Genomic DNA, 72,089 nt, shown 5'->3' on the forward strand with positions numbered 1-72,089 from the left:
TAAAAGACACACAAATTTGCCCTAAAACTGAAAATGTTCATTACTTGACTCCACAAGGTCAGAATTCATCATTCGCTCATATGATAATGACACCTTGAAACGCTGCATAGGTCACTTGGTGGATTCACCTCGGCACCACCCAGTGGTGACAGGAAATGACCATTTAAAAAAAATAATGTTCTTCGATCTGGGCAGACAGAACCTCCATGGAGTCCTGGGTCCTTTGTGCCCACCAATTGAAGGGCCCAATGCTTCAATGCTGCTCTGTTTTTTTATTATTCACATTCACATTTTCCTAGCTAACGTTCACAAAATAAGTATTATTGCTCACAACTGTTTATTTTCATTTCCTTGTAGGTCTGTGGAAGGAAGTGGGACAATGTTTTCCAATCCACCTAGAGTCAAAATGTGACCCTGTTCTGAATATGCCGAAATCAGCGGAGTTCTGTCCAGACCTGTAATATGGTGGCCGCTGTATGGGAGTATTACGGTAATCTTCTCCAGCGTCCTTTTCCACGTGGACTTTGTAATTCTGACCTCTGTTGTTGTCCCAGTGTATTGATGTGCTGCCTCCAGGCCTGAAGGACACACAGAACTCTACCCCCGCTACTGGATCTACGTTCAGAGGTAAGCTCAAGTCAAAGGCAAAAACATCCACATCAGTACCACAACAACGCTGCTGTTGCAGGAAGACGCATGGGATGTCATAATGGTGCCACCAGGAGTCAAAGGTCACCCTTACGTGAACAGCCTTGTCAGTGCTGCCATGGAAGATGTGCACTTTGCCGCTGAGGGAGTGCTCAGAAATGTTGCAGCTTTCCAACTGCACATATGTCTCTCGGAGGCGTGACAAGAAGGCTTTCAAGTCCAGAGTCGGTTGAGGGAATCCCAGACGATACTTATGGCGGTGTGGTTTGTTTGAGCCTGGATGTTTAGTTGAGGAGACATCCATCGGCGGCGTAGAAGCGAGGGAGAAGCTATCAGGCACGAATAGACGCACCGCGGTTAGCGCCAGCCCCTTGGCGTCTGCGAACACCACACGCTTCTTGTTGAGGTTGCTGCCATTCCTCTGGAGACAACTCCGACGTTCTGAGGACGTCGGAGAAGACGAGAGACAAAGGGATTGACGGGAAGAGTGGAAGCTGGTTCTCTGTGGACCGTCAGGCGGCTCATAATGACAGAAAGTAGGTTTCATGGATAGGAGATGGCAAAGTGGGCGACGTTGGCTCAGGCTCAGACACACAACGAGGTCAACTGGTAGCCCGGTGGGTTGAGGGTGACTGCCGAATGCTTGTAGAACTCTGAGGATTAAAACATGTGCAGGTCAGTTGATGTTGAACTCAACATTGTTCCACAACCTTAACACTAGGGTTGTGTTTCATTTATGGTATAGTCCACACAATGGCACAATGTGGTTGATTTTTTGCGACACCTAGTGGCCACAATAATTCATCACGTTGCGCTTCTGACGCAGTTAGGCACACAAATTAAATACAAATCATACCAGGCATTTTCAGTTTACTGTGTCCATGTAATAAGCAACAAGAATTATATTCACTGCAAAATCTAAATTTAATCTAAATTTAAGATACCTTGTGCAGTTCATTTCCAAACTGTGGTTGTAATCCTGCCAGTGGGATTCTGTCAGTTCCCAGTCATCCAGCAACCGAAATCAGTGTCCAATAAGAAAACTCCAAGACATTAGCCACATCTGTAAAATAAACATTCATTTTAGATTTTTTTTAAAAAGAGGAGCAGCATAAAGAAGATGCATTCAAACACATTCTGGTGATATGTAGTATTCTACACTCGTCACTCTGTGTCAGTAAATGTCAGTAAAGTTTGTCAGTGTAAATGTGACTATAGGGGTGTTATTTCATGTCGAGAGGGCTCTAATGATGTTGGCCCATGTCACTTAAACACGAGTAGCTCAACCTATCAGATTAGAGATTTGCCTCACAGGGCCAGCTAGAAAGTGTACAGTCATGTCAGCAATCTTTCAGTCCTCTGAAGGTTGATGTCTGAACTTCTCCAGATGATGTTGTAGTGTATAGGTTGGTAGTTTTCTTGAGATTATGTACTGAAAGATTGAAGGTTAATTGGTTTTGTTGCGTGACACAGGAGATCGGCAAGACCTGGGTTGGGTCTGTCTGTGTATGAATGTGAATGGTTGTCTATATGTGCCAGCTGGGATAGGCTCCAGTATACCCGCCACCCTCGTGAGGATAAGCAGCATAGAAACTGGATGGATGCATGATTTTGTTGGTATTAATTCCCAACTCTGTATTTTCACACATTGTTACATTACCTTTTTGTATATTACAGATGGTGACGTAATACTGGTGGGATGAAGAGAAGGACTGGATACCTTAAGTTTCCCATCCCAGGTAGGAAATGCACCGTGTCTTACAGTGTCTTGCTTTCAGTAGCATCAAACATGTCCATCATCATGACCATACAGCGTGTAACTATATGAATATGTATGTAAATATTGCAGCATACAGTATATCATGTTCACAGTAGAAACTCAAAGACAGTAGTTATGGTTGGTCCTTCTCTGACTCACATCGACCCCCACTCCCACATGCAACTAAAATAGCTGTGATTGCATACATCCCGAACTTGCCTCACTCATCTACATTCATAGTTTTTGCATTTTCTTTTGATGAGTTGACCTACATATTTTTGGGAAAGAAAAAGTCACTGATGAACTTTGACAAAAATTATTTGTGAACAAAATTAAACACTAAAATCTGAAATGTCTGGTTTGAATCCGATCCAATGGAAGAAAGGTGTAATCCAATGATGAGATATAACTATAAGAACATACTAAGCAGGAATTCCATGTGCACATTCAGAAAATTACATTGAAACTAACCCGAAAAGATATTTTTTTTGTATTGAATCCAAAAAACACACAGGAAAAAAATCAAAAGAAACAAGTAAGTCAAACAACAGTAAGAATATAAGATAGATAAAGATAAGATTTGAGGTTTGCAAAAATCTTAAATAGTGCAGATATGGAAATGCACTCACTGTCATCCAATGAGTCCCAGAAAAAGGCAGCCACAAGGACAATCTATGAGCTTGAGCTTGTGTGAGGAGTTCAGACTTGTGGCTGAACCTTCAGTGACACCTCATCTGCATAGTGCTTGAATGGAGCCAATGAAGCTGCTTTGTTTAAGTCCTGCCCCGAAACTGACTCTGAAGTGCAAAAGATACATTATTCACTCAAATTTCAAAGTCTATCTAAAAAGCCCAAATAAAAAAAACATGCATTTACACCATAATTACCTGTAGGGAAAAGTCACACGGCAAAATTATTCATTCATTTTCTATGCCACTTATGCTATTAATGATAAAAACTAAAATAGTTAACAACAGTATGGTACAATCACTGAATGTCTCATGATACCAGCCCTGCCCATTTTTTATTTATTCGTTTGCATGAAGTGACTTTTGATGGATAGAGTCAAGGTTTTCACTTTGGCTCATCCACTCACTGCATATTGCTGACTCAAGCTAATAGTGCCTGTGGTGCTGATCTTGGCAAAAAAACTGCCCTTCACAAAATCCCACTTCAGAATAAAACAATTATTTTTGATACACACTTAAAGCGGATGTGTGAACATTATTCTGTAACAAGATAAAGCAGAAACTAGACAGTTTCTGCACTGTAAACAGTTTTAATATTTATACACTACATACCTACTTATTATGTTTTTGTACCATTCATAGATTTCACACCAGCAGAACCAACATTTAGATAGATAAACCTGCTTCATATTGATCAATCATGACTCAAATGCAACTATTTTGCCTTTTTGTGGCGTAAGAAAAAACAAACCAAAAAAAATATTATGAGGTTGCCTACAGCCACAGTTATAGACACATTATAGGTGGTAACACCTACTGGCTGCAAAAAATCCGAGCTTGTGATGCAGTTAGGTACACAAATTGTTGTACAGGATGTAGCATAACAGATGCTTCTTGTTACAGGATACTTTGGAGACTGCGTGTCTGCAAGTAATGTGCAACAATAATTATATGATACCTGTATGGATTTAGAAATGTGGTATTTTAGACAGCAGTGTTTCATCAGGTCTAGCTGTGTTCCAGTCTATTTAAATTCTTGCAGGTCACTACGGAAATATTAAATTTATCTTTGCCAAAATTCATTCATCATGGTTGAGCCTTGAATCAATAAACCGCGTTAAAAGAGGGATTACTGTATTGGCAAAGGATACAAAAAAAGATGTCTCGCACATGGTGATTCATTGTTGTGCTTTGTGTTTCCTTGTAGGCACAACACAACCCCTCTGTGCTTTCTCAGAAACGTACACACACACACACACACACCTCCGAGTGATGACGCAGATGTGTGTCATGGCTAGACTCGTGTTGCCTCCATGCAGACTTTCACCAGTGAGGTGAGGTCACCCAAGTGAATACTATGTGCGTAGCATAATACCTGTATGGCGTCATCACATTTGTGTCTATAATATAGTCACATTAATGTCTAACTAAATAAAGAAAATCCAAAATAAAACATTACTTGAAGTCTGCAAGTGACAAAGACAATTTTAAAACGTATACCAATCAGATGGCAGTATCAAAGCACAGATTAGACAGCATGATTATTGCACAGGCTGGCCACAATAAAAGGCCACTCCATATTGTGCAGTAATATATGACAGTGTTGTCCCCTCATGTTAGTTACAGTGAATAACCTAAATTATGACAATTGAAAGTGTCTCTGGTGGTGTATTGACAATATATATATATATATATATATATATATATATATATATACACACTATACTATATATACTATATTGATTAGGTTAGAAATGAACAGCTTTCAGTGACCAGACAATGACATCATTAAAAGATTGTGATGACTACAAACTGGCATGCAGGTGTTTGGTGATGTCTAATAGACGGCATGCATCATTTACAACTTTGTCTGTCTTTGTCTGTTCCCTTCTGTGTTGCTTCATCAAGTGGGTGGGGTCACCAAGTGATTTGGAATGCTGTGTAAAAACCCAAGGAGATCACAAATTTGCAGCTTTTCAACTTATAATATTTTAAATTAAACTATTTCTTATCGATAAAAAACTATTTGGAAGCTTCCAACAAGCAAACAAACCACAAATACATCCAATTAGGTTTTGCACATAATCTGAAATGTGCATTACAGTTCAAAAGGCAAATTTGGTTATGGTTGCATAAAATGCAGAATAAAGTGTTGGTGTAGCTTCATTTGATTAATATTTATGGCCTCATGATTACATTTCACACCTATGTTCTGTTAAGTCACACAAAATGGGGATAGTTATTAACCAAACTTTTTCTCTAAAGCATTGACATTAATATGAATTTTTAGAAAAGTTCACAAGAATCATCTTCCATCTGTTGCGTTCCTCCTCATCACATAGACTTTCAATTGTAATATGTGTAGGTATCATGAATGAATGACTGATAATGAAAGGAAAGATAAAAGATTGAATTGAAGGTCTTCTAGTGCAGGGTGTCCAAAGTTTTTCAAGAATAAAGTAAAAAGTATTGAAAGAAAAAGATAATAGTAGTCCACCAATAAATAGTAAAAAGGTTGGAATTTTACAAAAAAATGTTTTTTTGAAGGGGACCTATTATACTAATCTTTTCACCATTTGTATTGAGTTGTAGACTCCTATAGAGCAGCTACACTCAATAACCCGTAGAGAAAACTTTAGATCTTCCAGAATCTGCACCTATTCCAGCTGTATTTCCTTTGATTTGTGCTTCCTTCCAAAACGGTTTGTCTAATTTATTCCACCCACAGCCCGTCTCCGGGCATGCCCACTCCACTGTGATTGGTCACACACCCAAAGTGCATCCTCACCATGAACCATATAAAAGGAAGTTTGCCCTTCTGTGACATCACAAAGGAACAGTTTTACCACACCTTTTGAAAGCGAGTGTTTTGAGCCATCCCAAACATCTTTCAGGGCTGACTCCCAAATGAGCAAACCTCATTATCGGAAACTTTGGCATTGTTTAACATGAGAATACAACATTCTAACTACATTTACAGGTCAGAAAAGTGCAAAAAGCATAATAGAATAATTAGAAGTTGCATTATGAAAAACAAACAAAAAATGAAGTCATAATTTTGGGGAAAATAGGTTGCCAAAGTCAAAATATTGTGGGAATAAATTAATAATTCTGAGAAAAACAAGAAATCTTTCTCTTTCAATCAATCACTTCCATTCAACCATGTTTGAAAAACATTTGCAGTCATACTGGTTATGAATGTGTGTGAAGTACATGCTCCCAATTTTACTTTGTTGGAAAACTCTGATCATTTTCTGATGAACATGGATTATACTGCACATTTTAGGAGTCATCATCATCATCATCATCGGGTATTGCATTTATAAATGATTTCCGACTTCCGTTGAATTTTATGGGTTTTCTGGCCTATTTTCAGAGCATAACAGCATGAAAGGGCGGGTTTTTGGATGCGAAATCAGAGACTATGCAGATGCTGATTCACAAATAGACGAGGACAGGCGTTTACATTAAAACAGAATTGCAAATAAACAAACTGAAATAACAGCAGGTTTAAAACCTAACTTTATTTCTTTGCAGCGTAAAAAAAAAAAAAAAATCTTCAAAGCCTCCATATGTTCTTTCCACTGGCAAAACGATTAGGTTTCCACTCAGAAGAGGAATGATGATAGAGGATGATGTAAGCTTCTGCAGAGAGAGCAGCAAATTGCAGACTGTAACCCCCATTACCACCCGTTGAGGAAACCATCCCCCTGCAGAACCAGCATCCTCTTCTTGCTTGAGCCTTCCACAGACAAAAACGCGGAGGGGAGCAGCATCCTCTTGTGGAGAGAGTAGCTAAGCTTGATACTCTACACCGTAGATGTATCATCAAATGGCCTGGAAGTCTAGTCTACACTTGCAGGCCATTTCATAGGTACCACATTACAATTAACTGAGATACACCAACACAATATGCTTTAACAAAAATAACCCTCTGTTTTCATTATCATTATCAGAATAGTCATTATTGTGGCAGTTTTGTACAAGAATATGGATTGCCATAAACTGTATTGGCTTGAGGTGGCACGGCGGGCGAGTGGTCACAGCTAGCAGACCAGGGTTCAATTCCACCGTGCATGCGTGGGTTTTCTATGGGTACTCTGGTGTCCTCCCACATTCCAAAAACATGCTAGGTTAATTGGCGACTCCAAATTGTCCATAGGTATGAATGTGAGTGTGAATGGTTGTTTGTCTATATGTGCTCTGTGATTGACTGGCCACCAGTCCAGGGTGTACCCCGCCTCTCGCCAGAAGACAGCTGGGATAGGCTCCAGCAACCCCCGCAACCCTTGTGAGGATAAGCGGTAGAAAATGAATGAATGAATGTATTGGCTTGACGTGAGGAGATCTCAAAAGGCAGCGTCAGCAGACAGTTCTTAAAGTAAGGTTTAATATGTCGGCAGGGTTCCATACACAACATGGCAGTCCAGTCAGGAAACAGTATCCAAATAACAAAAACATGCAGCGCAAAAAAACAAGAAATACTTGGTCGTGACATGAGAGTACCCCACACCCACACACATTTGAAACAAACAGGAGGAACCAGAGGGAAGAAATAGGGAGCAGGTAATCACAGGTGATGAGGAACACCTGTGCAGGATCAGGCAGCGGCGAGAGTGCCATGATGAGGGATTAGCAACAGGTGTGACAGGCTGCAGGCCTGTCAAACATGCTGACATCAGCAAAGTATTCTTAACAAAAACAGCTAACATACCTGCTTTGGTACATTAATAAAAACAAATACATTTTTAACTAATTTGTTTAACGGTGTCATTATTGTGAAATATCATTTAAAGACATGAATCCAGCCATTATTTTCTATGCCGCTAGTATGCTGGAGCCTATCCCAGCTGACTTCGGGCAAGAGGCGGGGTACACCCCGGACTGGTCGCCAGCCAATCACAGGGCACATATAGACAAACAACCATTCACACTCACATTCATACCTATTAAAATTTATACAATTGGAGTCGCCAATTAAGCTAACATGTTTTTGGATTGTGGGAGGGTAGAACATGCAAACTCCACACAGACTAACTAATAACTATGCATAACTATTGTATATATATTTTAATATTTTTAATATTTGTAATATTTTAATTTAGATTTTTAATTTTTATTAATTTAATATTTTAATTTTTAATATTTTAACAATTTTATCATTCCTGTTTACTGAATGAGTCGATCCTGATGCTAATTTACTAGTATAATCTTTGTAGTTGCTATCCGATCAATGTGAAGTAACCCTCCACTTTTAAATACAAGCAAAATCTAGTTTTTGATACACTTACTGTACGAAATGGAGTCAGGCCACACAAGCAGATATTCATAAGATCAAAATCTAGAACACTACAAGCATCATAGCATCTTTTCCAGAGCCAATGGTCTGCCATATTTTACCCTACAGGCACCCATTTGAAGACTCAAAAACAGAATGAAGTGAAGCCAGAAGCAGCTAGAAGTCCTCATCTTAGGAGTCTGTGGCACTTAAGGATCAATAATCATGGCCACAGGGGCAAGCTTGGTGTGGTAGACATATATTTTGTCCAAATCTTTGACCTATTTAGTGGCAAACTGAGATTTTTATGTTCTCGCCAAAAGTATAAATACAACATTTTTGTTTCTGCGGTCTTGTAAAACTGCACAATATGGAGTGGCCTTTTATTGTGGCCAGCCTGTGCAATAATCATGCTGTCCAATCTGTGCTTTGATATGCCACACCTTTGATTTAGATGGATTATCTCAGCAAATTTTGTGAGTTCAGTTCATGATAGATGGGAGATGTGTTTATAAATATGCTTTCGAATGTTAGCGAAGTTCACCAATCTCTTGCACAAGTATATATTTGCATATTCCTTTCATTTCATTCTGTGTATATTGCAGCCTGGGCAGACGTAAAAAAAAAGCGGAACCAAGCACAGTGTGACATCAAAATCCCAGGAGGAACAAACCATATGTGTGATGTATAATGCATCGCATGTGTCCTATAATTTATAATTGATTTGCCTCAGTTGTGAAATCTGTAACTTTCCTGACCCCAAAGCATTCCACCATGGGAATTCCAATACCATAACAGCGTGAATCGCACTAAAACATGCATGGAGTGTAATAAATGTATTTAAAAGCATGATTCAAATTCAAGCATTGTAATGACGAACGCCGGCAGTGCCATTTTAACGCAACATTACACCATTTAAAGTTGGTTATTAGTTAACTTTTTATACTTCATTATGTCTCCCAAGCAGTAGTGCGGCAAAGAAAAGGAAAGCCATCATCATGGAAGTGAAAATGAACGCCATAAAAGCTCAGCGAACCCACCAATATTGACCGCTTTTTGGTCCTACAGCCATAATTAGGGATAAAGATTATTAAATGCTAATAAATACTAGAGAGGACATGGATTCCATGCACTGTTACAAAGAGAGCTGCAAGAAGAGGTCATGCTTCCAGACGAGCCTGGGATAGTATTTGACGAACCACAGGGATAAATTTAAGAAGTTTTTTTGTTTTTGTTCCTGTATTCTACATGTGTGTCATCTGTTCTGTGTTAGCGTTAGCGACTAAGGAGTTCATTTAGATGAGTTAGTTCGGACTCGACTTACACCACAGCGTCCTATACTCACTATATGAAAAAGTGGGGTTTGTTCGTAGTTGGGAAGGACAGGGCCGAGCCAAACCGTTTTAGAGGGAAGCACAAATCCAAGAAAAATACAGCTGGAATAGGTGCAGATTCTGGAAGATCTAGAAAGTTTTCTGTGCGGATTAATGTGTGTAGCTGCTCTATAGGAGTCCACAACTCAATACAAAGGATCAGAAAATTAGCATGATAGGTCCCCTTTTAATGGTGATGTGCATGTGTGTCTATTTTCCTTATTTTTTGCCTCCCAACATGCAGGAAGAAGGTTCACTGTGCATCTGTGACATTTGTCATATTTAAAAAAAATATTTTTTCATTGTACTTTTCTTAAGAGTAATGTTAAAATCCTGTCTCATGTCATTCTTCCAGACCCAATCTTATGCATCATCTCATCTCGTGAACTGAACCCCCTATAATCTACGCCACAATTTTTAGAGAAATCTGCAAGGTTCCAAAAGCAGATGTGTCCTAATGCACAGACCACACTCCTCCCATTTCGCTCACCAGCTGTGAAAAACATTTGACTTCTGAGTGTGTTTGTTTGCTCACACAGCTGGAGAGTAAACGGACCGGTCATGTGAATCCAAGTGACCAACATTACAGCTTTTAGCGATGATCATCACAATGAATCATGATAAAGAGCGGGAGCGACATGAAATAAATGCTGATCACATGCCTGACATATTCTGAAACTAGAAAAAAAATGCAGAAATTTATGGATACAGCACCCGCTGGGCTGCACTCTTGATGGCAGTAGAGCACCAGTCATAGACATGTGCACGTTCTCCTCTGCATCATGATGGAGCAAACCATTAAAACAAGAAGAGGTGTGAGCATGCCAAACACAGCGGCCCCTGTGATGAGTGGTTAGCATGTAGGCCACACAGTCAGGGGATAAATAAATATTCAGTTTTTCACCTTTCTTTCCATACCAATATATTATTTTGCTGCCTTTGCAAAGACACGTAAATTGAAAACTTGAAAACATTATGCTAATAGAACATCATTCAGCCTTGAGCACATCTCACACGTGCAAGGAGAAGGCGAGACCCTAGTGCACTGATGCCTTACAGTGTACATGGGCTCTAAGTATATGGGAATGGGAAGGCGCCTACTGTATTTATTGCGTGAATTCATGGAAGTTGTGTTAAAAATGATTGCAGGTAAATAATAGATTCACATTTTATGGAGCACCTGAAGGCACACAAGTGCTGTTGTCCATTGCAACTCATTTTACAATAACAGAGTGTTGACCTTGGAGCGAGGAAATCAGAGAGCTTTTTTCTAATAATGCCTCTAATGATCCCTAAAGCATTGCACGGCTGAGTCTTGTGGCGATACAGTGGATTTTTGCATTATTAAAAGGCTCCCGAGTCCGAAGAAAAGTGAACTCTGGTAATGAAACATTGCAGTTTCCCTGGGAGGCAGTGTACCATGAGAAATATACTTTTATTGCTATAGCTGTTTATCACTTAAATATTGTGCCACTGCAAATGTAAATGAAGGCAATAGTGTGGTTTTGTACATGAATCAGAGCTCATTAGATAAAAAATAAGGATGCAATACGTTATTCTATTGTCGCAGTGCACTCGAATGAGTGCCTCGGCTTGTAAAGACAATCCAGTCATCCCTTGTTTATTGTGCTAAATTAATTCAGAATCCGACCGTGATTGTAAGTGAATTTCTGCAAAGTAGAATTCATTATGTATGAATCAAATATTATCATAGTTAGAGTATAGAAAGCCTGTTTTTGACCTCTTGAATACATGTTTTAACATTATTATAATGCCTTACACATTCAAGAACATCCCTATAGTCACCTTTACACTCATATTATCCAATATAGTAAACGTAATATATAATATATGTTCTGGACATTACCTCCTGTGGTCGATATTCTTTCATCAATGTAACATTACTGACACCTAGTGACCACTGCAGAACACAACATCTTTAATTAATTGTATTTTAGGTTATTTAGCCATTTGTATGCTTGAAAATGATTAATTTTGGCCACAAATATACCACAATTTGTTTTCATATGTGTATTTTTTGTTTTTAGTGTGTGGTATTGCTATTATCGATCTATTAGCTCACAGTCTTTTCAATAGGACCTTGACACACAACACTCACAAAGAGAGCATGACAAATTCTATATGACTGATGAAAATACACTGGAACAGGCAGACACATCGGTTTATAATCCAGTAGATTAATTAGAAATGTACTGCTCTTACTTTTTAAATACATACCATGCAGTGGAAAAAGGGCTTTAGACCTGTACTGCAAATCTGGCCAAAAATCAGTCGAACTAATACATAATTCTACTGTTCACCTTGTCAGTGTAAGTCATTCTTTGCTTCCAATAGATTTTCATTAGCTAGCTGGCAGCATTGCATTAAAATTCCTCCTAAATCCGTCATTCTCTGTGGTGCTTTTTGATCTCTTCCTTTAATTTTTTTTCTCACCCTCATTCATCACCTCAAATGGCTCTCATTTTCATGTATCCTTGGAAAAAAAAAATCTTGAAACTTATAGAATTGTGCAGCACAGCAGAGATCCCTAATGGATTTTCATCATTACAAGACATCCCGGCGGTGATATCCTCTTGGAACAATAGTCCTGTTGTTTAGTAATGGAAAGGTACTCCATTTGGCTTGTGACAAATTACATTCTGGACTGCACTTTAAGGTTTTATAAGTCATTCTGATTGCAATACATGACTCGACAATACTGTTCAAACAATGGGACGAAATTCATGAAAGTGACACTGAGGTCACTATGAGCTTTGTGTGGTACAGAAATACAAATTCAAAGTATAGAAGTGTGAATTTCAGTGCAAGACAGCAACATTTTAAAGCACAAGCAGAGGTAGATAAGGCTTTATGATACAAATACAGCTACTGGCATCCTGTGGTGTTAATAACAGCTACCTGACTATATGAAACTTTGCATAATTGGAACATGTATTACTTTTCCTAATAATACTGTTTAAGATGCCCCAGGTTTCGCTAATGTTTTTATTCTTATCAAATAATTGACTATAACATGCCTTTTTAAACACTCTTAATCACATCATTAGCACTGCACTGTACACACGCCTCCATTTTGGTTGTGCAACCCACAGCTCCAGAGCCATATGTGGCTCTTCAGCCTTTTTGTTGTGGCTCTCTTTTTTAAACATCTGAATGAGGAAAATACGCATCTTTGTAATGAGTTCTGTGAGACCCTAACTAGCAAGAGTACTCAATCAACTCCGCTTTTTCTCCTCTGAACTACTTTGATAGCCCAAAATTCCCTCCAAATCTTGCAGTCAATCAAAATCTTGGGAGACTTGCAACTTGCACATTTGATGATACCGTCATTACCCTATGAGTTGGCATCCATCACACAGGCACACCGTACTTGTATTTGTTGTATTTGTTGTATTCTGCAATGTATTATTATAATATTGTTTTTAAGTTATGTTTTGCAGCCCCAGTCTATTTTTCTTTCGTGAGCGAGGGGGTTAAATGGCTCATGTGACACCCAACAATAAAGTAAAATCAAGTTTCTTAGCTACCTTTTGCGTGTTAAGTTACTGTGTGATGATTTTAGCCTTCAATCTAAAATGACACCGTGAGTCAGAATGGTATATTGAGTAATAACCTCTGAGTAATGACCTCTTTTGAATAAATGGCTGGGATTTAATGAGTTTCCTTGAAACTAATTGTGTATTTCCCTTGAAATCACTTACCCTTGATAGGATATACCTTGTACTGCTCACAAGTCAATCACATGACGTGTGATGACCAACCACCCACGTTGTCATCAACAATCCAGCAAGGGGGTTAAATGGTTCTTTTGATAGTAAAGGTTGCCGACCCCTGTACTAGACCCTTCTTGAAAGCGTTGACTCTATCCTCTGAGCGTAGACTTTGTAACCTCCATCAGTCTTTTATTATAATGATTGTTGTAAATTATGAAAATTGGGCTGTTATTGTAATTATGGTGAATGTGAAAAAAAGGAAAATGCTAATAGTAATTTTTTTTCCAAAAACGTTGAATTTGCCAGGCAGTGACTGTGTACACAATTCATGCGCCATCACTGAAATTTACGTAAGAATGGAAGTGAAAAGCACTGCAGGTTTTAAAAATGTCCATTTGATGTATTCTTGGAACAAATGAACAAAACATATCCTTAACATTACCCGGGATTGGACCCAATATTTGTTTTGGGTTTCAATTTTTCTTATCTTGCCATTAATTCCACACCTCCCCCTTTCCATCATCTAAATTCTACATGTCTGACTAATCAGTCACAGGCAGAAAAAAAAGATCTGCTAACATTTCATTTCTCCATGAATATTTGATTGTCAAGAACAGCCCTAAGGGAATACGCTGGGTTTTGATTTGCGATTAAACTATCAAGAAATCAATTTCATCTGCTTTGAATAATTCAGGGTTTAATGGAATGAGAAATGGCAAAAGGGGCATGGGTTATGAGATGGTCTGAAGGATGTGTGTGTGTGTTTGTGTGACACTGCTGTGTGTGTGCCACTCAAAATGAAAGCAGGCGCAGAGCGGCGAGGGAGCTATTGTCATTTCACCTGTACCACTGGTGGAGCATGCCAATTGGGTGCCTGTGTCAATAACATGTTGACAGCTAGAGGAAATCTGACCCCTTATTTGGATTACTAGTATTACCTTTTCAGCCAATAAAACCCAAATGTCCATTTTTATAACAAAATTTTTTGTCCAGTCAATAAAATACTTTTGTTTGCAAAACATCTTTCAGTTTTGATTGAAATTTTCATGTGAGGTTGTAGCAATGAAATTATATCTTTATTATTCCGCTGGTAGTTTGCAGCACTTCGCTTTATCATACTGAGAGGGGTTGCCAATATTGCTGCGTTTCAACCACATGACCTGGAGTCGAGGCAGTTTGCATCACTTTTAGTGAGCAGACGGGGTGGGGGGCGAAGGGCATATACACACTTAGTATGTTGTTGCAATATTTTGGCGATTAAAGCGAATAACAGTGAATGTTGTTGAGACTGTTACAATAGTTGAAAACAAGACAATGGAAAAGCAATGAAAGCTTCCCTCAGTGGCAGACATAATGGCAAATAATGCTAGTAACGTGTCAATGAATACATTCTTTTCATCCTTCATCGTTTCGCTGCACTGTTGTGAGCTCCTTAACCAATTTTCAGACAGATTTTACACATTATTTCCAGGCTGCTAGAATCTACCTAGCAAGCCCTACATGGTGCATTGCTGGACATTCTGCCACGTGGCTGCATGTTACATTTTGGAGTTCCAACAATGTTTTAATTTTAACATAAATTGTGATTTGTATTGCTCACTGTAAACTGAAGCATGTTTACTTGGCTGCACTGGACAAAAGCGACAGCTGGTTAGCCATTTTTTGATTGTGTCCTGAACTTTTTTTGCCATTATGATGGACGATCTTAGTAATAGCATTTCCTAAAATTGGAACAATTGCCACATGCAACTTGTGGTATTTTTGCTATTATATTACATGACTTATAGTTACAAATACGGTTATGTGACACCCAGCAATCAAGTCAAATCAAGTTTCTTAGCTACCTTTTGAGTGTTAAGTTACTGTGTGATGATTTTAGCCTTCTGAGTCAGAATGGTATATTGAGTAATAACCTCCTGAGTAATGACCTCTTTTGAATAAATGGCTGGGATTTAACGAGTTTCCTTGAAACTAATTGTGTATTTCCCCTGAAATCACATATCCTTGATAGGATATACCTTGTACTGTTCACTAGTCAATCACATGATGTGTGATGACCAACCATCCCCGTTGTCATCCAATCATTGTCATACAATCCAGTCTCCAATTAATCTAACATGCATATTTTTGTAATATGGGAGGAAATCATAAAGATGAGAGGGCCAAGCTAAGAGTCATACCCAGGACCTCTTGGTTTTTGACCCATTTATTTGAACCTGTACATAAAAATGTAAAAGACCTAAGGCCACCATTAAAATAACAGAAAAAGGGCCGTACTGCAAGGGGAAATCTCACTTTTTTCCGGGTTCATTTAAGGAAACCAAGTAGTTGCACTGAAGCATCTCGTCGTGACATGCAGGAACGTGTCATTGTCCGCCCTCGTCACTTCCAAACTAACGTTGGCGCTGTTTTTTCCTGACAGGACCCAAATAAGTGGAGCAGCACTGACTGTGCATACTGACTGACCCGACACTTGCTAAATTTAAGAGGCGGTTGTGTTGCCAACAAGCTGAGACCAAACCCAGACACCCTGAAACTCTAATGAAGCTTGTCAAAAATGTTTGATGGTTTGAATTAAAAAAAAAAAAAGTTAGCAAAGTAGTTCATCAACTTACTTAACATTTGATTGATATTTGGCTTACATGATACACGGGGCAGGTGCATTGTGGGATAGCTGAGCTGAGGAGCATGCCTTGGAACATTTCCAAAGTGTTCTATCTTTGGGCTGCAGCACTTCCTATCCAGACACCATGTCAACTTGACATAGCTTTAAACATATTTTGGAAGCATCATCATTAGAGTCTATCACTTGTAGTTTATGATACACATGGATCCTCTTTTAATATGCAAGCTGGATGTATATTTCACAGGGTAAGGTTGTTGACAGGATGCAGATGTTTATCACAGTGATGTGGAGATGAGATGATGATCAGATAACGTCAAGGGTGTATTTACAAACTCCTAGCGTGTCATTACCTTGACATGAATTTGTGTGAAGGCTCACCACTGACAGGAATAAAAAAAAAAAGGCAAAGAATCTGGCATATTTAATTGTCCATAGTCCTTGCCATGGTCCTTCTATCAAGTTCTGGAAAAAATACACTGAGATCCACAAGTTTGCAGCCGTGTGCTTATTTCTAAGGAAGGCAATGAAACAAAGAGCATTACTTTTTGAATCAATAAAGCAATAAAAATGATAACCCATCCCAGGTATTTACCCAGCACATATTGCTTTTCTCTGGTGACCAGCGGATAACTGTAGCTATGTGAACTGTCACCTTTTTAAGGAATACTTTATGGATTGAGGTTGATACACAAGAAGTTATTATATTGGTTGCTTGTGAGACAAAATGTAACAAATGTATAAACATTTAACACTTTCTAATTTTAATTAGAAATTAATTAATTCAATTCAATTAATTAATTCAACATATGTGTCAATTTTCCCCCTTTTTATATGAATGTTTCATGAAAGTAGTGGTGTCCAATCTTTTCGACCACATCAACCCACTATTTAAAAAAAGCACCACAGTGCATTTCATGCCTGAACCTTCAAAGGCAACCTAATTCACCAGCACTACACATTACAATTATACAAACCATTAATGATAATATAACAATGCATTACAGAATTGGGGATCAATACCATTATTAATGGCGGCACGGCGGTCGAGTGGTTAGCGCGCAGACCTCACAACAAAGAGACCAGGGTTCAATTCCACCCTCGGCCATCTCTGTGTGGAGTTTGCCTGTTCTCCCCGTGCATGCGTGGGTTTTCTCCGGGTACTCCGGTTTCCTCACACATTCCGAAAACATGCTAGGTTAATTGGCGACTCCAAATTGTCCATAGGTATGAATGTGAGTGTGAATGGTTGTTTGTCTATATGTGCCCTGTGATTGGCTGGCCACCAGTCCAAGGTGTACCCCGCCTCTCGCCCGAAGACAGCTGGGATAGGCTCCAGCACCCCCGTGACCCTCGTGAGGAAAAAGCGGTAGAAAATGAATGAATGAATGAATACCATTATTAATCAAATCAAATCAACTTTATTTGTAGAGCACTTGTAGACATGCAACACAAAGTGCTTTACAGAATTAAAAACAATTTGCTGGCCCTGTCGGCACGTCACTATGCAACTAGTCAGAATGAATACTGACTAGACAAGACAAAAGCGTGATTTGATGTGTGTGAGTGACAAGCACAGTATGTTTTTACTGTTGTATGGGAATGGCAACAATCTGTTCATTGCCAAGTCCTCTGTAGGCATTAAAATGGGCATTGGTGGTGGATAATAATAAACCATGCACCTTTTGAATTCATTTTTTGGGGTAAATTTTAAATTTTCACCTCCTGACCTCTTGTCAACAGCTTGTTCACTTTGGATTGCCAAGACTCTGATCTAAATTGAGGAGAAAATGCGAGCGTTTAATGAATATGAAATTAGCAGATGTAGCTTAAGAATAGTTTAGGAAATAGGAGTGACAAGTAGTGTTGACACACCATCAAAGTGAGACTGATTGCTTGAATAATTGGTTTGTACCAAATTATATTAGAGTGCCCTCTCGGGTGTGTGCAGGATTATGTGTGTGTCTCGCTTACGGTGGGATAAAGACTGGCCAGGGGAGCTTTGCTGCAAGGGAACTGGCAGATTTGTTTCCTAGCGGGGGATTCGATCTGATTCAGAGAGCAATTCTCCACATCCGCAATTAAATTTTGTAACTTTACAATCACGTTAGAGAAGTGAAGAGAATGAGGGAAGCGCTGAAAGGGGCCAAGAGGTTTTGTTCTGAGCTTGTGATAAGAGGGCTTAAGCTAAGTGCGTTAAATCAGAAATAGCATTGGCACAGCTGTTGTTCCATTAAAAGCCCCCCAAGGAGGCTTGAAAAGGGTGGTCTGAGAGGATCCAGTTTGGGCAATCGGCCAGCAGGCCTCCCTGGGTCCTTTACTGCTACTCCAAAGCTCCTACTAAACATGCAACCACCCAACACCTTCATCGTCAATCACCAGTGTGTGTATCTGCTTGTTTAACCTATCATGATATTAACTCCTTCAATACCAAATATGTATTTGAACATCTTTTAAGTTTTTCAGAGCACTTTTAAGCCATAAAAATAGCCATTGAAATGCATCTTTTTTCTTTTCTCCCATTTTTAGTTAGGAACTGATATTTTCCTGAAACATACTCATGTTTCATGCAGCAGCAGAAGTTGTATTAATGGTAACAAGTATTTGATTTATTATTGGACACTGCGCTGCTACACCCCATTGGCGTGGGGTAGTGTGCCTGGTCTACGTAATTAGAGCCCATTATGAGCCCAACTGTTGGTCTTACATAAAAATGCACACATTTTATTGCGTTCAATGTTTAAAAAAAATGTATATGGCTCTCACAGATACACATTTTAAAATATCTGGCCTTCATGGCTCTCTTCGCCAAAAAGGTTCCCGACCCCTGTACTACAGTTTACTAAAGAACATTAAAAAGTAGCAACTGTTGGTACATTCCATGTTTATATACTGTAGCCATAGAACACAATTTTATATGTGACTTGAAAAATCACATATGTCGAAATCACAAAATGTCAAAAATTACGGTACTGAAGGGGTTGTCTTTTGTTGTCATGCACGTTTTTCAAATGTAGGAGGAAACCATCAAGATTAGAGGTCCAAGTTGAGATTCAAACCCAAAACCTGTTGGTTTTGGACCGACTTATTTTCAAATATCAATGTTCAGTACAATGTAAAAGTACTTGGGCCACCACTGCCTGTGTTAAATATTGTTTGACATCATAAAAATAATAAATAGAAGGACGGAGGGTAGTTGGTGTGAAAGTTCGTGGAGCCGGTTGCTTCCCTGAAGGGGAAAGACGAAAGAAAAAGAAGAGGAAGACAATAAGTATAGAAAAATTATGAATAGTTGCGACAAAATCTTGTAATATGTGGTAAAAATTGTCATACAGGCCTACCCACCCATCCCCAAATTGTAATAGCACCACCTATCTGTTTTTTGTCAATAATCACAAACTTACTTTCTAACTATCAAATAGACGACCAAACTATATAAACTGTATTGTATAAATACAAACCTCCATTTTTATTTGCTGTTTTTAACAGCCATGACTGAGTTTTGCAAGTGCCATTAAATGGTCATTATAGCATTGCTATGAAATCTAATGGTGTTTATGACTTTTGCAGCATACTGTATGTGTGGACATAATACAAAATACAAAGTTCATGAAGGTTTTGTAGGAGAGAGGGTGGTAAAGTTACTCACTGGTAATAATAGAATAAGTAATGTAATTTAATTAATCAAGACAATGGTTAGAGTTGTAAAAGTCACACATTCACATTTCCGCAGTCATCAACCCTCATGAACAAGAAAGGGAGAAATAAATACATAATTGAACTATGGGGGTTCGGGCTTACTGGAGTTGTCCCCCAAAGAAACTGATTTTACATTCATGGAATATACACTGAGGTCCTAACAGTGACAATTACTGCAGTAACTATGTGTATTAGGCATAATAACCAGAATGAGAAAAATCATAGTTGTTTGACCTTTTCTTTTTGTATTGTCCTCTGCATTATATTGGTTATTACACCCAAATAAGCAGACAAGAAAAGTAATAGATACTTGTCCAAGCAGTAAAAAACAAATACAAGTGTGATATTTCTATCAGGTATTGCATTAGATTACAAGTGGATCTTGTCGCCTTGCCATACTAGATCCGATATAAGTGCAAAGTCCTGCAGGAAGATGGGGAGCTTTGCATTGCTTAGGTGAGAGTTACACAGCTGGCGTACATGTCCTGAATGTTTATTGTGGAATTTATCTCGCCTTTACTTTATGCTGTACTCCATACTAAATCCTTTCTAACCTTACTGCACGGCTCTTCAGTTCTTTTCAGCCACATTGAGCAATTTAGAAAAACAAGCTCATTATGAGCTACACCATTGCTAGTTTACGCTTACTGCTTTTTTCAGTTATAGCAAATGGGAAGAAAATAAATCCATGATTAAACATCTCAGGTAAAGGCAAAAATCTCAAAGGTTTGTGAGCATTTGGCAACCAAGAATGTTATGCAATGTTTTTACTTAAATAACTAAAGAACACGGAAAGCGCAGACCCCTGCCAATACAGTAATGTCTTCTTTATCACGACCATTTGCTGCCAGATCCGTCTGTGATAACTACAGGATTTCTTATTTACTTTACTTTATTTTATTTAAGAAAATATTTTTGCAGTTAGAGCATCGAAAACTTGTTTACGACCTTCTAAATATGGGTTTAACATTGTTAGAGCACTCTAGACATGAAATAACACCCCATGGTCAGTTTTACACTTAAATGACCTAATATAGTAGATATAATCAGAGAAAACAAGCCATTTAAAAACAACAAAACTTGTGCTTGTGTGTGTTGCAATAAATGAATATGATTGTTATGATAGTGTCTGTTGTGACATCATTCAAACTTGCAATAATGTAACATTTGTTTAATATGCCTGTTGTTTACCAGTACGCCATATTCAACTACGAAACAGGATGATTTATTTCTTAGTATATCATTTAAGAAACTGCAAAAATTCAAACCAAGATGTGATCAGGGACTTATTTGAAATCTATCATTATATGGCGTCCACTCAGCAACACTTGAGCATCTTTGCATGCTATAGCCGTAAAAAGTTAGAACTTCAAAATAAAAGCACAACCGTAAAATAAGGATAGTAGAATAAGCGGCAGTCAAATACTAGAATTTATTTTCCAGACATCTTTATTTTCAAATACGAATGTTGACAGTGATGACTCGACATTCCCCTGAGACAATCTTCCTCTTCATGAGCTAGCCGCTCCTTGTAAGGAAAAAGAATGAAAGATAATATGCAGATTTTGTCCCATAAAATTAAAAATACAACCCCATCTTCGTGGGGTGATCAATAATAAGCCTTATAAAAACACTGCAGCCTGGTGAATTAACATACCGTCCACCCGCTCCACTTGTGCGGGTCAAGTCTCAGCATCTGCGACACATTGAAATGGTGTGAACAGGCCGTAAAAAGTCTGTGATCCAGACGGTGTTTGTCTTTGAAAAGTTAGTCCTCCTACTTTTGTTCTTTGCTCATGCACATGCAGCCTCCCCTGGGGTCAACTCGACTCGGAGAGCCTTAAATCCTGGCTCTCGCACAGACGGCTGAAGATATCTATGTCAGGAGACACATTTATTTCTCCGCATACACGTTCGTATCTTGAGCCCCTGCAACCATAAAAATGCTGTGGCATGTAACGGGAATCTCTCCTTATGAGTAATTTCTTTGTTGGCTACTTATCTTGATTTCCTCTCATGTCGGAATTGGACACTGAGCCTTTAGTATGGAACATATCCCAACTGTAAAAATGATATCTGACTTTGCAGCCTCCCTCTTATCCTTAAGCCATTTCTTGAGAGCGATAAGACTATACTACATTATATAAATATATATAGCTATTTCCTCTATTTCTGTTTCACTTTCATTACTTACATTTTGCTTTCCTTAATTCAAACTCCCCATTGCTTTTGACAACGCAACTGCATGCTGACCAAATACTTTACACAGCCTTTCATTTGCAGGCTTATTTTCAGCCTCGGCAAGTCAACGCTTCTTCTGAACTCCATCTCTGCGTTCCCATTCTCTTCTTCCAAAGAAATATCCATTTAGATGTCTGCAAAAAGGAGTCAGGCTGACATGAAGCGTGCTTTCTAGCATCAGTGCCTCCTCCCTCCTGCTATTCTTATCCCGCCCTGCCCACAACACAATAACTTTTACCTTCAAGATAATCATGCTTTGCTCCCATCCACACGAAGCATCTGGTCCGGCACGTGGAGTGGAGTCCTATTGTTTCTGTGAAGCAAACTGAGCCCGTCTGTTTTTGAGAGAATGGAGGATGTAACCCCAGGCCTTGTGGGGAGAAATGGCAGGAAAAAGAAGGCGTACTCTCAAATATTCGATACAAAAGGATATTTGCATGGGGCTCAGTAGAAATTAAATTACTCAGTCTAGCCATAATGTCTCTGTGAGCACCGAGGGTAGAGCGAGTGCACGGCTGGGGATTAGAGTCTATAATGGGGTTTTGAGGATTGTTGGGATTTCAGATCTGGAGCGATATGGTGCCAGGGGTAAACACCAGGCTGGGGACCGAGGGATTTAGCCAGCAAGAATCCTCCTCCGTGTGGACCTTGTATCACTGTGTTGTAAAGTACATCCATTTCCCACGGTCATTTACTCAAGCATCTCCTGTGGGGATTTGGTTATCCTATCTGAAAGGGCACAGTGGTGTTCTAGTACTGGTCCTGTGCAGGCTGGGTGAGACAGAGGCAGATAGATAATGATTCATTGGTAAGGACAAATATAGGAAGTGACAAAGAGGATAGTATGGGGGGGGGGGGGGGGGCAATGGAGTCCTCATGTGACTTGTGTGGATTAAAGGAAAGCGCCAGTGACATTTTTCCTTCCCTCACACGTTAATTCATCAACATCAATTTGCATGGTTTAAACATGCAAAATTAGCTGATTCCAAAAGGGTCATTGTGATGATGTCATCACCATACCATGTCCTGGGGGGTTTGTTTATTCGTGTATTATGATATTTGTCATATATGTCTTTTATTATCGGTATAATGTAATGTGAGCTGCACGGCAAACGAGTGGTTAGCACGCAGGCCTCACAGCTAGGAGACCCGAGTTCAATTCCAGCCTTAGACATCTCTGTGTGTTTGTTGGTTTTCCCTGTGTACTCTGGTTTCCTCCCACATTCCAAAAACATTCCAAATTGTCCATAGGTATGAATGTGAGTGTGAATGGTTGTTTGTCTATATGTGCCCTGTGATTGGCTGGCCACCAGTCCAGGGTGTACCCCGCCTCTCACCCTGAAGACAGCTGGGATAGGCTCCATCACCCCTGCGACCCTAGTGAGAAAAAAGCGGTAGAAAATGAATGAATGAAGAATGTAATGCGGGCTGCATGGCAAACGAGTGGTTAGCACGCAGGCCTCACAGCTAAGAGGCCCGAGTTCAAATCCACCCTCGGCCATCTCTGTGTGTTTGCATGTTCTCCTCGTGCATGCGTGGGTTTTCCCTGTGTACTCCGGCTTCCTCCCACATTCCAAAAACATGCTAGGTTAATTGGCGACTCCAAATTGTCCATAGGTATGAATGTGAGTGTGAAACTGAAACTGAAAACTAGAAAACGAATGAATGAATAATGTAATGCAGCACTGTTGAAATCCCGTTTGCGGAGAGTTTATAATGCTCGATGGGGTTTGTAGACCAACCTATGGGATATAGTAGGGCATTCTGGGAGTAGCCCAGTTGGGGTTCGACAGCGGGGCTCTTGTGTTGATGCAGGGGAATGACGGGAAGATGCGCTGCTACATTTCAGTAAAAATTGTGACAGGCAAAATGAGCATAAAAACCAAGTAAGGCGTCTTTCTGGTTCAAGAAGAATCACTCAGTAACATGCACCATTTTGGCACGTCTTCCGATAACTTGCATTGTATATTGCAGTATTTGTCTTATTTTGCAAAAAAAACCCTTTATTTGTGAAAGCATACAGTAGAAAAAGCATTTTGTGTTCATTACCCCCCATTAGTTTGAATGAAGAGCTGTTGTCGAGATCGGTATGATATATACTATAGTATATATAATGAAGCCCTGGACAATATAGAGAATCTATAATGCCCATTATTTCCTATGGGAAATCGTTTAATAATCCCACCTTACATTTTAATTTCACATTGGCATTCATTCGCATTCCTCTGTTGTCCCCCTCTTGATGAACTTAATATTGGCATTTTCAATCCAGAATGGCCATTGGTCACTTCAATTTCCTTCAGCAGGGAGCCTCCGCCTATCCTTTGCTCTGAGGTGGCGATCCTGAGACTTAGCCTTTGATTGGCTCAAGATCACTAAAACCAGAGGCCGCTCTTCCAGTAAGATACTTCCAGCAGACGTTTTTGAAGACAGATGGAGTCAGCGAGCGTGTCAGGACTGCCCGGGAAGAGCTTCACATCTGCCGCTTACAAGGAATCAGGCCACAGACGGTCAGGGATTACACAGTGGAAAAGAGTGAGTCAGTAAGAGTCTAAATTCAACTTCCACCTCTTTGACCCGAAGGTAGCAGCGAGACAAGCGGCAGGGCAGAAAAACCACAGAGGCGGACTGAGCTTGTGAAATTAACAAATTCAACGATGCGGGAAAGGTGGGATTCAACTAGGTCGGGTGCGGATAGCATCTGCACGTGTCTCTCATACGCATGTATTTAGTTAATTAAATCAATGAAAACACACTCAACCATTTAAAATGACATATTTTCTAAACTCATTGAATTATTTTTAATGAACACACTGCACTCGATTATTTGTCAAGTGTGGTGCTCAGAAAGGCATTCAAGCAAACATACTTAGCATTTTTTTTAAATATAATTTATTGTGTTCATTAAACAAACAGCTTTCTTCCTCTGAGCTTTGACTCCGTGTCCAAATGTCACCCATATTGGCACACAACACATTCAGATGTTTCAGTGAGCGCTAATTTGGATAAGGGTGACTCTAATTAGCAAATAAAGCTTCACTTATTTTGCCATTGCTTTGTGAAGTGCCTAATGTTGTAAAATTTAAGAAGAGATTATTTACACATATTTAGCACAATAATGTGCTAATTGCAACAGCAGTTCACTGAAATGTCCCACTGGCAAAAATTATGAGCACAAGGTGTCAACATGACAATATAATTAGAAGTTAGTTTGAAAAATTACAAACTTTGAGCAACTGCTAAAACACAAAAACATGTTTTATTAAATTAAAGCATACCTATCAGCATTTGCATTTTAAAAGGATTTTTTTTTCAAAAGAGAAATTCAGTTTTTCCACCAGAACTCTGGTGGAAGACCCAGATGCGTATGGTGGCGCTACCTTATTTCACAGCTGTGATTCTTTTAATTTGAATCCCTGACCTGACTTTTTTCTGCAGGAAGTTGATACGGGAAATAATAAAAATGAAAAAGAAAGGACAAAATGTGACAGTTTTTTTTGTATCCATGAGAAAATTTAGTATAAAGGCAATTGCCACCATTCCAAAAGTCTTTCTCGTCAGTCTTGCTGAGGTTCACGTTTTGAAAACGTTAGAATTTTTTTTTTTCCTAGGCCTGAAGCAACTTAAAGGGGACCTATTATGCTAATTTTCTGCCCTTTGTATTAGGATATGGACTCCTACAGAGCAGCTACACACAATAACCCGCACAATCTGTCTAGATCTTCTAGAATCTCCACTTATTCCAGGAATACAGGTTTACACGGTACACAACTTGATATTTGTGGAATATTTTAGGTAGTATAAGAATATAAGAAACTTTGTATAGTGTCCCACTGGTACACAATCTAGTTTTGAAAGCCTTTGGAATGAGCATGAAAGGGCCCCTTTGAAGACATCACACATAATCAGATCATGGACTTGATCTCAGGGAACCGAGAGAGAACCTTTGAATGTTGAGTAATGGCCACAAGGTCCCAAGCTCAGAATGAGTCGCGTGGTTGGGCACAAAGCCAGAAGAACAAGCACAGAACAGCTACACTGTGACCTCCCCCTCATCACCCCATAGCTCCCTGACCAGAGACCTCTAATTGGCCCGCTTTTGTCCCTCAGACTGTGTGACCCATACCAATTACAGCCCAGTGTTTACATGCTGCTGAGCACACTGGAGAGCCTCACACAGATCAGGCAGAAGTGGAGGTATGGAATTTGGTGATGCAGAGCTCCCTCGCCCTGTACAGTTTTCAAGTGTCATTTTATTTCAGGCCACAGTGGTAATTAAGAGTTTGATAGTGATAAACCTGCATTTGAGCCAATCTTAAGTCTTGAAATAAACATTTCTCTTGCTGTCAATGTGTGATTGGTGGAACGGATGCCATATTGATGCATATACTGTGGGCTTTAATCTGATGCTAGCACTCTTGACTCTCATTCTGCAGACCCTTGTCAAGCCTAGGCGGAACACGGGAGGCTGGCTCAACCAAACAGGTTACAAACATTCACACTAATGGACCAATTTAGTACCTGGTGAAAACCCAGGCATGCACCGGCAAAAATATGCAAACTCCACATAGATGTCAATTAGAGATTCAAACCTTCGATCTCCTGACTGTGAGGCCGACATGATAACCACTCGACCTCCAAGCTATTTCAAGCACCTTCCGTGACCACATGCATCTACAGTGAGCAGTACATAAAAGCAGTCCATTAATTCCAATAACTAAATAGCTATAATAGTTACACAGTGCATGCACATTATTGTACCAGTAATTATATTCAGTGCTAAATATTATGCTCCATGAGATGACATAAAAAGGTTAATTCTTGCATACAGTTTTGTACAATTGTCTCGATTTACAAGTCACACATGAGTATTGAAAGTGTCTGATAAATATACAATACAAAAACATATGACCCAAAACAGGAAAAGCAGTAGAAAAATGATGGATGATAATAATGGCGGATTTTCTGATTAATAATCTGATTAATCACAACTTTCAAATGAATTAATCACCATGCCCTTTTTTTACTGTATTTTATTGAAAGAAAAATAAGTGACAAGCAGGATTATATATATCTGTATGTGTTAATGGCTACAAACTGAAAAATGTAACCAAGTTGAGAGTCGGCACACTGGTTTCTTCAATAGGAGACAATATTTCCTGTCTTCAGTTGCTCTTGAACCTGAGCCTCTTCAGTCCTCCTGCTAGCAACATCCTTGCAGACAGAGATTCCGCTACCCATTTTTCTTTGCAGTGAGCGAGGCAAATGACAAATGAGAGAATGGAATGAAACACAGGAAAACACTAAGGGTCAGAAACAGGTCAAAGCTGGCCAACATCTGCACTGAAGAAAAACAACAACCATTGACGAGGGGAGGAATAATGGTAGATCAGAGTGAAGTTGAACAAAAAGACAGAAACAAGGGAGTGGGGTGCACATCGGAAATCTTTACACAAAAGAGACATGGAAGTGAAAATGAATAAGCGCAGGCAATCTGTGAGTTGTCTGATCAAGAGGACCGGCGGCCATCTCGCACATGCTGTCAGTGCATGGGAAGAGGACAAGCCTGATGGAGCCTATGATAGATGTGTGGACGTGTGAAGCTGCGGCCTCAGCTGCTGGGCTTAATGAAATGTGTCCCACTACAAGATCAAGCATTCTGATTTAAACACATCCTGCCACGCAATTCCTCTTTTCCCTAATACAGCCAACGCCACCGCCAGGCACCTCTGTTTGTCTTTCCATTTTGGAGGCAGCTCTTTATTCATTTGCAACCAATTCACCATTGCCCGCCTCATCGATGAATGAATCATCACTATTCTGTAAAGGTCTGCACCTAAAAACATGTTGCGTTAGCCTTTTTGTTTTTCCTTGCCATTGTGTTTCTTTGTTAGTTAACAGGATTATCGACTGTACTTCAGCATAACTTTTGCAGGCACATGGAAATATCCTTTAAATATTGGCATGAGTAAGGTGTGGATTCTAGGATTTTTGCCATTTTTGTCAAAATGGGCACATTAATCATGCATCAAGTGATACCTCAAAGAGGTGATATGACCATAAAATGACATAATGGGTACCATTATGACTGGTTCAAGACTTGATGTGCTATACATATCACTATATTGACAGTTACTATGGTACGCATTATGTCATTGGATGCTCATATCACCTCGTACTTCGGTACAAGATACATTATTAAAAAAAACAAACTGTATTATTGAAAGCAGGAAGTGAACAAATGTAACAGTTACTGATTGTAAAAGTACCAGATGGATGGGTAGGATTTAATAAGCTTTGCTTCTTCCTACTCCTTTTGGACATGTGGAACTGTGAACTGATTATGGGATGCACCAATTGTAATCTGATGCATGTTCAAATGAAATAAAACCATTACCATTACCATTACTATTAAATCCTTCTCATAACAAAATGACTACGAAGGAGCATGTTTTATGGTTACTCATTTTTAGCAGTTTTTCTCAACAGCCTTTTGTCCAGATGAAAACAAGAAGTAACAAAACAAATACACACTGATGTGAGGAGTTATTTTTTCCAGGTTACTGAGCTCCTCACACTCTCACTTACGATGAGACGGAGGAAAATCATTCTGATCGTTTGTGATCTATGATCTTGCTTTTTCGTTCACAAACCCAAAGCTCACGACCACAGGTGATTGTAAGAATATAGATCAACTAGTAAATCCAGAACTTTGGCTTCCGGATAGGCTTTCTCTTTACTACCACAGTCAGGTACATGACTGCAGATGCTGCATCGATTTGCCTGTCAATCTCACGCTGCCGCCTTCCCTAACTTGTGAACAAGATCCCAAGATACTTGAACTTCTCCACTTGGGTTAAGACCTCAATCCCAACCCAAAGGTTACAATCCACACTTTTCCGGTTGAGAATCATGGCAAGTTGTTGAAATACTTTGCAGGTTGCTTAAAGAAAGACTTATCCTTTGTACTTTATATTTGAGCGACTAAATTAACTGGAATTGTAGTTGACTAAGCCTATCCCAGCTGACTTCAGGCGAGACTTCAGGGTACACCCTGGACTGGTCGCCAGCCAATCACAGGGCACATATAGACAAACAACCATTCACACTCACATTCATACCTATGGACAATTTGGAGTCGCCAATTAACCTAGCATGTTTTTGGAATGTGGTACCCGGAGAAAACCCACACATGCACAGGGAGAACATGCAAACTCCACACAGAGATGTCCGAGGGTGGAATCAAACTTGGGTCTCCTAGCTGTGTGACCGCCGTGCAGCCCTTAAAAAACCGGAGTACCTGGAGAAAACCCAAGAACACACGAGGAGAACACGCAAACACAAAGAGATGCCCAAGAGATTGGGAGTTGGAACCTGGGCCTTTCCTATTTCCTAACTGTGTGGCCATCATACTAACCACTCTGCAACTGTGCCGAAGTGTCAACATTAAGATATTAAAATAAAAGCAGCAACAGACTTCTTCACACGTCTATTTATATGATAGTGGATCTTACAGTATTTGTACACGTCAGGTCCAGTTGAAAATATTCCGATATCTGTACTCTGCTTGAACCTTACACCTCATGATCTCCACCAATGCATTTTCTCGCAAGTGTCATGTTTGATGCAAAATGCGCATTTTAATACCCCGAAAGATAAAATGCAAGTCAGTATGACAGGCGTTATGTAGATGTGACAAGCGAATGAGGCAGTTTTCCTATGGTTTTATCATCAGCTCTCATTCCTTGTCGCCTGTGGCATCCACCTTTTGCCGCCTGTCTTTGCCTGCTCACGTTCATCTTTAACACCCCTCCATATCTCCACCTGCCTCCTTTTCTTTGTGCATCTTCCTCCCTCGGGGCTCAATAGTTCTGTTTTTCTGCAGGAGTTTAGGGCATGAGGCCAAGGAGAGTCCTCGTCAGCCAAGCGTTTACAAAAGCTTGCTGCCATGTCAACAAGGACAAACTGCTATTCTCTCTCTCTCTCTCACTTCCCTCCTTCCCAAATCTCCAAATTCCAACATCACTGTTCACACTTCTACTTGCAGGCACAATTTGCTTTTCTACCTTATTTCTGTGAACATGTAATTTATGTGATTTGTGTGTGTGTGTGTGTGTGTGTGTGTGTGTGTGCTTGTGGGGTTGGGCTGACAGAAAGCCCAGCTTCCTATCCGGAATAATTGATTTAACAAATTGCCGGCCATGTTTCATTCTGAGGGAGTGACAAGAGCAAAACGGGGAGATGGAGCCAGGAGATTAATTAGGAAACAAAGTCATCTTTATGGAAATTAAATGCGTCCTCTGATGATAGCCTTCCTTTTCCATCAGTCTGCAGGGGTTTGTCCCTTGTGCATGATAAAGGACTGGGAGGCCTCCAAAACATCACAGTGATGACTGTCAACTCCAAAGCTGAGCGCCCAGCCTGCACCCTACGGCACTGCCAGCGCCAGCCCCCATTTTCATGGGTGATGTGTTTTTCGGCTACATCATTGGAAAGCAATGAACCCAAAAAATACAGCTGCTCCTGCAAACAATGCTGGATCCTCTTTTGGAAAAAAAAAAGATTGTAACATTGGGGTCTGCATCAAAATTAACTTTATATGTTGCACAGTTGTTAACAGCTTTTCTAAAGAGCATTTTGGAGGAAAGCATTTTGAATTTGACCATGAACAACATATGTGTCCATCAATTTTATTTTGCATCCATTCATAGTGTTCAGGAACCAATTTTACTTGAACTCTTAAACTAACTACTAACTGTTCAATTCAGTGATTTCCAAATATGCCAAACACTGGTACTCTGAGAACATATTGGATTAAATTAACTTGAAACTAACATGTGCAAATGAAAGTCTAGAGGAAAAAAAACATACTCATTGAATACATTCCAGATGTATTTTCTCAGATTTGTGCTTCGCATCAAAACAGTCTATTCTGTGATTGGTCACATTCCCAAATTGCTTCCTAACTACGAACAAACCTTCCCAAGATAGTGGGTTTAGGAGATGATAATAAAGGAATAAAGTTATTGGAGAAATAATTCCAAAGTGTTTAGGAGCTACTGTCAGCAGACCCCTAACTTACTCAGAGTAACTCCAACCTTGCCTGCCCAAGGATGAGCACTCATTGTCGCATAAACTTTGTCAGAATCATTGCTGGTGCTGTGGAGCTCAGGAGAACTGGGACGCAATGGCGCTCTATTCACCTTGCCTACCCACAGAGCACAACCATTGTCGTTTGTAAGAGACACTGCTGGTGCCGTGGAGTCGGGCGTGAAGGCGCGACATTTATGACCTGCAGACAATCTTGGCACAACATCGGTAGTGGTCATTAGACATTTTTTGCAGCACTACTGTGTTCGAGACAGTGAGCGCTGTGGTTTTCTCCACCTCTGTGGAAGCACAGTGTGTCAGACATTAATGCATCTTTCCCGGCGAGAGCACACAGCTTCTGGCTTCAGCAACAGTTTGGCGGATATTTAATGTTCACAAAAAAAGTCCTGTGTGAAATGCTGTTGACAGATGGAAATTTTCTCTTGCTCCACTAACTTCTGCCTGAGCTTGCCTCGTAAACAGAGAAGCAGAGCTTGGGGGAGGGCAGAGAGCCACGCCCACAGGGAAGGCCGTTCCTCTGTGACATCACAAAGGAACAGCTTTGCCATGCCCTCTGAAACCATCCCAAACTTCTTTCAGGGTTGACTCCCAAATTTGGCCTCAATTTTCATACACTGTTTTCCTTGTTTTTAGAAAATATTATAATATTTATAGAAAAGCAGATAGAAAATGAATGAATGAAGCAATGTCCAACATCAGTTTGATATTAGCTGGCTGCTTTGTCTGAATAATATATGTATTTGCCATTTTAACTGGAATTTTGCTTAATTTACAGTATATATTATACTGGAGAAGCACAGAGAGCACAGACCTGTGCCATAGTACCCCCCCAAAGCAATTTCCCTTGTGGATCAATAAAGTCTGTCTAAGTTAAATACTGTGATTCCCACCAACATAAAAAATCAACATATTTTGTGTCAGTCTTTGATAGCTTGTAGAACCTGTGTGAAACTGTACTTTCTGACAATTTCTGTGGCATTATGTGCATTAATTTAAAAAATGGTCCCATCTCACAATGTTAAAGAATCCTTTACAACTTCCTTGATCCAGACAGTGATTTGGAGCACCCCACAAATTCAATCAGTTCTTCCATAACCCATTTCAGACAATTCTAGAAAATTTCATTCAAATCCATTAAGAACTTTTCAAGTTATTTTGAACACAAACAGATAAAAAAAAACATAACCTCCGCACTGTGTTTTACGTTCCGATTAGAGAAAGTAATAATGGCTTAGTGGTTAGCATGTTGCACGGCGGTCGAGTGGTTAGCACACAGACCTCACAGCTAGGAGACCAGGGTTCAATTCCACCCTCGGTCATCTCTGATCTGGAGTTTGCATGTTCTCCCCGTGCATGCGTGGGTTTTCTCCGGGTACTCCGGTTTCCTCCCACATTCCAAAAACATGCTAGGTTAATTGGCGACTCCAAATTGTCTATAGGTATGAATGTGAGTGTGAATGACTGTGAATGGTTGTTTGTCTATATGTGCCCTGTAATTGGCTGGCAACCAGTCAGGCAACCCGCCTCTCGCCCGAAGACAGCTGGGATAAGCTCCAGCACCCCCATGAGGAAAAGCGGTAGAACATGAATGAATGAATGGTTAGCATGTTGGCCCTCGAATTTCCATTTGGGCATAGCATGGCTTTTCTCCGGGTACTCCGGTTTCCTGCCACATTCCAAAAAATATACATGTTAGGTTTGTTGAAAACCCTATAGGTATGAATGTGAGTGTAGATACCCCTGTGACCCTATGAAGGACAAGCGGCATGGAAAATGAATGAATGGATAATATAATATAATGCTAGCAACCAAATGCTGACCTCCCTCGAAGCAGTTCATATTCCATTGTGTAATGATCCTCACAATCACTACACGTCCTCAATCTCAACTGCCATGCAAGCTGTACAAACACGCACATCTGGCAGACCTTGGCAGCTGTTATTTACAGGTCAGTGTAACATGAAGGTTCCTTGAGTTGATGCGTGGATGGGGCACAAACCTCTGGGCTGTTCACTTGGGAACCAACTGACACGTCGATAAATCAGTTTTGAAAAAGAGTGGCCAGCAGGCAGGTAGAAAGGAGCAGGTGATGTGATAGCCATATTCCATGAAACTGTCCTGGTCAAGTTTGTGTGTCTCATGAGGACAACACTCCATCTTTCTTTTGCATATTGTAGCTCAACTCAAAACCTAATTAATGGTAATGGTTTTATTTCATTTGAACATGCATCAGATTACAATTGAGTGCATCCCATAATCAGTTCCCAGTTCCACATGTCCAAAAGGAGTAGGAAGAAGCAAAGCTTATTAAATCCTACTCCTCCATCTGGTACTTTTACAATCAGTAACTGTTACATTTGTTCACTTCCTGCTGCTTTCCATAATACAGTTTAAGGTTTTTTTTTTAAGAATGCACCTCATACCAAAGTACGAGGTGATATGACCATCCAATGACATAATGTGTACCATAGTAAGTGTCAATATAGTGATATATATAGCACATCGTGATTGGTTCAAGACTCTTCATCCTTGTATTTAGCAAACATCAACTGCTTGTATTGTTTCTTGAATTGGCTCATCGTTGTGCATTGTTTGAGGTCCTTACTCAATCCATTCCATAGTTTGATTCCACATACTGAAATGCTATGGCTTTTTAACGTAGTCCTAGCATAGAAGTGTTTCAAATGTACTTCTTCCCTGAGATCATATTTCTCCTCTCTTGTAGAGAAGTATTGGATGACATGTTTAGCTAATTGGTTGTTTTTAGCCTCATGCATTATTTTAGCTGTTTGAAAATTAACTATGTATATCAGCAAGTTTAAGTATTTGTGATTTTAGAATTAATTAAATTAAACCTCATCAAATGTGTAAAAGGTAAATTGTAGATATGTTTCAGTTGGTTTTAAGATTTTGATCCGGTCTGTATGTGTATGGTAATGTTGCTTGAGAATCACAGGGCCCATTAGTAAAATCATCATTACTCCCCAATCATCTGGGGTTGCACACCGAGAAATGAAAATGACGATGGTGTAGAGTTTACCAATCCCCAGGGGTCTTGGAGCATCTTCTGCCGCACTGCCTCCCAAGCTGTTAGTGTCTTGCTGTGCCATTTTTACTCCCGCTCCTCTTCCTTTCACTCGTTCCCCCTTGTTCTGTATCTATTTCAGTTTTTTTTAACAGCCCTCTTTATTGTCCCTGCCCACCCGTGAGCTGCACTGTGGTTTTGTTTTGGAAGATCTTTCAAATGCAATTTCTCCCCAGGTAAAGAAATGTTGTGACATCCAACGGGTTGGCGAGACACTTGAGCCCATTGGAGGAGAGAAATGCTTCCGATTTACTCCTGCAGCAGCGTCCCATGACAGCTCGTGTGTGTGGTTCTGACTTTTCCGACTAAAAGACCAATTAGAGACAAATGCAGTGTCCCCAATTCAAAATAAGCTGATTTTAGCTAGTCTGGGAAATGTTGGGGCATTATATTAAGCAAAAGCTGAATTTGGGAAAACAGAACTGCTGTGAATACAATAAAATAGGTCAAATGAATAATTTAAAAAGAGACATAACCTATATAGACTACAATCAGGTAAGCAAAAGTTCTTTGATGTAAAAAGTTAATATAATATGCAATTTGAATTAGGCTTCTGCTTCAATTTGGTTCTCAATGACATCAAAATCAATAACTTACCAAGGTCTATGATCAAATTGCAAATAGTTCAAAGCAAAAAAAAAAATGCCTGTTCTTGTGAAAGTGAAGATAACGGGGGTTAAATATTGTGAAATTTCCGCGATGATGGTGGTTATCAAAATAACAGCCCTGAGAAGGAAAATTGATTTCTTGGTGCAAATCTTGTTGATGTTTTTTAAACCAAGACTTTGTTTTTCTCTGACAATATATAGTGGTTGGTTGTAAATTTAAATCCTGACTCAAATCCTCAGAAACAATTTGCCTCTAAATTCACATGAAACATGACAAATTTCTATAAACCCACTCACCAAAGCAAAGTGTTTTGTTTTCATGTTTCAATCAGAGTATTTATTGTTTAATATATATTAATATGATTGAGTCCTGCCAACGTGTATACATTTTTCATTCTCGGCACATATTCTTTTTAATACCTGGATTATGCTCCTGTGTCAATGCACCAGTTTACTCTACGCCGGCTCGCTCCTTCCCATCCAAACTTTATCGCCCTATTACCTCAAGTCTAGGCTTGTATTACATTATTTCCTAAAAAAAAAAAACAAAAAAAACTGTAGAACATTTTTCTTGCCTTTTTTTTCATTTTTAAATTGTGTGTGTATGGATGTTGGATTTTTAACAAATTTTGGTTGTATCGTTCCTGTGTCAGAAAAGTGGAAAAAGCCAAAGAAGTCAGATGTAATGATTATTGTTCTACAAGCTTAACGCCACTAACATTCTGGTGATTTATTCCAGATTGTTTGTGCCCTTGTGTATTTTTAGGTCTAAATACCACATTATCCAAGTACAAATAATTATTGACAAACATATGTCCTGTGGTAACTAAGAATTGTAATATGTGCCTGCTGATTAAAGATGCTCCCTCCCACCAAACCAGAGCTTCTTGACGATTGGTGAACATTCAAAATGAGTCATCTTTTTGGCACAAGTTAAATCTGCTTCCCAAAGGCAGAGTGTGCGGTTTCATTTTGACTTTGAAGTCCAAAAGGAAAACATCTCAGCAGGGAGACACAGGCATTTCAGCAACAAGACATTTTCAGAACAAGACAGCCATGGAATAATAGAAAAGAAGCGAAATGAAAGGCAACCTTTAGTGAATAGCGGCCGCTCCAATGCACACACTCAAACATGCAAGCACGCCCTGGGAGGGAGATGAAGAGACGGGGGGAGACGGACAGATGCTGAATCAGAAACAAACTAAATAAGTCATGAAATGGAATGCTCGTAGAAGAGATGGGAAAAATGTGCACGGCTGCTGACTTCATACGCTACCAAACAACAACAAATGGCCTGCTCAGTACGCTTTCATTTAATGACAGCTAATGAAGTCCTCTGCTGGTTAGCTTGTGTACACAGCCTGCATATACGCTGCCATTCATCAATCATCAAAAGGGTAACCATTTTTTTGTAGTAACAGGTATAGTGGAATCCTGGTTGGCGCCCCTGGTTGACATGTTTTTACGTTGAAAATTTACACCCAAATTTAGTCTTTTCATGTTGTGTGGAACCAACTTAATCCTTTTGAGTGCCAAAGTCGTAAAATTGCGACAAGCAACATTTCTGCAAATATGGTTTCTCATCGAGTTAATACTTTGCAATACGTTGTATCTGGAAATATAATCAGAGCAAAATTTGTGGGCATTTCTATGCAAAGTTTTTAACTTTATAGAGTTTGAAGCCCCTGGAGCCCCAATGCTTTGTTAAGAGTGGCATGAGGGGACGTGGTGGGTTGTCAAACCTTGCCAATGGAATGTAAAAAAAAAGGAATATTTAAAAAACGCAGAAATAACAGCATACGCGGTACATTGAAATAACTCAATGTAATTCAATGACCTGGATGAATGAGAATATTCACAGGCATAAGAGATTGATACTTTATATCGCTTTCTGTAATAATAGCATTAATCATAGATGTTGAGGCAGCAGTGGTGTTCAAAATCCCGCTATAAATGATGGTGATGGCTGGGTTTGCTTGGGAGATGAGGAAGAGTATCAAAAGTGGATGAGACGTTTTGATGAGACAGTATCATCACAACCATCTTCCTGTTTTGTCATGTATTATTTCTTGAATTCAATAGAGTTCTATAAGAATCATGTTTTGTGTTAACATCTTTGGCTTTCCGGAACGGATTAATTGCATTTGCATTATTTGTTTTATGAAAAATTTATTTGGTGTATTAATGTAGTATTAATGATGCTAAACAAGGTTTCACTGTACTGTCAGTAAATAAGTTGGGAACATAACATCGGGGGCCATGTGATAACCAAGGTCAAGCAGCAAAATAACCCAACATGGAGCCAAACAAGGTTGTAGGTGGCACCATTTTGATAAAGAAAGTGAGAAACACTATTGAATATAAGAAATAACTCATGACAACACACAAAGGTGTTGTCTCTGCTCCCTTCTTCTCACCTCGTCCATGTCTCGTCACCATCTTCGTCAAAAAGTCTCTACTAATTTGAATGGTTTTCAGCATGTAAAACTATAATTGCTCTAAATTGGAAGACAAAAGACAACATTTATGGGTGTCTTTAATTCATTGTAATTGTCATTGCTTAAAATTGGAAGAAAATTTTTTTGATGGACCCCATCGAACGGACACATCACCAATACAGAGCTTCCACTGCAATTGATGATTAAATATCTTATGGTTGTAGTATTAGATTGTAGAGTAGTTAAACCTCAAAATGTACATTAAAAAAAGGATTTTGACAGTTTGCAAATGAAAATTCTTCTGGACACATCAGTGAAAAGGAATTCTATCTAATAATTTAATCCTGGTCCCTCTTTATTGGTCCACCCACAGAACCAAATGCAATAAGTGTCAAGTCTAATTATGGAAGGACATTGCTCTCCCAGCACAAAAGGACACACACCTGTATGTTACTAAGCTATGCAAAGTAATAAAGATGTATGGGTGGTATTTCTGCAACACTTCATTGCATTAAAGCTTAATTTGGAGTGAATGCTGTGAATACCAAAAGGATTTGAAATATCAAAGTATTGATTAAGACTCGGCATCGAATAAATAATTAAACTGCAAGCATGGATTTGCGTAGCTGTGCAAAAATATTCAGACTAGTTGTCGTTGGTTTTATTTTTTATCTGTTCACTCCAAAAATAAATGGTGAAATAAGCTTAGTGGAACTTAATAGATATTTATTTATGTTAGTGTTTCATTGAGGATAATTGCATTAATTTAATAGTGAATGTGTCTTGAAAATCAAGTGTCCAAAAGCCATAAAATTGTGTTAATTAAAAATCATACATGTGTATTTAGCTAGTCAGTAGCTGGCAGAGCAGCTACAACCTCTAAGTTTGACACAATTAATCTCCTAAAATACCACATTTGTCGGTATCATATAATTAGAATTGGATTACTTACAGGCATGAGAAACAATTCAAAAGCTTACTTATGCTTTGTATCATTCAATTTGTCTGCCTAATTGCGTCATAAACTCAACTTAATGAATGATTGCAGCCACTGGTTATTGTAAAAAAAACAAAACAACCTCCCTACTTTAACTTGAAAGGCATCACATGTTAATGTGAAGTACCTTTAGAATGAATGAGAGCTGCATCTTCCCATCTGTGAAGCTTCCACCATATTGTCAAAACATATGGAATTTAAAACGATCATGTTACATTCAGCAATTCCTCATGGTGTTATTGTTGTGTTCACCCAGGCCTCTCCTTGTATTTGAATGACAAGAGGTGTGCAAGTCCGTGATTAGCCGAGTTATCATCACAATTAACATTGCAATTATCAAGAAGAGGCAGGATGCCTCATCCTCTCTATCTAGAATGAGGGCAGTCATTAATGTTAGCAAAGTGACACCGTCTTTTGTAAATCCCAGGAGTGGGTGCAAAGTCTCCTTTAGGCAGCTCAAGTGTGTTGCTGCGGCAGGGCAGACAGGAAGGTAAGTTTGAGAAGGAAACTAGGTCAGATGAGAGACCGAAAATGTTATTCTTCTCCTGTAGCACAATGATGTCAAATGATAGACTCCATTTATAACCCTGGATGGTTTGTTTGTTCCATGCACAATCTGTTCTCATGAGAGTTGTTTGGCCTAGAGACAGTGCCACCGAGGAAAACACAGTAAGCAGAACTGGAGGTAGCAGAGATGAGGATGCTCAGGTTCTCATTGGGAGTGACCAGGATAGATAGGATCAGGAACGAATAAATCACAGTTACATTACATGTTAGAGGTCTTGGAGATAAAGTCAGAGAGGCCAGACTGAGATGGTTCGGACATATCCAGAGGAGAGATAGTGAATATATTGGTAGAAGGATGCTGCGTTTAGAGCTGCCAGGTAGGAGGTGTAGAGGAGGACCAAAGTGGATCTTTATGGATGTAGTGAATGAGGATGACGAACTAATGAGTAGAGTAATTATTGGCTAGGTAGGTTTGCTCCTCATTTCCAACTACTGTAATTTTGTGGACATTTTGTAAGGTTTTAATTTCCTTAGTCTTCCATGAAAGCAGGCCCATTATCTTTCTACCGCAATGTTTGCCAATGGTCAGCTGGCATAGGCTTCAGCTCACCTGTGACCCTGAGCAGGATAGGCTTTGTGGTAAAATATAATGTGTTACCACTTCTATTCAGAAGTTTGTCTGATGTGTTGACACCAGTGTTTAACATTCCTTTTGAACACAGAAGCCTGCAAGTTTTTGCTTTTCTGGCAGTTCCGCTCTTCTTTGACTCAGCATCTGTTTGACAGGCACTGTGCGACACTAGAGTCAAAGCTAGAACACGTGGCCCTGTTCGGGCTAGGGCTCCAAAAGGTCCATAAATGAATGCAACCTCAGGCTAAAATGTGCACTCCCTCATAAAATCTCATTAAAGATTGATTATCTCAAATTGCGTCCTCAAAGAGCCTTCAGCGGTCTTCCCTAAAATAACAGACTAGTAATCATTTTATCCCATTAATGATGAAAGCATCCTGGCTAGTCAGCCTCTCTGTGACACAGTTTTAGATATTTTTATTTTGTCTGTGGCAGTTATATCAATCATTCTTACTTTTGTTATCTATAGCTACCATGTATTGCATTTTTACTACTATGTAGAAGACAGTATTTGTCCTGTACAATACCGGCACTTTACAAATACCGCCTGAATGGGTGTTGTATCAGAGTAGGGCAGAGCTTGTTTCTCTTTGTGTAGCTCTCCATGGTGCTGGAATGTTTAAGAGACTCTTGTGACGCTTGGCCCAGTTTCTCATTGTGCCTCTCTCCATGGTGCTTGCATGGTCAAATCCCCCTCTCTGTGGGGTCTGCTTCATTTTGAGTGGAGATTAAATACTTGTAAATCACGAAATAAATATATATTGTATATAAAAGTAGGCTTTTGATCATTTTTGATTTGATATAATAATTATGCCAAAAATATCCATCACTTACTTTTTAGCAGTGCATATGAGAGGTGCAATTCACCTGCACTTGTGTCTCAAACAAATACTGCTCTGAACCTGATGTTTGTGCCATCATTCTTTCCCGTAATAGTATGTTTGGTGCATAAAAACCACAATCACAGTGAAGTATGGTGGTGGCAGCATCATGCTTTAGAAACCCTTTTCTTCAGTGGGAACAGAGTGGAATGATTTATCAACACTTCCAACTATAAATTTTTGCCCAAAGCCTGCGGGTATATGCTTGACATCTAAACGGTTGAAGGATTGCTGTTGCGAGTTGACACTGTATACGTAAGTTGGAACCTAAAGCAGATGCAGACAATGATAAGGTAACAAAGAATTTATGAACAAAAACGCGCAACAATGGTGTGATGCAAAAAAGGTACTTACACAAAATGATAAATCAAAAGCAAAAAAGTAGAGCTGAACTGAAAAAAAACTAAAGGAGGTGGACAGAGTCACTAAAGGTAAAGGCATGCCAAAAGAGTGAACCAGAAATATCAAGTACTGGATGAAAGGAACTAGATCAGAGAACTAAAAATACAGGAAGAGCTAAAACATGGTGGCATGGCAAAAACATGGGAAATCTGTTGCTGCAATCAGGTGCATGTAGGTGGCTCTACACCCAATAACTGCTAAAACTGAGGCAAAACAGGTTTTGAGCCATCCCAAACTTCTTTCAAGGGTTACTTGCAAATACGCAAACCTCATATCTGAAACTTTGGCCTTTATAGGTCAGAAAAGTGGAAAAAGCACAATAGGTCCCCTTTAAATAAACCTAATATTCAATAATGGAGCATTTAATGTTATTATGACAATGTACACACATATTAATTCCAATCCAGTGAATTAACTGGTCACCAGTTAATCACAGGGTACATACTGTATAGACAAACAACCATTCACACCAACATTTTAGGAACAGTTTAACTTTTTGTTGGTGGTCTGTGCTCTGCTTGTTAGTTATGAAACTGCATCTAAACTCTGAATGTTTGCGATACTTTAATATGCATGTCTTGAACATCTTGGTGACCTTTCCCAGCCCTGCTAATGAGGAGTTTTCAGCACCGCCCAGTTAACCTCCAGGTGTCTTTTTCAAACTTGGATGACTTTTCGTTTTACATTCAGCTGTGTGCGACTGAAGTGCCACTTGTACCTTGATGAATAAATTCAGCAATCACTCAGCACAGACACGGGCGGAATTGCCCTGCCTGCCACTTTGAGTGCAGGGTGTAATTGACTTGCACTGAGTCAGCGTTGCTGAAAAGCATCCGAGTATGGATTTGGTCCCTGACCAGATGTGAGTGCTGCCACTTTTTCATAATGGACATTGGTATTGCCCTGAAACATTGTCGGCTAACATGCCTCTTAGCTTGGGCTAAAAGCAAAGAAGACATATCATAGCAACAGCTTGTTTGTTTACTACACCATGTACTGTAATTTCTTCTTGTAACTGACTGCACATCTCAGGCTAATGCTACGTGTACAAAAACAACTCTATCCACATGAAAAAGCTTTAGAAAGTTGAATAGTGCAAAGTGGCATTGAGTATAATGGAATATTGTATTGTACATACTGTGCATATGGTATGTTTAAAATGATAAAATCAACAATCTTTTGTGGTTTCATATCAATTTTATTCTTGATGTGTCCAAAAAAAAGCAAAAATAACAATGTAGGTGGTACATGGAAACATGGTTGTTTGTCTATATGTGCCATGTGATTGGCTGGCCACCAGTCCAGAGTGTACCCCGCCTCTCGCCCGAAGACAGCTGGGATAGGCTCCAGCACAATGTGTTGTTGCAATTGGAATCACTGAATTTGGGTCTGTTACCTGTTTGGATTGAATGCATTACCTTTGGTTATTTTGGTTAGAGGCGACTGGGGAGCACACCTGTCTTTGATTTGTAATTAGGGTTCTATTTACTTTTAGTTTGTTTCTTTTGGCTTTTTCCTGATTTCGAAGTCGCCACAGCGGATGTTTTGAGCCGCATACTGATTTTGGCCTGCAAATACCAATGATGCTTACTCGTGGGGATTTAAACCCAGAGTACTTTGCTCCAAGGGTCCAATGAAAAACAATGGAAACTAGAAAATAACTTTCTAAAAACAACAAAACCAGGACCAAGAGTTTTAGTCACCCTATATTTTGTTCAGCTGGGACTTCTTTTCTTGGACTATAGCTGCCTGTGTGTTTGATGTATTCTGTTGCATCTCCTGTTTCCTTGTATTACTTTGCTTTTCCTGTGCATTCCAGGTTCCACCTCGCATGGTGAGTTTTATGTTTTTCTTACCTGTACCTCCTAGCCTTCATTGTTATTTTGGGACTTTGCCTTTTTGTGTGTTGTGCTCCGTGTGAGCTTATCTTTTGTTAAATACTTTATTTACCCAACCTTCCACCATGTCCTTGCATCCTGGGATAGCGCTAACTAAGATCATGAAGTGAAACATGACAAGTTAAGGTAAGGTCAATATAGTTATTGTTGTCCAAGTAAGTAACCGGGTGTCAGTCATGAAAAGGATAAGACACGCAGCCTGAGAAACAAACATAATGCATAAACAAAGGGTGTGCTGTTGGAATGCAGGCAAACTAGGGCAGACAAATGAGGGCAGGATAATGGGACACAGGTGAAGCCCACGAGGGAGGGCCAGGTCATCACAATGGGGCCAAACCCAAGGGCAAGAAAGACCGGAACTATGTGGGAGAGCCGTAAGGGTGCAGCAATATACAGTCGAACTGCGGTTCCAGAAGGTCCAACAACAACTGAAACATACAAAAACTCTGGCAAAAAGTGCGGAAAAGGGTGGAATGGACCCTTCAATTGAGAGTGAGGTCTTGCCCTGGGTGGAGGAGTTCATCTCGGGGTCTTGTGGAAAGCTATAGTGTGAGGTTGACAAATCTAATGAGGTTGCTGTACTGGATCGTTGTGATGAAGAAAGACTACGCAGGAAAGACGGCTTGTAGAAAAAATAAAGAAAAAATAAAAGGGGAGGAGTGATCTCCTCCTCCCCAAGGTGATGCAGGGCAGGCTCACATGCCTACACCCATGATAAGCATGTGGAGGATTTATTGTGGAGACAAGAGGCCTTCAGCCTCAAACAGATGTATGTCCTAGCAGAAATATATATCGATGTTTCTGCATAGTTGTAGTTCATATTAGTCAAATCAAATGGAATATTGGACACAATATGTCCCTCATTTTTTGCAGGATGTCGTAGTGAAGTGTGGACTAAGTATCGTGAGAGTTGGTCTTGGGCGTGCAATCCATGTTATCCAAATAGAATAATACAAAAAACACAACTGCACAGCTTGTGTGCGATTACATTGATGTAATCGGTTATTCTACATGTGCTTTGAACACATCACTGCACGACTGTTTCATTCAGAAGGTTTAGTGATACAGGAGTTAATTTTTGCCTTAATTTGGAACTTACCAGCAATTGGCTCAACGGCCTTGGAGGAATTGTGCCTATGAACGTATTTCATAATGATAAATCGTAATAATAATAATAATACATTAAAAAAGTAATTGGAAACATACAGTAGTTCACCTTGCTTCATCTAATAATAATAAAAATAAAATAATAATAACACAGATAATAATAATAATTATTATATTATAATATTATATATAATATTATACTATTATTATATTAAATTAAATAATAAACAATAATTATTATTATTATAATTATAATTATTATAATAATTATTATAATATTATTCAAATAATCCAGCGTTGGTGTTGACCACATGCGTTAGGATTTTAAATAATAGCTAACTATTGAACATGTTTTTGAGCTGATCAAAGAAAAAATCACCTGACACGACATGATAACGACACTTAACACCACAAGATAATCAGTCAGGATAATCCTTGGTTAGATAATTGGAGCTTTACTGACTGGCCTGATTATCTTTGTGCATTCTGGGCTTTGAGCTCTTTTTCCTGAGTAATACATATGTGTAAAGGTCCCCTATTATGCAAAATGATGTGCTTAATTATAACAATAATACGTGGCCTTAGAACCTTTTTATGACCACCAAACATAAACTCATAATTCACCCCCCTAACTTGTTTACTTTAATGGGGCTCAAACGGTCGGTTTTGAAGTGCAGTGTGACAGTGTACATACGTATATGTAAAAAAGCAAATGACGGCTGCTGGTCTTCAAAAACAGGGGAAGCTCGTTGGTGCTTGTTGATATGATTTTAGCAACATTGTCTGCTGCCATTGTGGATGAGCTAACTAGCAAGCTACTCCTCCCACGGATGCCATTTACTATAAAGGGAGAAAATATCTGTCCAATCAAGGAGCACCCATGCTCCATCCACCACTGTGAGCGTCAATGGAGATTTACCGGAGTATCTGCACTGCTGCCGAGGGACAAGAGATCCCGTCATAGAGCAAGTTCACTCAACAGCAGATTAATGGTCAACATACTCATGAAATTAAGCACATTGGAGCCCACTTTTAATGCAATAACAATGCAAATTTGACCAATGACTTATTCAATTTAAAGGGGAAGTTCAGCGACCTTGTAGTCAGTGACTTTTTGGAGCTACAAACTAGTCATTTGCATTATACATACACACAAAACCAGGGCTAAAAGCAATTTCAAAATGTTGAATCATTGAGGTCCTTCCCAATTTCAAGGTCAATAACAAATTTGAGGTTGACTCAGTCATTCTTAGCAACTATTATAACATCTATGAGTGATTTGAAGGATTAGTGTGAAATAAATCACATCTAAGGTTAAATGCCAGTCTTAAAACATCTCCTTTGTAATTAACATTGGCATGCTACTTTCTGACTCTTAAGATGAGAATTATTTTGCTGTTTCCGTGAACCTTCTTAAAAGTGCAGAGCGTTGCTTGTTGATGTTGAATGATAATAAATAAAGCACCTTGAAAACCCTCACCAGAGAAGACACGACATAACGTGTCCATGAGTTTCAAATCGTCAAATAAGCCTGGCAGTAAAACTTGAGTTTTCCAACAAGGGTATTTGTTAATTCAGTGATGTGTTCATGTATTGGTCATACGGTTATTTCTTGAACAACCTGCAATAATCCCATAAAAATGAAGGAGGAGTTTGACAGCCCAGTCAAATGCCAAGTGGCCTTGTTGCCATTCATGAGTTATCCCGTGGATCAAAACGACATGTCTCGAGACTGTCAGTGCCATGATGACAGGTCAACAACCTTTGCAGCTATTCATGCAACTGGCCTTGTTGGTGACAGACAAAGATATGAATACCTTCCATACTAAATGTCCTTTTAAAACTCTTACAGTATGGTAACTTAGTATAGTGTGACTCATGTTTTATTTAGCTGGTGCATCAACAAAATCTGACATAATTGCAATTATACAATGCATTATCAACGTGTCTAGATGGAAGTCATTTAAATTCCGATATGATAATTAATTAGTCTCAAATGTGCCATAGAAAAACAAAATGAAATGATTAAAGTAGAAGGATTTTCTACTCTAATTGCTTTAAAATGACAGGAGACGATGTGCGTTCCATATTAGCATAATGGCACAAACAATTTACATCTTTGAACATTGCAATTAGATCCTTGTGTCGTGGATACAGGCGTATGTGTGTGTGTGAAGATTGCTGAAATAACAGGGTAGTACAAAAAATGTGGTATGTAAAGTCTAAATGTAACAATTTGGCAGATACCAAATACATGATTTAAATATTATCCATAATTGTGCAGTATATTTGCAATTCACCATTCGCAAACTTGCAAATATTAGATAAAAAAAACAACATGTTTTTCTTTTGCCAACCCACCATTTTGTGCTTATAATCTCCATAATTAGACTGCTTACTGGTTGAAAAACCATCCCATTTCTTCAAGATTTAGTTGCACATGAAGTATTAAGGCTGGACGGTGTAGGAGTGGGTAGCACGAAGGCCACAAAGCTCAGAGACCAGAGTTCCATTCTCACCTCTGGCATTGCTGCGTGGAGTTTGCATGTACTCCAGCTTCCTCTCACATTCCAAAAACATGCTAGGTTAATTGGTGACTCCAAATTGTCCATAGGTATGAATGTGAGTGTGAATGGTTGTTTGTCTATATGTGCCCTGTGATTGGCTGGCGACCAGTCTCTCGCCCGAAGACGGCTGGGATAGGCTCCAGCACCCCTGGATAAGCGGTAAAAAATGAAGTATTAAAAGGCCAACTCCAGCGAATCAGCTCGGTATACCCTTTTCTTACGTCACAAACACAACAAGAGTTGGCATCGTTTAACAATATAATAAAACATTCTAACTACACTTTAAGAATACAACTATTTTGCAATGTTGTTTCAAGTTTAAATGTTAAAAGTCATGAATGTTTTTTTCAATTCAATGTTGCATCAACGTTGCATCAACGTTGCGTGCCTGCTGGGTAACTTTTGCATGAATAGTCACAATAGACACTCTGTAGAAACCTTCTGTTCAGGTTTTATTGATTTGCTTCTTGCATGCAAGTTTTGTTAAATTGTACCCTCTCATTATTCTCATCTATTTCGGAGCCACGAACAGATATTCTCCTGACAAATACAAATACAAATGTTATTTTTCTACCCACAATGGACTGATTAAAAAAATAGGGATAGTGCTGTATTGTAGTAGATTTTTTCTAAAAATCCTAATCTTTTGATAATTTAAATCACTGGCACACATTAACTGTAAATGATTAAATACCATTAACATGGTAAATCATCTTTTTGCATAAGCTGATGATGTACTATTTAGATAATCTCAAACCAAGAGTTCTTGTAGGTTTCTATTTTGTCATTTGTCTGCATCTACGTTAGAGACGTTTGTCAAAAAAGTGTGAGAATGCAAGACAAAACAATTGGGTAGTGTTGTCTAGTAGGACGGGTTAGAGTCTCTCCCATCCCACGCTGTTGAGTGTCAGACATTAATGCCTCCAGATAGACGCCCTACTCTAGGGTATTAACTCAAACATGAGCGACTAATGCCACACGTTCAGCCTCACTTACAGGGGCACAGGCACTCCCACAGGATCATAGAGGCTGGGCGCCATGCAGTAAATTAACAAGGCACAGGCACACAGCTTGAAGTACTAAAACCGGCTTTGTCGCTTTTTCCCCCATTTTTTTTTTTTTGATGAAAGGCAATTAAAAATGCAACATATCACTTGGTATCAAAAGAGATTTTTTTGTGCAATTTGTTTTGCAGATTAAAACAGTACCAAGGTGTCGTAATAGCATATCCGTGACATGCTTCGGTCACAATACCCAGGGGATCACAAATTACTGCACTTTTTAAACACCCCCGTTCAGAGCAGCCTGTTTTGGGAAAGGGAGAATGAAAATGAGCACTGCTCACCTCAATGTGAGTTGGTTTTGCATTACCACTTTGAATAGTGAGTGCTGTGAAATACACTAAAAGTAACACTGATTACCCATAAGCCACATGCAAAGGATGGGTCACAGCATTTGGAAGCAAATGCAAACATTGGTGTTCTTACTAGGACTGTAATTTTAAAGCCTTAATGTGTTAACGTAAGTTTCCTCTGATTTGGTCTCTCGCAACAAGACCAAAGTTATTTACATCTACAGTTTGAGGTGAGTTGTCAGAGTATGTCGATTCTCGCAGAGAAGTGAGAAAGTACTGGAGTACTGCTGATATATATATATTTTTTATTGTCATTTAAACAGTGGTACCTTGGCATACGAATGTCCCAACTAAAGTGTTGCCTGGCTTTTATGTTGAACTGCAAACAAAAATTTGGGTTACAAGCTACTCTTTACCGACAGGCATAGCAGAGGACAGCTATTTGGTGGCTTGAGTCAATGTGACCATGGCTGAAGATGAGAATGGTTGAAAATAGCATTAGCACGTGCTGGCTAGTCACCGGAAAAGATTTTCAACACATTAGCAAAGTATAGCTATCTAATTGACACACACCTCTGCCCCTTCAGGAGGAAGTGAGTACTGCAAGTGCCTCCACATATGACATTTATCTGTATTGTCCAATTAGCAAGAATAATGACGTCATACTTGCGTTACATTACACTAGCTGTAAGAAGTCATGTGTATAATAAATATGCAACTGAGTGTTTGATCAGGGAATTTGCAAATTGGCCACACGGTGGATGAGTGGTTAGGTATGTTGGAGATCAGTAGATCGAGAAGACCTGTTTTACCCATCCATTCCAAAATTGGACTTGCAGACGACTCGTGTCTTTTTCCTCTCTGTGTATTTGTGCAACTCATTACATCAGCATTCTAAAACATTCCATTGAATTGTAGTGCCTCTTTTCTGATGGACCTTTGGTTCCCTCCCACCATGATTGATGACCAGTTCTCTTTGCATTTGCATATAAAACACTGGCGGCTCTCAGGGTTTCTAATTAAATCTTTAGAACATATATTCCACCACGACATCATCGGTATCTTCCCTCATGTCCTGATAGTCTGACTTTTCTTTTTCCACATGGAGTTTCACTAACACACTATAAATTTTCACAAGAATGCTGACAGCACGGTTATGTGTGCTTATAAAACTCAAGGCTCCAAGAACTGCACAAGGCTGAGAAAGTGCACTTATATAAAAATGAAAAAAAAAGGAATGAATGCTACATAATGTGGTGCAACAACATGAAAACAATTTAAAATGGGATGTTTCTCAAAGCTTTTTAAATTCCAATGAATTAGGCTGACAATTGTAAGAATTTACATTTTTTTTATTGTTGGATCTTAAGGAGGTTCTGAGTAAGTGTAAGTCAAGCAACTATTAAATACTAAAATAGGCTGTTCATCTTGGCTTTTAAAAGTCAAAACCTTGGGGAAAATGTGGATCCAATGTCATTTTCTGTTGGGTATTCACACTGTCATGATCTCTTGATGGCAAAGTCGGATTGTTGAGCTGCATAAGCAGCAGCCCCTCGCAGCACGCCATCGCTGCTGAGGTTTGAAACAGTAAGACATTTTTAACTTCTTAAAAGATCCTGAGTATTATGGAACAAAAAAAGTCATTTCACTGGCCCCGATGCTGAGTGCAGACCAATAACCATCAAACACCATCGTTGTCTTCTTCAATGCCACAATATTACCCATTTGGAATTTGCATGAGAGCACCAAATATGCATTGAAGTGTGGAAGAATGAAATTAATAGCCTATTTCTGTTTAATGTTTATTAGCAAAATAATGCTTACTATAATAAATCTAAAGCTCTAAATATGAAGCTCTACATGTTAAGATCCAACAATGCATAATGTAAATTCTTGCTATTTTTCAACTGGTCATAAAATCCTCCATCTTGACAGTCAAATTCACTCATTCATTTAATCATAAACATATCTTGTATTTGACCAGTTGCTCTCTAGTTGGTGCTGCACTGCTGCTGTAAAAGAAGATATAGTAGCTTTTCCCCTCTATGGAAGGATGACACCGAGAAGCACCTTATCACTCATGCCCACCTCTGCTCTTTCAGGATGAAAGTGCCTCAGTAGATGCCATTTCTATGTAATACATTATATGCAAATTAGCAATCTTAACAAATCCAACTTTAATAACTATAGCTCTATGATGAAATAAAATATCTATATATTTTTTTTATTACAGTCACATGCAGCACAAGGCCTTAACACTGGGTAATTTAATGCCCCATCGAAAAACAATGGAACCAGAACACTGTCATAACCTTCTAATAAAAACAAAAAACCCAGAATGGTAAGGACATGTCCTGGGAAAACAGGATGTCTGGTCACCCCATTTGAATAGAGCTCCAAAGTGAGGCCACTACCAATTAAGGTAGGTGGACAGAGATATAAGCTTTGATGTTATGCTCCCATGTGGCTTTCAGCAGTGGAATGTTCCTGGACCGTTTTCATCCTCATTTCTGCAACAGAAAAAAAAAAAGCTATTGAGGCTTTGATGTACTACTCCCACAGCCAAAAGTCCTGCTAAATGCAGCAGAACCAGAACAACATCAATCACTTCATTGCATTAGGACTGTTTTATGTGAGCTGAAATTGACACAGAATGATGGGAAATGGAGTGTGCAGCAAAAGGGAGGATATGTGTTATAAATACATTCTTAATGCAACACATGTCCACAGACTGAGCTTTTACTCCATGACTTGAGTATACTGTATCACAAAAGGCATCTGCACCAGTTCTACACATCAAAATGAGTTCATTTGGAACAAGAGGATGATGCCATAACAATGACAATTTTCCTGCTTTTAAAGTGATCACATGACAGTTCAATAGCTACAGAAGCCAAGGCAGACAAGCAAGATTTATGAATAAATAAATAACAATGAATCCCTAACGGCCCAACAGTGGGTAAATTCATGCTATCAACACAATGTCAGGAGCAACGCCGGTTTCACTACCTTCAAGGATATGGATTCCTGCAGGTGCTTGGAATCTTTAATATTTAACTTTTACTTTGAGTGTCAAGGACTGGAGAGGGACATGAAAAGAGAGTCACATTCACACTTTGTTGCAAGGTATGTGTGTTTATCACCTTCTTTTCAAAGTGATGACACTTGCAACCGTCTTTGGCCCAATTGTGGGCTATTTTGCAGCCATACTCCATCAAAAAAGACTGGTGTAACTGTGTTGGCGAGGACGTAACCACAGAGTGGACCTCTGATGACATCATAGAGGGGCGACGGAGCTGGGAGCAATGTTGAGATTAGTCCCTCAAGATTGAGAACCGAGATAGAACCCAGGAAGAATTTGGGGAAAATATGTAAAAAAACAGAATCTGAGGAGTTCAAAAATCATGATCAAAAATTTGATTCCACCAAACCCAAAGAAGGGCAGAGGTAAAATTATGCCTTGTTACTGACCTCAAATCCTGAAACTGCACCATCACTTGTAAGTGATCAGGTTGGATTTGTTGCATGAAACATTTGTAAAGGCTCCGTACTGACTGACTAATGAGCATGAGTCACTATGGCGTGGGGACGAAGACGCCAAAATATACAAAACCATGAACAGTAAAAAAAAAAAAAAGTATGCAAATACGACACCTGTGCCATGAAAGTACTATGAAATGTCAAGTCGCTGTGTCTGTGCTCCATTGGAAGAGACTAATATAATAAGGGTGTGTTGAGACTCTGACAGCAGATGTCATCATGCAATGGGAGGTTGGGGGGCGACGTTGGTGGCTTGCTTTTTCAGTGTTGACACCGTCATTGTTGTCAGTGCTTCATGCTTCATCACTAGTGTAATTGCACCAACCGTCGTGTCTGTACTGCAACCATTCGAGGGTCGCGGGCAGGAGCCTATCCCAGCTGTCTTCGGGCCAGAAGTGGTGTACACCCTGGACTGGTCGCCTGCCAATCACAGGGCACATATAGACAAACAACCATTCACACTCACATTCATACCTATGGACAATTTGGAGTCGCCAATTAACCTAACATGTTTTGAGATGGCCGAGGGTGGAATCGAACTCGGGTCTCCTAGCTGTGTGGCCTGTGCGCTGACCACTTGCACACCATGCAGCACGACTGCAACCATGATAACTGAAATTCTGCAAATTAGGATTCCATTTCTACATGGAAATTATACATATACATTTTCATAGTTAAGAGTAAAGAAAACATGTTTATGACCTCCTAGATATGGCTTTTGACATTATTAGAGCCCTCTAGCTATGAAAGAGAGATTTCTGTCCTGAATGATCACTATCAGAAACCCTGATCGGGGCATCCCTAGTCTTATTTAGAACAGTCAACAATTGGGTTATTACTATCCATAAGCACTGTATGTGCTGCGATACGATGACAAATGTCCTCATTAGCACCAGGATAGAATTGGAACATGTTTACGTACATAAAGCCATTGATTGGTTTGTATTTGAGTAGAGCTCATTATAAAGATTTCCACTGTGTATACGGTATGTACGCTCTACTAACAAACAGAATTTCTGCCCCGCAGGCGGAATGTGAAGCCAAGCATGCTATAAGCATCTTGACACAGCCCCCTCAGAAGCCTTCAGAGATGTGATGGTGATTGACATTGTGAAAGTGACACTTTAAGGCTACTTGAGAAACACATTGTATCACTCTGACATTATAGTCATTCCACTTCACAGTTCTCTGGATGATATGTGAAACGGCTCTGCTCTCATTTATTCAGTGCAAAAAGGAGAATAAAAAAAGAAAATCTGGAATCAAACAGTGATGTACAGTCAGGGCCACTATGGCCTTCTCTGCTGGCCTAAACACAATCAGACGTACTGACCCACATTTACAGATTCAGATCTAGTATTTGTTCCATGAAACTGTATTCATTTATTCTCAACTTTCTTTTACCTTCATTTTGTAGCGTGTTTAATAGCTGCAATGTTTCCAGTAGTGAATGTTGGATTTTTTTGTCCAATCAAATTTCAGCTTCTATGTGATGTCATATGAAGGTAACTTGCCCAGGACCTCCAGCTCTTAAATACTATGAGTCAGCATTTTCCCGTCCTCTGATTAGTTAATCAGAGCAAAACTGTTCAACAAGTCAACTTACGCTCACACTGGCTGCTTGAGAAGGAGAAATTGGAAAGAAGGAAAAATTTTCCGGTCAGTAGATTTTACTGACCACATATAATGACCATATTACACATTACCAATGCTGTAAAAACGCTAAAATGCTGAAGCTACTTACCATTGAGAGACGTCTTGAAGTAACCTCTTTTCTTGAGAAACTTCAGACTGTCCAGTCTCTACTTCCGAATCGGATTCGGGATATTATCAACTCCTATGTTTGTGTGCGGCAACGAGCAACACAACACTGGATGTCCTCCTAAGCACTTTGGAGTGTGACCAACCACAGCGGAGTTGGCATGCCTGGAGGCATTAAATTAAAACCGACCAAAATCAAAAAAAATACAGCTGGAATAGGTGCAGATTCTGAAAGATCTAGAAAGTTTTCTGCAGGTAGCTGCTCTATAGAAGCAATACAAATGAAAAAAATGCATAACAGTTGCATAATATTTGCAAATTTCCTGTTGAATTTTATTTTTAGAATGTGCCGAGGGCCATTGTGGGCAGGAAATGCCCCCCAGGCCGCACGTTGGACACCACAGCAATTGACATTTTTGCCTCTTTTTGATATCGTGCAAATCAAGCTACTTTACAGATGTGTTTAAAAACATTCCCATGCAAAGTATGGGATTTATCCACTTGTTCTTGTGCGTAGGAAACAACTCTTACCATGTATACACACAAAACCTAGTGGTAGAACAGCGGAACTACAAATAGCTACCGCTGTGCCCGTCCAGCACAGGCCATATCATCTTGCTACGTGCACTTCCCCCCAGAGCAGACAAGCCAATGCCAAACGCAAAGCCTGCCCCTAAAGTTCATTTATTAGTAATTTTTTTACAGTATTTCTGTATTAGTGATACACATGTATCGATCTGTACCAGTGACTCCTTGATTTGCAGTAGTGTTTTTGCTGTTTGTTACTTGATTGTTTATATTTCTCTCCTTCAATTTTGGTGTCGGAGAAATTCCTCTTCCTCCAATTACAGTATGTAAACTGTTTATAACAGTACCTAGCTGTCAAAGTATCTGATGAGAACAATTTTGCCCGGTTAAGACTGAAAGCCCAGGTAACAAATGCACCGCCTACCCATTCTGTTTAGGCATTTTCAATGACTTTTTAGGAGGATCACAAGCCTTCCAGTCTTCTTCCTTCTCTTTTTTCCCCTTGTGTTCTTGAGTTGAATGATGGTACTTTAGGTTGTACAAGAGTGCATCTTCAACACAATAACCCCGAGTATGAGCCTAACATCAAGAGGGAAGAACGTTCCTGAGCTCTTGTCCATCATGATTCCCCTGGTGGCCTGATGATTCACTTTCTGAAAGTGACACTTTAATGCCACTTGACAAGCCTTTCCATTTCCTGCCTCGTTATTATTCAGCCCCTCTGCCTCACCCTGTGGCTGACGTCTGAAATGACCATCATCATTGGACTGAGATCGCCTCATGTCTGAGCTGGCGTGAGCTCAACCTACAAGATGCCTATGTGGAACAATAACAGAATATTGTTATGAGGTAATCTTTAATTCATTTTGGCTATGACATTGGTGTCAGATTCACACATGTTCTCTTTCTTTATGCCACAGAACACATTTGAGCGCTCCAGGCAGATAAATAGGAATCATATTAATGACTTATCTATTTACATATCAACATTATTTTTTTTCGGAATTAAATGAACATAAACAAAAGCAAGACAGACAAATCACTTTGTTCTACTTCAATGAAAATAATTGCTTTTTCTAATGGTCACATGTGATACAGAAAACATATTTCTGTTAAATCTGTGTCATTCATCCGATTCCCTATTTTGACTGAATCTTTATTAGTTTAGTTATAATTAAATGGTTCACTGTTCCCTTTTCCATTCAGGTACGATTTTTTCTTTCTTTCATTTATCCACGCAGCCATCATCGGCACCAGGAATTTCAGATATTTTTGAATGTGCAGAATTGGTTTAAAAATAGTGACGTAATTAAAATAAAAGAAAATTATTGTTAAGGAAAAATGGTAATGTTGGAAAAAGTTAGAATTTTTGGAATGTGGGAAATCCTGGATGTGTGGAATGTTATGTTGGAAAAGTTGGAATTGGCTGAGAAATGTTCGTATGGTGGACGTTTGAAAAGTAGCCCATTCATTGTCAATGGAAAAAAATGCCATGAGACGTGCAGTCCCCCCCCCCCAAAAAAAATCATCATGAAATCTTGAAACAAAGAAGGATATACAAAAAAATCGCATTTTAGCAATATTTTTGAAAGCTATTAGAAATTGGAGGTTGTTGCAGGATTATTTTTTAATACTGCATATTAGTCATTTAGGAATACGCTTTTAAGTATCCTCCAAAAACTCAATGTATTTCTTGTAAGAACACTTCATTACCAAAATATATTAAATTATTGTGATTGAAAGCTCAATTAAGACACTTTTTTATGTGGAAAATGAAATTATATTCATGTCTCCCTGGTAATGAATATTCTGTGCCCAGTGAATTTCCCTTGGTATCAATATGAAGTGATTGTATGAAGCTTTGTTGGGTAAAGTCAGGTTATAGAGTGGATGAATAATCATGGGTTCAGCTCAGTTCCTAGACTGGATAGACAGGAAAACGGTCCAGCCAGCCAGTTTTATTTGTACAGCATTTAAAAAAAAAAACCAGCAACTACTGACTTAATAATTGCTTAACAAGAGTAAAATGACTAAAAAAGTACAAAATAAAACATGCATAGAAAAAGAATATTTGTATTTGAATGGTATGACTTGTTACAACTATACCCCAAAATGCTGTTTACAGGACGTCATTTAACTTCTTCTCATGCAGATGTCACAACAACAAAAGTAAAATGAACATGTGTTTTCCCATACTGCAAATGAGTGTCTGAGTGATCCTATGATTGCAGACCCCATCACTCATCACCACTGGCAACATTCCTTCAGCATGGGAAACTGTTCCGATTGGGATGAAGACATCTGTGGCCCAAACAACCGCTGCCTGGAAGCACTGGTCACAAATGTTTGGTCATTTTGGTCACCAAAATGTTTTGGTTTAGGACGGCAATCAGCGATTATTTTCTTGAAACATGTTGTTGATTAATCGTGTCATCATTTGGACCCTAGACCAGGAATGTCTAAACCTTTTTTCCCCACTGAGGTCAACATAATGAAAAATGAAATGATGAATGGGCCACTTTGATATTTTGTAAAGCAACATGCATCTTAGGTATGTTATTTTTTATTATTGTAAAATGACTGCTGCTCTTTCCATTAAAAAAAATAATTGTCTTAATCTCAGCCAACCAGCAGCAAAACAGAACAAACATTTGCAAAAAATTGCAAGATTTTACAGCACTTTAAGTACAAAACATTGTACAAAATGTGAGCAGAAATTCATAGTTGATACACGATTCTGGCAACCGTTACAATGGTTGTCTGGTTAATCCTCCATGCAAAAATCCATCTATCTACGTATCTTCCTCCATCCACCTATTTATCCATCCATCCGCATTCATGCATGGTGGGGTCGTGGGGGTAGCAGCCAAAGCAGAAAAGCCCAGACCTCCCTCTCCCCGGCTGTTTCACCCAGCTGCTCCCGCCAGATCCAGAGGAGTTCCCAGGCCAGTTGAGAGACATAATGTAGACTCCCCAATGTGTCCTTGGTCTTCCCTGAGGTCTCCTACCGGTCAGACATGCCCTGAACACCACCCCAAGGAGACGTCCGGGAGGCATTTTCACCAAATACTCAAGCTGCCTCATTTAGCTACTCTCAATGTGGAGGAGCAGCTGTACTCCCATATTATAGGGAGACCCCAACCACTCTACATAAGAAACTAATTTCAGCGTCTTGTACCTGTGATCTCATCCTTTTGGTCACTACTCAAAGCTCATGAGCAAAGAGGAGGGTAAGCACGTAAATCAACTGATAAATTGAGAGCTTTGACTTTTGGCTCGGCTCCCTCTTCACCACGACAGACCAATGCAGAGTCTGCATCACTGCCGATGTGAACAACCTCCTTGTGAACAAGCCAACCAGCCCCCTTGTGAACTCCTCCATTTGGCGACTTGGATCTGACCCCCAACCTGCTGATGGCACTTGTTGCAGGTAGCTGAATCCGCAGCTTTTGAGGGGGTTGCAAACAACGTTGCGATGTTTCAGCCTCAGCATTTTACGTGAAAAGGTTACGTCAAATGTTCCACCGTCACAACAGTTTACTCAGTTGTAAGGGATACCTAATTTCAGTGCACCAAAATGAGGTACTGATATGTACCTAGTTTTTCGATATGGTTACTACTGGAGTTTTAGTCCGCATCCCTAGTCAAAGACGGCACACCGGAGATACCCAGTGGAACACAAACCTTGCAAGTCTGATACAAGACCAAGCTCCACCTTGTCATGCAGAGCGTAGCTACTGTGAGTCTGACACATATTCAGGTTCTCCTTCTGAGGGGCTGAAGCCTGTCTACTCTCCCGAGCGCAACCATTTGGGCTACAGCATAAATCATCTCTAAGTCGCCTTAAGTCCAAATCCTCATGAGCTTTGAATGGCATCTAGCAGTAGGAGTGTGGGATTGTTGAAAATTGAATTTTAGTTCCTGCGGATTTGCTTATTGTTGGGGGTAATCACTCACGGATTTGGTTTAGTCTCAGTTGCTTTCTTATTTGCAATAGCGATAGAGGGATTTAATGTAGACTGCATGGACGCCATTAGAGGGCTAAAAACGGGCCACTGTGGGCAGGTTTTGCAAACTGGATGCAGATTACGATGGTGCAGGATATCTTTTCAGGCAGTAAATGGCTAGTTCATGTTAGGATTATGAATAATTCTGCAGGCCACATGATGATATGTTGATAATATATGGCTAAGTTTTATCACATCATCAAACATCCACCACAAAGCGTGTAATGGTGGCATTGCTTTTGCTGCAAAACAGCACATCACAAGAAAACAAATTGTTATCAGCGTAATAATTCAGTGAAGTGTCATGCAGTAGACATTGTGCTGGCAGGCATCTGTCCATTGGCTGCTTTGTGCCCATTGGCAAAGCCTTTAAACTGACTGGGTCAGGGCATCCATCAATAATTCATTGAGCATGCCAGCATAAAGGTAAACAATGGCTGTAATTAAGGGAGGTCTGCAGTGTGGACAGCAAGATTAATGAAAGTGCAGTCACTTCCACTGGTGCCCAGAGACTAGAGGTCTTTCACAATGACAGAGGTGCTGCCAAAGCTGAGCCCCGCTGTGTGTGTGTGTGTGTTGGCACATTTTACCTGCATGGGCTCATGTGTCATTTTCTCAGTTTGCACCTTGACGCAAGAAAAGGAGACTCAAAGAGTAGGGGGGAGAAATGTCTGCAGTTCTCAGTCTACATCAATGGAAATACATTAAATAAGCAAATGAAGACAAGCAAATACTTAGTATATCTCTTCATCAAATCCTGACTCGTGACAACACCACATTGTGTTGCCATAATGGTGTTCAAGCTATAGAGTCCCATGGGAATAATAGAATGTCACATTATTTTGATGCATGAATTTTTGTTGTTTGAACAGGAGGCAATCTTGCAGGTTCCCAAAGAAATAAAAATACGGCTAATGCAACGCACAAGTAATAAGCTGTGTTGGAGTTAGACACCCTTATGGTTTCACCATTAGGAAGCACTTTTAAATGTATTAATGTATAGTGATTTGGGTGGTGTTGTTTTTTTCCCCAATTTTCCAGCAACCAGCAATGGTTCAGTGGAAGCTTAAAAAAAGTCTCACACTATTAACTAACTTTGGTCAGTACATACTTTATTACAATGAGGTATAATTGGGGATGTATTTAAATGCAAATAATTTAGCTTTCATTTTTATAATTGTGCAGCTATATCTTGCAAGTTCCATTCCCAGACTGTGATGTAAGTCAGATTTTGGTGTTGTCACCAAACCTTGTCAACCTTGTCATCCTTACAACATTACCTTATTACGTTATCCTTAATTATGGTTGCCACAGTCAAGCAATTGAGACAGTTTGACCAAGTCCCCTGTTTACAGTGAAATCTTGTGCGTACAGTGTAACCTCCGACTTCTGAAGGCTTTGTTATGTACTGCCTCCTCTTCTTTTTCTTCCCAGTGCCCTTTCTTGGAATTGTGGGGCACAGCCACCTGTGTGCACTCGTGCACCATTTGGCCTTCTTAACGTTTTGCTGCCACGCACACAAGACGGCAGACTATTTTTCCGCCTATATTATTTTGCAAGCACATGCTTGTTTGTACCTTTTGGCCTTGCCATTCATTTTATGACTTTTGTTAGTAATTCCTTGTCTGCATTTGGCATATTTTCCTCTGTAGCTTCTTTGACTTTGACAGTTTTTGTTGTTTTATATTTTTCCAATCCTTTTGAGTGTGATTTTTGTTATTTACTGTACGCGTCGTGTCTGTCTCTGCTTTGGGGTCCCACTTCTGTCTTACAGCCATTCCTAACAGGCTTTATTGAAATATTTAGAAGACAAACAAGAAGACAATATAATTGCAGCTGGTGGTTGCAGTCTGTGGTACTTCCACATCTGATCTGCATCCATAATCTTCCAGATGATGGACAAAATAAACACACAGTACAGACGGAGGGAGGACTATGTCCGTAGCCATTTGCGTTCAACATAGAGCATTCATAAGCCTTTATTATTCATATGCATGTTGCCCTTGTTTGTTCTCCTTTCTTTTCCCCCGTTAAATCTGTGCGTGGGAACATCCTCCACACGACCTTGCATCTTTTCACAAAAATCCTTTAGAAACTAAAATCGTGGTTGACCAAGCAGCCACTTCAGAATCAGTTCACTGCGGTAAAACATCTATTGGGAAATTAATGAAGAGCAATATCACCAAAAAGCAAATAAAAAAGAAGGCACTGATGCAAAGCGGTTCTAATGAAACAATCATCTGGAATATTTGTAAAGACAATATCAACAATTGACAAAATGCAGATAGTGTTGTGTGGTATTTATTTGTGTGTTTTGGTCTGTAGTAATATAACATATTAGGAGGTGTTATTAAAATATCTAAATTGCATCCTCATCCATTTGTCCTCATGTTGTTTAGGGTCAGTGCTTCACCCACCATGAAACACACCCAACGTCACCGCTATTTGGGTATAATCCACCACACGATGCATGCTTGACGACATTGTGGTGAAGGGACGTTAGCATGGCTAATTTGGACCATTCGTGACAGGCTTTAAATTTGAAAACAGTATGTATATCAAGCTTTGCCAAAACTGCCCTCGTGTGTGTGCCTTGAAAGGTCATCAAACTGTCACCGCTGAACTGATACCTGTGAAACATCACTGGAGGGACGCCTCAAATCCGCCTTTCTTCCTAAAAGGCCTTGTGGTCCAGCTCCCAGCCACGGGGGCATGCAGAATGACTCTAAATGGAAATAGACTTGTGAGCAGAGCCAGCACATGTACAGTACATCCCATGACTCCCTCATGTCAGACCTGCCCTGGCTACATTTTCTCTGCTCTCCACTGGTGATCATTCATCATGCCGTCACAGACAAGAGGGAGAGGGAAGGGGGGAGCACGGCTCATGTATCTCCTCTGTGCAGCTGCCTCCTGGAACGAGCACAGGGGCCACTGCATAATCAGCTGGTTCTTTTATGCCCAAAAATATCTCATCTGCATGAAGTTCATTGCATCTGATTTATCTTATCGCCACCGAATTGATTTACTGTGAATCACTTGGATTGTGCCACAGATAATATTCAGGTTCCTTACGCAATAAGCGGAGGACACAATGCTTACTGTGAAACCAGCACTCACTGCTGTGCTGGTGGAGTATATTGAAATTATGGTTGTCTTCCCACTAATTGTGTTTGTTCGCACAATCTTGTTTTTCATGTTGTAATCTTAATATTGAGGTCATTTGTACAGAGAGCATTTAAACCCGGGTGCCTTTTGCACAACCACTTACTGCTACAATTAACCAAGTGCTCTAAATAATGCATAATCCGTTATCGTAATAGTGTGGGTGTGTACGTTTTACATTTTAAATTGAGTCACTGCGGCTGGGAACGGGGTGCTTAATGAAACCCACAGGGTCTAGTTTACAAGGAATAAAAGCTATTTCTAAATAGAATTATATATGCAACGGAGTAGCGTCTAAATACAGAGCCTCGGAGACACTATCTCAAGATGACTTTTTTGGACAGATCTTGTTTGTATTTGCTGGAGCTATGGAGTTATTTGTAGCTACACTGATCTGCCTCTGCACCCCTCCAAGGGAAGATACACCACTGACACCACTTTGTGCTTTTTTTTCCCTGCTTTTACTGTTTATCAGCCGGCACACTTTTTTGCCACATTTAGACCAGTGGGTTGCTTGAAGCATAACTTCAAGATTTATCTCTGCTATCTGTCCATTTCTCTGCCATGTTGTTGCTATTTTTAAGCCCCTTCCCTGTCTTAAGTTGTTCCTGCTAACACTTTCTGTCAACTCTTATTCCCACACACCCAGCAGGTTGTTGTTCTTCTTGATAGCTCACCAACAGGCATATTACACAGACTGACTTATTGTCACTGATGTGCAGCCCCCCAAGACATTGCCTTCTTCTGTTCACAGTTCCTCGGAGTGCTATGAGTCACGTAACAAAACTGTGCACCTTTTGTCCAAACAGGGTCAGCAGGGACCCTGAAGCTAAAGGGTGAAGGAGGTGACATGCGATTGAAGCAGCACATCTGGTCAATGTCCCAAGGAAATGAATAGGAAGCATTGCCCCCCCCCCCCCACCTGCTCCTTATGTCGCCAGACATCCTCGGATGTTACTGGACTTCATGTGGCCAGAAGAAGAAACTGACAGGCCCAAGAGAAACAAAGTCATAGCGTGATTAATCACCACACATGCTGTTGCAAACAGCTCAGCTCGTGCTGGCCCCCTGCCGAGTAAGTATCTCTCTAAAACATGGCCTTGAGATTGACAAAGATTTGTTGATGCCAGCATGGTGAATGTTAAATTCAACAAGTTAAAGAAACAAACATTTATTAATTTGGTTGTATTGTTTTTTGTTAGTACCTTGACAAATAGAGTAATGCCTCATTTATTTATTTAAAATTAATTGGTTTCAGTCATGACTGTGACAAGGGGATTTCTGAAAAGTAGGATTCCTTATTCATTCATTCATTTTCTACTGCTTATCCTCACGAGGGTCGTGGGCATAATGGAGCCTATCCGAGCTGTCTTCGGGTGAGAGGTGGGGTACACCCTGGACTGGTCACCAGCCAATCACAGGGCACATATAGACAAACAACCATTCACACTCACATTCATACCTATGGACAATTTGGAGTCGCCAATTAACCTAGCATGTTTTTGGAATGTGGGAGGAAACCGGAGTACTCGGAGAAAACCCACGCATGCACAGGGAGAACATGCAAACTCCACACAGAGATGGCCGAGGGTGGAATTGAACTCTTTCTCCTAGCTGTGAGGCCTGCGTGCTAACCACTCGTTCGCTGTTCAGCCTCCTTCAGAATACATTATTTGAGCCCCCTGTAGTCACATTTACACTAGTACTGCCCAATATATTATACATAAGACAAAATAAGTAATTCAAATCATGATGCGGGTGTGTCCCATCGAACATTGCACAATCAATGTGAATGATTCTTTCTGACATTTGTCACACAAGAAAAACATGGGAAAGAGGAATAGAAATTATATAGTCTTAATTGATCATTCCAACACACTTGGCGACCAAACAGGCAAAGTTGCAAAAAGTATGTTGCAAAACGAATAAAGAAAAAGGCACATAAAAAGGCTAACAAAAGAAACACAAATGAAGGTAATAAAGTCAACAAGCAATAGGTAACTCAAAGATTCAACAGATGAAGAGCATGTGGGGTGCGTCCATATAGAACAAGCAAACGAAACATTCCTGCTGCCACAGGTGAGCCTAAATAGGTGATGATGATGCAAGATGGAAGACACCTGTGGCTGGCCTGGTAGCTCCTCCCATCAGAGGAGCCGGTGGTCTGAGGAAAGAGAACAAAACCATGAGCAAGGAGGAAACAAAAAAACAAAACAGCCAAGGACAAACGAATAGGCAGCTCACCTGGAGGAGGAGGGTGGTGTCACAGCAGGGTGTGACACATTTAGCCATTTTTCATGCTAGAAAATGCTCTGTTTAGGTAAAAATTACACTTGCCTAAATATGCATACATCCATTTTCTATACCGCTTATCCTCATTAGGGTCTTTAGGGTCATTAAGGGGTATGCTGGAGCCTATTCCAGCTGACTTCAACTGAGTGGCGAGGTACACCCTGGGCTGGTCGCCAGCCAATCACAGGGCACATATAGACAAACAACCATTCACACTCACATTCATACGTATGGACAATTTGGAGTGGCCAATTAACCTGGCATGTTTTTGGAATGTGGGAGGAAACCGGAGTACCCGGAGAAAACCCACGCACAGGAAAAGCATGCAAACGCCACACAGAGATGCCCCAAACGAGGGATCGAACCTGTGTCTCCTAGCTGTGTGGCCTCCGCACTCAATCACCGTGCGGCCCCACATCCACCAGCGTCTGACAAACCAGAGCTGCCTTAAGTTCATCCAGTCCAGTTCATGGTCGGAATTTGTTATGGTCTTGTTCCCCACCTTGAACGAAAGCAATTGGTACACTGAGGAGAGGTGGCCGCCTGAGCTTGTACATTTTTGGTTCCATCAATCACACTGTTAAATAAATCTAAAGCAGTCAATCTAAAATTGACAGCCGCTTGGTGAGTCTTTATTAGACATAAACAAACACAGTGAGAAGTGTGATTCTCTACCTTCCAGGATCACCCTCATGTTTCTCCATTCAAGAGCAAATAAAACATAACTAACACCAACTAGTCACTAATATTTAGGAGAAATAAAGGGTTTCTTTATTGGCTTCAATTTCCTTTGAAAAATAATCAAAGGCTGATGCTTCAAATTTTAAATGTAGGTAAAGCCCATACATCATTTAAAGGTTCATATCCAGTAAAAAAAAAAAAATAAAAATGTGTGTGGTTTTGCAGAGTTGGGCGCCATCAGTGCAGAAAGTGATGAAAATGGCAGGGTCACAGCTGATGTTCACCCATTTGCAAGGAGAGCACCTTTCACCAGGTATCACATACTGTACATCAGGGGTGTCCAAACTTTTTCCTCCAAGGGCCACATCATGAAAAATGAAAGGATGCATGGGATGCTTTGATATTTTATAAACGGACACATGTATACATACTAAGTAGTTATATATATTTCAAGAAAAAAACAACATGTCAGCTTAATGATATAAGTGACAAAACATTAATATTAACTTCAGTCTTTGCTAATTTGTACACATTTTGGTTGTTTTTTTTCCAAATATTTCAACCTGTTCTTAAATAATCTTTGTAAATAATATTTTTGTAATATTTATGACTTTATTTCAATCACTCTGCATTTAAACATTCCAAATCAAATTTATTCAGTGAACACAAACTGCGAGCGGTAATATAAAATGTGACCTGACAACACCTTCAAAGTAAGAACTGTTTGAACTTTATGAAGCATTCCTAACATCTCATTAAACATGTGTGGGCTATTTAAGAAGTTATTGCATTTCGTCTGGCAGTTTGAAGTCATAGAATCGTGAGCGAATCATTTAGGAAGCCTCCCAATGTGTGTGTGCACATGCATGGTTTGATCCTGCTCCTCTACTTTGCTGGACAATTATTAGATTTCATTAAGCTAATGAGCTTCTTCTGGCTTAATGAACTTTGCTTGAACCTTGAGCAATATTGAAGTTTAGTATGAGGAGCAAAAATAGCAGCAGAAATACCAGAATCAAAGTTGTGTGTTGAAAACCAATGCTGGTGAAGCTGCTTTAGAATGGACAGACAATACAAAACCAAAACAACAGTTTCAGGGTCATACTCTTGTGTCTTGGGGGATGAGCGGTGGTATGCAGCCCCTGACCAGTCATGTGACGATTGGGTGAATTCCAGCATGTCAAGCAAAGTTACAGCCATATTTCCCTAAATTACTGTGCTTGCACAAAGTTAAGTGTGTCTTTGATTGTGTCCAAAACAAGACACAACTAATCAGGGTTGTTGTTTTTTTTGCATGTTTGTTCCAAGTACACAAAAACTGTTCTTGATGGAATAAGTGAGTAAGCAACATCCTGTTTTTAGACAACCTGCTCTACCCCCTAAGTCTTGGTTGTTGAACGGCCACACAGTGCCCAAATAAAACATCCCTGCATTGATGATTGAATCTATGTGAAGAATGAATAGTGGTTATTTTATGTGTGTGTGTGTATTCTTTGTTCATAGTACAAGTATTCCATTTGACAAAACAAGAAAGTTACATTGAAGGAGGAGGTGAAGAAGCGTGTGCAGGCAGGACGGAACGGGTGGAGAAAAGTGTCAGGCTTGATGTGTGACAGAAAAGTTTCAGCTAAAATGAAAGGAAAGATATTAAAGGAAAGGTATACAAAGCTGTGGTGAGACCAGCCATGTTGTTTGATCTAGAGACAGTGCCACTAAGGAGAAGACAGGAAGCAGAACTGGAGGTAGCAGAGATGAGGATGCTGAGGTTATCATTGGGAGTGACCAGGATGGATAGGATCAGCAAAGGAACATTACATGTTGACTGATGACTGAGATGTTTCAGACATGTCCAGAGGAGAGATAGTGAATATATTGGTAGAAGGATGCTACCAGGTAGGAGGCATAGAGGAAGACCAAAGAGGTTTATAAATGTAGTGAAGGAGGACATGAGGGTAGTTGGTGTGAGAGAGACAGGGTTGGATTGAGGGGGTTCATTTGCTGTGGCGACCCCTGAAGGGGAAAGCCGAAAAAGGAAGAAGAAGAAGTAAGTTACAGTGAAGTTGGGTGATTGCTCGGTGAATAACTGTGTGGAAGTTAGGTTAATACTTCTATAATTTCTTTCGCCATTTAGCCTGTTGGCTCAGTAAGTTTTACTCTTATGTCTTCCCAGGCTCATTTCACAGTGCTGCATTTAAAGGGAAGAACCCTGATGATCCAAATTAGACATGGAATTAAAAAGAAAGACATGTTTTGCTTTTATAACAAGTGTATATGTAATGTTTTGACTATTTACATCCAAGTCAAACAGAAAGACATGGGGATTCATCTTAATGCGTGAATGTTCCCTGCGTTGTTTAGGTCAACCCACTTACCCTTGTAGTATTTTTATTTTTTTGCATGGCTCAGCATCAAAGCACAGCCACAAATAAAAGGATGATGACAGTCGCATCTAAACATAAAGTGGTTTCTGTGTGACTCCACTTACGTGATGCAGATAAAAAAAGGGTAGACCAAATGTAGCCTGTGCGATGAAAGGAAAGTGCCGGGCTGCACAAAATGTATTCCGTCCTGTCAGGTCACTTCAGTTGTGTGTTCGACGGATAAGAGGTCAACGTGACCCAGTTCGTGCTTTGGATGAGTGACTGGAGGAAGCACAGAGCACACTGGGTGGAAAAAAGTGTCAAGTGAAATAAAGACAGGCAAAGGCAAAGAAGTACTGGTGTCCACATTCCAAATATATTAAGACACACAAACTTGTATTTTTATTGCTTTTTATTTTTAGAAGGATGGCTTGCCAGACTTTGGGACTTCCTGAAATTGAAAGCTTGAGTTCAATCAGAATGTGGACATAAGGGTAATGCTCTGTAAGTTTCCCGTTTTGCAGTTCAATTTGTAAAGCTTCAGGCCCATGCCATGTTTCTTGAAACTATTTTTATTGGATTTCCAAAGTTCCTGTACTTCGTCAATACTATTTGTGTAACAGAAATTGTGTGCGTATTTTGCAAACAGCACATTAATAATAACTGCCACTGCAAATCATTTTACAGGATGCAATTACAGTTAATATCAGAGCTACTCCATAAAACTGATATTCCTGTCAGGTTTATGTGTCCTTTTCCCCCCAATATCCAGGATCAAATCAGGTAATAAAAAAAGACCAAACATCATCCAAGACCCATTTCAGTAATGTAGCAATTACAAACGGTGGAATTTCAACTTCACTCACAAATAACAATTTTAAATTATACATAGAATAGAAGATTCTTGAAAAGATCACGTTGTATACTGTATGCTGCTTGGAAAGTGTACTACTACATGAAGTGTATGCTGGCAGGCAAGACATACCTGGAAAGAGGCACAACCAGGTGTACTGGACCATGTGTACCAAATATGGAACAGAGATCTCAGAGTCAAGATGACAGACACCACCGAGGTTGGTTTAGAACAACCAGGTTATTCTCAAATCCTGTGGGACTGACAAACTGGTGATGGCCAACCAGTCGGACATGATGATGGTGGATGATAAACATCAGAAGACAGCGATGGAGATAGATGTAGCAATCCTGAGTGACAACAACATCCAGAAAGGAGCATAAAAAAAATGAAGGAAGAGCTAGAGAAATGGGCGTGAAGGCAACAGTGGTTTCAGTAGTGAACGGGACACTGGGGGGGACTATACCCCAAACTGGGTGGATGGCTCCAATTGATACCTGCAGTAACATCTGACACATTTTCAGAAAACCCAAGAACAGCCAAAGATCCAGCAGTATAAGAATCCTAAAGCTCCCATAAGTAAGGCTTTGTCCACCGCTTGATTTTTCTCTTCTCTAACCCTGAGGATCTGTTAAGAAATTTGAAACCACTGCGCCCAATCACAGGCTTCAACAGAAGTTCAACAATCTTGCCACGTTCAAAGACAAAAAGCTTTTTTGCCTTTGTCGTCAGAGCATGACAGTTTGAATGTTGACAGATAATGTTTACTTTTTAGTGCTGTGGTCTAAACTTTTGATTAAAAAGTAAATTTTACTGGCGGTTGTTTTCTCTTGTTCCTCTTTCTGCTTTTGACATTTTGATGCTCAATTTACAATCCACCAGTGTAAAGTGTAAATAGCTGGCATTCTGTCCTGGTGTTATGATTTGTTCACGAGTGTCTTATTTGTTGTTATGATTTTACCGCTGGTGCGTGTCTTTGGATCAATTATTAGAGCAGGTAGACCAGAGTTCATTTTAAAATGAATGAAACTGTGAGTTTAAAAGACCACAATAATTTTTTGCAGTTCTTCTGAACACCAACCTACTTGATGTGATATTGGGATGCAGATGAGCACTCTGAGGAACAGGAAACCTGACAACTGATTGATTCATAGTAATCCTTCAATTAAAAACTGAATACCACTGATACTGATTATTTCAGCCATCTTGCAATGAATTTCATTCATCTGCTTACGATTTGTTTTACATATTCCGAATGATGATCAATGAATATATTTTCTTTCCTTTTTTGGACAGGGATGGTTTATCTTGAAGGCCCTCTGGTTACATCTTGGAACCAAGTATCACTCAAACTGTGTCATCTGTGATCCATCACTCACCTCTTGTATTCACACTGTGTGCAGGAGACAGGAGGCAAGCATACTGTTTGTTCCATTCTTTTCTGGCATAGTCGAATTTAATGGAATCGGAGGGATGACTCGTTTGAAGACACAGATGATGGAATTTTGGTTTCACGTTCTATTCCTCTTTCGTATGTCAGGGACCATTTTTGTCTTTGTTTCATTTTTGTGTCTTGATATCTGTTATTTTCGCTCACAGACCCTCAAAGGTGAAACAAAGTGCATAGAAATGTGTGTTAAACAAATCATACGCTGATGAGTATGTCGTAATCAGTTCCACTTAGCTGCACTAATTGACAAAGCATGTTTCCAGTGTTTCACAGCTCACAAGCTCCAGTCCCCAAATTTGTCCAGCTTCGCACTGCAGATTAACTGCTATCATGAATTAAGCCCGAGTGTATTACATGGAAGAAATTATTTCACTAGTGCTTGGTTTGCTTAATGCATTTTCAACACCACTCATCTGTGGATGCTGTTTATTTGCTCATCATTTGCATTATTTTTCTTGCTTACAGTAGTTAACGTGACAAATATTAGAAATGACACAATAATATGAATTAACACAATTACCGACCGTTTGTTAGTGAAGACACTAACAAACGATAACTTCTTGAAAATTGTACATGTGTTAAGTCATGCAACCGATGGACTTTACTCTCACAGCTTTTGGTATTCTAATGCAGGACCTCATCTTTTATAACTCTAATTTATAGCATTTACTTGCTCTCGCCCCAGGTCAGCAGGGATAGGCTCCAGCATACCCCTGCGACCCTAATGAGGATAAGTGGTAAATAAAATAGATGGATAGGCTGCTAACAAGGATGTATTGCTACAAAAATCCATTAAGAACACAATTGGGACTTTAGAAGCGTGCTACATTTCATGTTACCTGTTAAACTAATGCAAACCAAAGGAAATTTCTGACATTAATCAAAAAAATATATCGCTAACTGGGGTATATCTTAACGGCGTTTCCACAGCAATTAAAGTAATGGAATTATTCCTTTTGAATGTAATTATATGGAAATAAATTGTGTTTGTTTTTGAAAAACCTTCAAATACAATTAAAAAAAACTTCATATTTAGCTTTGTGTACCATTAATGAGATTAAAGTTACAAACAAAGAACATGGACAACAACGTTTTCCTGTGTAATTTACATGCAGGCTATTGCCTTTTACATCAATGTCGTTGAAGTAGTGCCTGTATTTCCATCCAAAAATTAACTCCTGAGACCTCTCTGGCTTGCCACTGTTGCACCCAGTTCTCTTGTGTGGCTTAGAAATGAGAATGTGGGTAATGAGTCAAGTCTCTTGAATGACTCTTTTACGTGAATAACTACAACCAAATCCTAGTTGTCTACCAGAACGGCTTGTTCTTATATTGTTATATTCGTATTGTTCACTAAAAAGATCTGTCCAAACGCATTGTCAGTCTAATAGCATCCCATAGAGGCCTTCACAATATAGACACACTCACATCAGATTTGCACAACTCTAACTAGGAGACACAATAGATGCATGGTTCTCACTCATACAACTTTAATTCTCACTTCTACACAAACTAACTATCCCTTTCTAGAGGGGTAACTTCTATGTAGACTGTGTAGTTTTAGTATTCTGGGCTCTTCATCAATCTTCCTCACTCATGAGCCCAGCACTGAAACCAAATATACTGCTATTATTTTTCAATACAGTTTGAAAACTACTACTTTTCCAATAACAATGCGGTCCAATGAACCAAGAAGAAAGACTATGGAGAAGCAATAGCCTTTATACCAGCCAAAATGCAACTTTGCAAAAAAATGTAAAAAAACAACAACTCCATCCCTGAGAAATAATTATGAGCTGAATTCACAACAAATAGTGTCAAATATATATTTAAAAATACTTTTTTAAGTTTCAAATTGATTGATGACTGTTTTTAACAGTCAATGCACATGTACATATACTTTAGAACACTTTATGGACTGTCACTTTCAATGTAAGTGTCTGCAGGCCTTATTCAGCAAAATAAAAAGTACAAGGTAATTAATCACAATAAAATCTGGAATGAGTAGATGCTCTGTCAGGCTTTGGGCTTGTTTTTGGATGATTAGCTGTAATAAACATTTACACAAAAACCCATTAATGGAAATATATCACGGTTGTCTGCAACCTGAATGGGAGTGTAATATAAAAACATATTGAATAACCCACACTAACTCTGAACAATTCAGAAATAAAATCTTTAAAAGCATTTTGCAAATTAAATAATGAAAAGAAGAACCGAGACACGAATAGAACATATCAAGATAAATCTCATTAATTTACTGCGGGTTCAATATTATGTGATTATCTGATGTACTGTATATCACTGACAGCAGTCTGAATTATTCTGTATTAATATTTGATTCATATAGCACACATTTTTTGAATGGGTTGCACCACAATGGAAGGGAAAAAAGTCCCACAATGAAATCAATGACAACTTCTTCCAGCATGAATGTAGCACAGTTTTCAATTAAGATGTGTTCAGTGATTGCTGATACACTACTTCCTTTGAGAAGCTCCTCGAAGACTCATCTCTGTTTCAGCTCTTTCCCGTTTTTGCCCTTTCATAAATACCGCAACTTCAGTGACAATCTCCTATATGGAAAAATAAAACCTACAGGGGTACTTTTGAAGTGAGCCACTAAAAAAAAAGCATTTTCCTTGAGCTTGTTGAAGAGGTGAGCTTGGGGAGTGTGCGGCGACATGTGAGATATTATTTGAAATGGAGCAACTTGAGGGGAGAAAAGGACAACAGGGGACAAATTTCATTTGTCGAAAGAGAACAAAGAGCGGTATCTGAGCGGGGAATCAATAGGATAAGAGGTTATTAGCTGAGAAATGTCACTAGAAACATTGATCATCATCTACATCGACTGCATGAGCATGTGGACACCCGGGGTCAAAGCTATCAGACTGGTGGTGAAGGGATTGATGAAGATGAGATGTTCAATTTATCACAAGGAGATTCGGTTGAGAAGTGTTTCTTTACATGGTTACATGGTCCACTTTCCTCCCACATTCCAAAAACATGCTAGGTTAATCGTCGACTCCAAATTGTCCATTGGTATGAATGTGAGTGTAAATGGTTGTTTGTCTATATGTGCCCTGTGATTGGCTGGCCACCAGTCCAGGGTGTACCACGCTTCTTTCCCGAAGACAGCTGCGATAGGCTCCAACACCCCCAAGACCCTTGTGAGGATAAGCGGTAGAAAATGAATGAATGAATATGAATCAAAATGGATTTGGTCAGAGTATGTTTCACGTTTCAGGTGACCATACCTAACCAAAGTTCCCCAATACCATTATTCATACACGGCTGCATTACTGATTTTTATTTAGAGGGATGTTGGTAGCCAGCTGCCTGAACGTCAGTTATGTGAACAACTCCACAACGTTAACCTCAAATCATATTCACTAGAGTAAAGTAAATGTTGTGAAGCACGGGCTATAAAATGTGATGCGACCCCCAGAGCCATAAGAATTGTATTACTCATCCCTGAGAGACTAATGCCAATACGTTCAATACTGTTACCTTAGTAAATATACATTGTATCAGTATCATAACAGTTGCGATAATGATGTCTGTGGAATATCATGTTTTGGAGACAACAAATGTTGCAGTAATTCTTTAAGGCAGAGATGTATTGAGGTCAGAGTTGTTGTGGGAGACATATCTATTTTTCTCTTAAATGTAAAAGAGGAACAAACTAGTGTCTCCAGTGTATTGGAATTGCTTATGATTAATGTGATTCTAATTTTAAAGTCACAAAACATGTCAGATGAAAGGTAAAGTATGTTAAGAGGAGATGGGTCAACAAAAATAATAAGTGCAGTCTTAGAA

At 39.5% G+C, this 72,089-nt stretch overlaps 1 protein-coding gene and 1 long non-coding RNA gene across 2 annotated transcripts; both read right to left on the minus strand.

Moving 5' to 3' along the window:
- Positions 1–293: 293 nt before the first annotated feature.
- Positions 294–3,106, minus strand: ppp1r3c2a (protein phosphatase 1 regulatory subunit 3C2, duplicate a). Its single transcript, XM_058064443.2, has 3 exons — positions 3,037–3,106; positions 1,593–1,711; positions 294–1,301 (listed from the first exon to the last, which is right to left on the minus strand). Exons 2-3 carry the CDS (start codon positions 1,604–1,606, stop codon positions 344–346), a joined length of 972 nt encoding a protein of 323 aa, XP_057920426.2. The 5' UTR covers positions 1,607–1,711; positions 3,037–3,106; the 3' UTR covers positions 294–343.
- An 18,164-nt stretch (positions 3,107–21,270) lies between these two features.
- Positions 21,271–22,569, minus strand: LOC144901188 (uncharacterized). The gene is made up of 4 exons (XR_013629334.1): positions 22,283–22,569; positions 21,585–22,178; positions 21,461–21,499; positions 21,271–21,331 (listed from the first exon to the last, which is right to left on the minus strand). It is a non-coding gene; the product is annotated as an uncharacterized LOC144901188 (long non-coding RNA).
- Between the last annotated feature and the right edge of the window lie 49,520 nt (positions 22,570–72,089).

The sequence above is a fragment of the Doryrhamphus excisus genome, linkage group LG10 (assembly GCF_037039965.1).
Source record: "Doryrhamphus excisus strain RoL-2023G ecotype Guam linkage group LG10, RoL_Dexc_Guam_v1.1, whole genome shotgun sequence".
Classification (NCBI taxonomy): domain Eukaryota; kingdom Metazoa; phylum Chordata; class Actinopteri; order Syngnathiformes; family Syngnathidae; genus Doryrhamphus; species Doryrhamphus excisus.